Consider the following 70,069-nt stretch of genomic DNA (forward strand, 5'->3'; position numbering starts at 1 on the left):
GTTGTTATTACCAGGGAAGTTAGCCACTGCAGTTTATGAGTGACAAATGCTAGCCAGTGTTCATTAACAATAATGCTGAAAGGATGACACTCTAAGTCTTGTGTCATTTGAAACAGGCACAAAATGTGAAGTGTGCCCATGTGAACACCTCCATTAAAATAGTTTTCCATAAAATGTCTCAGTTACTCGTACAATGTTTATAACGCTTTCCAGATTTAGAATAATGAGTACATGTGTATTGATCTGTAGTTCATTTCTGAGAAAACAGGCAAGTTTCATTATCCACATTGAAATAAATAAATAAATACATACATACATACATACATTCCCTCTGTTTGGACCACATATGATGCATGCAAGGAACAAAGAGAATTGTTTAATCAGTCATTCCCAAGACATGGTGCCAGCTTCTGATCTACTTGTGAGCGACAGTTGGTTAAAGGCATTTAACTGCAATGAGTATCATCACATAATTTAGATGATATGTTACAATGCTGTAAATCCCCTTTGAGATGAGCTTGCAAGAGTTGCTCTCACACTTCACTGTAAGTGACTGCAAGCACTTTGATAACTACATTTCGGTGTCAGATCATTCATCAATCTGCTTTTTATAGAATTCTTTGGATGGGTTTTTTTTCAGAGATGTTTTGTACTTATGGCCACTGATCCATCAGTGTAACATAATTGTAAAAAGTAATTAAATTTGACATGCCCTTGCAGAAAGTCCTGCCTGACTGTTCTGATGAACATCTAATAATTCTGTGAAAACTACAGCCTTGATTCACAAGTCTTCTATCCTTTGGATGTCAGCAAGAAAACATAGTGACCTCCTTTGAGAAAACTGGTGACTTACACCAATCACCTTCCCATAAGAATTCCTTTTATTCCTGTGGAAAAAAGTGAATTTTACACAATCATATAGATATATATTTGATTTCCCGTAGAAGATGCCGTACCAAGCTACTCAGTGGCCCTTGCGTCTGTCATTGTGTCACGCCCTATCTCTTTTTGTTCTTATTATTTTCTTTTTTCCCCCCCTAGTGGTCAGTTTTGGTTCAATTATGTTTACTTGGTTTTTGGTTCAGTCCAGTGTTTTGATTTACTCCCTGTTGCTCCCTTGGTTCATTCATGTTTGAGTTCTGTTGGTTTAGCTCTGTTAAGTTCATTCTCTCCACCTGCTTTCAGTTAGTTTTCTTCATTTACCTGTGTACTCCTTGGTTTTCCCTGTTTCTTTGTCTCTCATTGTTTTGGGTTTGAACCCCACGGCATGTTGCCCCCCCCCCCCCCCCCCCCCCCCCCGCTTTTGAAGATGCCTCTCTGTAAGTTTTGTTACTTTTTATCATGCCTCTTGGAAGTAAAGTACTGACCTGCACCTGCATCCTGCCTCGTTCTCACACTGTGACACATTGCTATCATGAAATGTTTATCAGATATTATCTCTCTTCTCTCTATGGTCATATTGCAATAGTCTGATTCTCAAAAAAATTCAAAATTTGAAACTCAGATGAGGACCATGGGAGCTAATGTATGAGGGCTCTCAACTTTAGCTTTTAGTGAACCATATGGTGATAATTAATCAGGCTAATTAACTTTTCATGCTAATTTAGCTGCTCTCCACAGAAACTCTGCTGTCACAGAGAACTTGTTAGAGTTTCTGAAATTTTCTGTCAGGTTCAAGATTTTCCAGGCTGTTTCAGAGAACTTCCAAGTCTCCATTTGGCAAGTTATTGTATTTTAGCAGTGCAAATAGTGGTCAAAATTATTGGCACCAGAGTATTTTTCACCATTCCTCATGAAATAAGTTTGATAAGTTGAAATAAGAAACTCCAGAAAAAATTGCATTGCAAAATGTTTTTAGCTTTATTTCAAACTTTGCTAAATAATAATCATAATCATGGTCATAATAAACTAAAAAAAAATTCTGGCACAGAGGAGCTAGTACCTCCCTCAAGATAATCATATCCAAATACTTCTTCACTGTGCTTGCATAGTGCTCCAATATTTCGATGTCTGAAGGCTGTCTCCAACCAGCTGCTGTTTTCAGGTGTGACAATAACCCTTCTGTGGAATTTAGATGCAAGCTCACTGGCAACTTCAGTCTGGTCCAAAGTTTGAGTCATGCTGTTTTATGTTTTGATTGTTTTGATGAAAATGTAGGGTCATTTTGCTACTGGAAGATGATAGAACCATTTACAGATATCAAATTTTCCAACACCAGACTAAACTTGTTGCTCCATAATCAGTGGGGGTTGTAGCTTGCATGGTGCCCTAGGCAACCCCCCCACGCACCCACCCACCCAATCCCACAACAAAAACTGTGTGTCTACTGAAACTATATCTTCACAGTATTATGAATGAATTGTGGTTTACTTGGTAACATTTTGTACTGTGACTGATTTTACTAATTGTATTAGTACTGTACAAGGTTAGAGCTGCTTCAGGACCCAATAATGTAATAACTCCCAATAATGTAATAAAAATCTCCATTAACTCCATCAAAAATGTAATAAAACCTGATAATCTAATAACTTCACAATAATGTAATAAAATGGCTTAACTGTAGAACCCAATAATGTAATAATTTCCCGATAATGTAATAACTCCCAATAATGTAATAAAAATCTCCACTTAACTCCTTCAAAAATGTAATAAAAACCTGATATTGTATTAACTTCCCAATAATGTACTGGGGTTTTTTTGTTTGGTTGGTTGGTTGGTTGTTGTTGGGTTTGTTTGTTTTTTTATGGGGGGGGGGGGGGGGGGGGGGGGCATTGCTTACGCTCTAAAGAAAACATCCTGTCACATGATCACCCTTGGCCCTGCAATGTGGGAAAAAGAATTACTGAGCTGTTATTTTCTAAACAATTTGCCAAATCTCTGAACATGTTTTAATACACAGACTGATTAATATATAGGCTACATGGTAGTATAATTCATTAGCAAATCTACAGAAACAAACTGAAACTGAAGTTGGTGGTGTAACTGATACATTTTTGGTAGTGGTTTATGGTACTGGACATAATACTCGACACAGAATAAGGATGTATAGTAAGACATGTACAATCATATGGAGATACAGGAGTAGATGAAAAAGACTGACTTATTTGGCTCTTCAGCTCTCTTTTCATTTACCTAGACCAATAACAGTGCAGCACTGTGTAATATTTACAAATAAAAAATGAAAAACCATTATATTATTACACATGATTAGTACCATTATATCATTACACATGATTATAGCATTGCCTATTTGAAAATAATGACTAACTTACAAAAACATTGCATTCCCAAAGCGTTATCACATAACTGGTTGCATGTTACTACAACAATGGCCAAGTTATTAAAATATTGGTAAATTATCGCATTACTGGGTTCTGCAAAAATAAGGTTAACCCAATAATGTAATAACCTCCCATTAATGTAATAATTTATTACATTATTGGTACAGAGATTATTACATTATTGGTTATGATGTTTTATTACATTATTGGGAGGTTATTACATTATCAGGTTTTATTACATTTTTGATGGAGTTAAGTAGAGATTTTTATTACATTATTGGGAGTAATTACGTTATCAGGAAATTATTACATTATTGAGTTCTACCGGTGTGCTATTTGATAGATTCCCCTGCTCCTCCTACCTTGGGATTCCATTAGGAAGACCTGAGGTCTCCTGAGGTCCTGAGGTCATCTTGCCGCTCCCGGCAAGATGCCGCCCTGGGCAACTGCCCATGTCGCCCATACTTAAATCCACTACTAATGCATTGATAGTGTTGTGTTTTCAAGGGTCCATGTGTATGTTCAAGGCCACAAAAAGCTGCAAAGTCACAAAAGCTGCAAAGCAAACCTAACCCAACAGCATTCCTAAACCTCTACCATACTTGACAGGAGGCCTTTTTCATTTGAAAGCTTTGTTTATCGTTGATAAACAAAGCACTGAGCTGTTAATGAATAACTTTGTTTCATCAGTCAAAAAAAAAAATGTTTTCTCTGCAGAATTTTGGTTTGAGTAGGTAGGTTTTGGCAAAATTCCATTAGATTTTCTTATTTTTATACTTCAGCAATCGGATCTTCTTGAGTTTAACAACAACAATATAAGCCTTCTTGATCCAGTGTCCCGCAGATGGTGCAGGAAACCATTGCTCCAGCCCTCTCCAAGTAAACCACAAGCTCTTTGGAAGTTGTTGTAGGAGATTTCCTGATTTCTCAAACCAACTGTCAAAAGGATATTTCTTTTTCAACCACAGGGCATTCTCAGTCCCGTAAGCTGCATCCTTCTTGATAACATGACATTGTTGAAGCTGGAACGGTCTTGTAGCATTTCACATTTGTATGTTTGACGATAGTCCAATGTTTTGCACACAGAAATATCAGAACAGAACAATCCTCTTCCTGATTTTAAATTCATTGAATTGTATTTTTCAGTTAACATCACCTGCAACTTATCACAGGTGAGGTGAGGTACACTGGAAATGACAGTCAGCTTACTTGAACCAAACTGATATCTGGTAGAATTCCTCTCAGGGTTGACAATAATTCTATCTGGGGCATTTTTTAAGCTAAAATCCAAACTAAACTAAACTAAAGTTTCAAACTACATTTTTCTGTTTAAAGTTTGACATCTAGCCAATAAACATTTTGAAGTCCAAAAGTGTTCTGAACTTTGACTTATATTAAGAAAACTGTGAACTGTGAAACATTTAAGTTTCAACCATTATGAGGGAGTTTAAACAATGGAAATACAACAAATTTAGGGAATAGATTAAAGTAGAATAAGATTAATCAATCTTTGCTCAACAGTCCTTACTCATACTTTAGTTGGCTTAACAGCCACTCATGGCAAGTTTACTCAATAGTAATTCTCTTCATTAAGGGTGATTATTTTATGTTTTGTACATATTTATAATTAACATACATATACAATTGCAGTGCAATGACCCCAGATCCTGCATTATGCAACTTTGTGCATGAATTGTAACAAAAGGTGGTGTTCTTCAAGCTCCTCACTTTTCAGCCAGAAGTGGGCTCGAAATCTGGCCACAAGAATAGTGCTTTGCAGTGATAGTTGTCTGTGTGTGTGTGTGTGTGTGTGTGTGTGTGTGTGTGTGTGTGTGTGTGTGTGTATACACATTCATACATGTATATGTCCATAGGTTTGTGTGTGAGTGCACAGACGTGTTGGTGTGTTTCTTTATGAGGATATTTGCTTGTGCATTCAGAGAAATTTCTCAACTCCACTTTCAACTGTTTTGCAGGTATTTTTATGAAAATCAAACAAGCAGAGCATATCATTTTATGGAGTCCAAACACAATGAACCACAATGAGTAGTTGTGTTCTAAGCAAAATCAGATGCTGTCTCTTCTCTTCTCTTCTCTTCTCTTCTCTTCTCTTCTCTTCTCTTCTCTTCTCTTCTCTTCTCTTCTTTTCTTTTGTAGCCACATGTAGCATTTCCACATAGCAGTGGAACACCTTTAGAAATCCATTTGCTGAGATATTCTCATGGTGGAGAGACCTGAATAACGAGGAGAACTGGTATGTATCTACTGCCCTCTTGTGTGCTAACACCAACATCCATCCTTTATCATATAGATATTCACACTGCAATTCGTTACTACTATTTTTTTTTTCATAAATGACAACAATAAAAATCAACAACAGAAATATCACCTGTTTACTAATGTCATATTGCCATATTGTCAGTCTCATCCGATTCTAGTCACAAACAAAAGATTAATCTTCCAAGTATATATAGAAAAGTATCATCGTAACATCATAGGAATAGTTAGCTTGCAGAATATTACCCACTCACTCCAATAAGTATAAGTGTTGTGGTGCAGTCTGCAATCACCTATTTCTGTTTGGAATGCTATTTGCAATGTCTTCAAGATGTGTTCAGAGATTTTACAGTGCTTCACAGCATTGGGAATGACTGCTGTAACTTGCGTGGAAGATTATAGTATTGGAAATGACTTCTGGAAAATGTTTAGAACTTTATAGAATTGGGAATGATTACTGTAACTTGTTTAGAACTGTATAGCATCAGGAATGACCAGTGGAACATGTTTAGACCCAGTAATATGTTTTATGACTTCTGGCATATTTAGAACAATATTGTAATGTGAATGTGACAGAAGTAAATGATATGACTTCATCTTGTGGGACATTTAGGTCAATATCTTTACTGGACAATTGTTCTTTGATATTTACATTAATGTGGTATGTGATTATTGTAACATGTTTACAACTCCATTTTAGTGTGGTGTATGAATGAGTCTGTTTAAAATTCTAAAATTAAAATCTAACCTAACAAGAAATCAGGGCTCATTCAAATGTGACCTGTAATGTACTGTCAGTTTTTCTGAACAATAATGTGTGATTATTTCGCAAGGCCTCAGTAGTCCACAGTATACTGCGGACTACTATCCTAAATGAGCAAGGCAGAGCAGTCCCTCTAGGGAGAAGGATCCTTACACCAGAGGTGGATGTTCCCTTGCCAAGAGCAAATTTAATCATTCAGTCAGCGCCCTGTTCACAAGGGAAGTATACTGTATCTCCTCTACACGAGCCACATGACAGGAAAGTTCTAAAACATCATATGATGAGTAGAGAATAAAATAACTATTTTAGGCTTTCCACTGAAAATAAACTTTTCTCTTTTCCTTTTTTTCCCGAAGATGTCAGTAGTCAGTGATTTTAGATGATACTTTAACACAACTGTTCATTGTTTGCTTGCACAAAGTAGTAACTTGTGAGCTAGAGCATAGCCCTGTGTCTCTTCACTCTAACCTCCTCATTCCCACCCTACTGCTCTCTTAAAGATCAAATCCCCAGATGAATGCATGTTTGTTATCTAATTATCAGGTGTAAGGTAAAGGAGGAGATATGCTGTTTGGGAATAAGAATATTTTGTGAGACCAAATCAGGAGTATGAGGTAGCAGTTGTTCATTTTTTCAGATGATTTTCTTCCTCCTCTTCTCCAGTAATTTGGAATAGAATAAAATGAAATCATTTGAAATTAACTGAATAGGCAAGCAACAGTTTCTCTTGAAACTACAGAGGTTACTAATGGTTGAAATGTATAATATTATGACGTTGATTCATGTACACTTATAATAATTAATATCAGTGAGTACTCAGACAACAATCAGAACATTCAGAAAAGAATTTAATGTTTAGATTAGTTTTGATTGTCCATGCTTGGAAATTTTACATGATTAATTAAATTTTATCACATGCTAAATGTATCTTGCTAAAAACATACGACAGTATGCATGGAGGTCAAGACATTACAAATATTATACCTTTGTTTTACATAATATTTCAGTTAAAACTATCAAACAACCACTGTTTGATAATGGTATCTAACGGAAAAAGTGGCATACATAAAATAAATGTGAAATGTTACATATATTAAAGATTTAAATCCAATTAATGTGTCAGGATCTCAGTTTATATCTATGTTACATTGAAACCAAAACTCAGTATTCCTAAACCCATGTATCAAATTTCTCGGTTATATATCCACAAAAAAAGGGTCACAGTATGACATCAGTAATCACTGAAATCAATTAAGTCAAAGCTGTAATAGGAGTGACTTGATCTGCAGACTGATAAAGAGGATTTTTCTGGGGAGCACCTGGTCCTGAATCCCCATCTTCCTGTGCGTTTAGTCTGAAATCTGAACATGTAGGGCACAGACCCCAGTCCATTAGTGCAGTCAGGGCTTATATAACACTCCCTAGAAATGTTACATAATGACAAAATGAGCCAACCAAGTATGCCACTCTCTCGATTTAGATACAGTTATCAAATTAAGATAGCAAGACTATTGTGTAAAAGAAAAATAATTCCAGGGATGGGATGGATATCCACAACTTTACTCAGCATCTGCTTGTCGTATTTTACAGGAGACAGCTCACTGATCCATGAACAAAGAACTGTGGCATTACTAAAAGGATTTAAGAGCTGATGCTATTAGCATCAATGAGCACCTGTTTTATCTTAAGGATGTGTACTATAGGACATGTACGTATATCAGAAAATAGTAAATAGACTGAATTATACAGACCCATCTAATTATCTGAACTGCACACACCACTGGTATCAGGGGACTTAACATACAAACAAGACTCTTTTCAAAGTTTCAAACGTCTTTCTTTTTCATGTTTTCTGTCAAATGTCAAAGGGCTCTCGTTAGAGTTGAACAGAAACAGACATTAAATTGGTTATATGCTTGAATGATTAAGGGACTTCAATCACGACTTTTCTGCGATTGTTTTGATTTCAGATCTTTCCTTACACGCTTTGTAAACATAACTTTTCTTCTTTCTGTAGAAGAAACGATATTTCGACTCTTAAACAGTTTAAATACAAATTTTAGAAAAAAAAAAAAAAAAGATTAAAAAATGCGAGCGTACGTCTTTGGAACCGTATCGAATTTTGTTTTGGGGAGTTAATACACACTTTTATTTCGTGATTGGTCACATGGGCGCACGTCAGAGGCTTGAAAACAAAACCGGCTTTTACAGCGGAAAAGGGGTTGACAGTTTATAAAGGTGGTATTGGTAATGCAGAGTTCATTTACCGCAAATATTTGATGAAAGCATATGTGTTGTAGTGGGGTTGTTGTTTCTGGTGATGACTGTCTTAACTGTACTTAGCTTTAAGAGTAAAGTCCTTGCGCTGTTTGTCAGCGAGTAGTTTTGTAAGCCACCTATCTCGTGTCTAGAACGGTTTTGTGGTTAGTTTACCAACACAGGGGAGTTTCACAATAACGTGGCAAAGCACTTATTACAGGAGAAACCATTTGTCATTTGTCAAGCTATGGATAGAGCAATATGTCGTTTAAATGGTGGTTGCAGTGCAGGAGAAAGTCGAGGAGAAACGTCTGAACCGCGCCCGTCGAGGGGTCTTATCACTCTTGAAGAATTGGAGTCTTTAACAGAGGATCTGGACTCCCACTCCGCGCTCGGTAGGAGTAACAGTCCGGTTGGAGAGAGCGTGGAGACCATGGAGGTTGAGGAACGAGATCGACTCCTTCACTTCTGGCAAGATGTCGGGAGAGGACACCAAGTGGATGTTCCCCGTGGTAAAGCTTTTGCCATTTCAGCATTTGACGTAATATTAGAATTCTGTTAGTGTGGACGGACAGAGAATTCTACCTACTGGCTTAAATGTTGGGGTATACTGCAAGTTTACCATATTAAACCCTTTCAGCCATTCCTTTGAACACCTTTGATTCCATCTGTCACAAGCATTCTACATGTCTCATAAGCACCCTCTTCGTATCAATGTGCTATGCTACCGTTTGATTCTTTTAACTTTCTGAGGACCAAAATCAGTGGTCACTTTGTAACTTAATTGTTTTTGGTGAAAACCTTTGTGCTGGTAAACAGAGTGTCAGTAGATGGTGCACTTTGGATAGTTTGACTCCATCTTTACTGTTCTTTTCACAGATATGGCTGAACCCATCCAGCTGCTGACCACAGATATGGAAAATAATCAAGAACGAGAAAAAATCCCCTCTACCCTCCTCACAAAGAAAGAGAAGGTAGGATGTTTTGAGTATATAAATAAAGAGTAAGAGTTTAAAATTTGGTGTACGCGTGTGTGGCATTTGTAATGGACAAACATGTCTTTTGTATTGAGAAAATGCCCTGATTTGTGTCATAATAGTGTGGCGTGCTTCTGTATGAGAAGCGTAACTTGGAGAAGTTAAACTGGGCGTGCATCACTGTGAGAGAGGAAACCTATGAGCAGAGCATCTGTCTTGGCTTCATGAAGCTCATGAGATACATCTGCCAGCAGAACAGTTCAGGTGACTTAATACAAATTTTGAATGGTGCATTCCATTGTCTCTGGAATTTCCTGGAATTTTGGCGACACCTACTTTGTGCTTTGTTGCTTACTGCACTGCATCACATATTGCATTGTCAGACATTTCCTGCACTAACAACACTGCTCAAAAATAGTGTACTCCATTATCTATATGAGTCTAACAGAGCAACTTATCGTAGTCTGTGAGACTTACTGCTCTGAAAGAGTGACTTATTAACATGTCTATGTTACTCTCCTAACAGAGTAACATTGCTGTGTCTGTGGGACTTACTCCTCTGAGAAATTAACATTTCTCTATCTGTGTGACTTACTTTCCTAACAGAGTAACATTGCTGTCAGTGTGACTTACTCTTCTGACAGAGTAACATTGCTCTGTTTGTGTAATGTACTCCTCTGACAGAGTAACATTGCTCTGTCTGTGTAACTTACTCTTCTGACAGTGTCTTATTGCAATGTCGATGTAACATACCGCTCCAACATCGAGACTCAGTGCACCATCTACATGACTTGCTGCACTGACAGTGATACAGTTCCAGGGCTTAAAGAGGAAAACCACAGACATGGCATTTTTTACCTTTTCAAGCACATGGCAACATAAGGATTATTGTTGTTATGTTAAAATTTGGAATGTAAGAGATGAATAAATGGTTAGACTCCACCTGTGGACCCCTAACACCCTCAAAACCAGCCAGATGTACAGTATGTTACATCAGCTCTCCATGATGATCGAATATCATGAAACCGCAGCTTGGAGTATTGTTTCTTCACCCTTTACTTGTGTATTCTCAGACGTGATGGTGTTAGCCTTTTTCTTGGTCACAGATTAACATGTCAATAAAGATTTTTTGTGTGTGTGTTTGTGTCTTACCACATGGTTCTACGATAATATCATTCTGACCATCAGATGTCGTTGTTCTTAGGTGAGAAAATATCAAAGACCAAAAAATGTCCTCAGTGTGATTTATTGTTAAATTATTTTCACTTCATAATCAGAATGTCCATTTTAGGTGTAATTAGCCAGCTTCATTTTTGATAAATTATGTTTTTACAAAACAGTGTTACAGAAATGCTAATTTTGTTTATAATATAAATCATTTTAGAACAATCAAAGATGTTTGGTGTCGTGGTGTGTGACTTGGAATGATGTCCAGGTCTCAACTGATTTCAGGAAACTACCTTGGCATGACCATCCCCATCATCACAGTGGTCCAAGTCGATGACATACGCTCAACTCTGTTAAGGGAGGTTACAGTGGCCTACTACCTGCCCCAACAGTACCAGGACCACCCTCCACAGCCCCTCGACCCAGAGATTTCCATAGAAACCTGGCCTGCAATGGTGGTGTACAGCAGGTGAGCAGGTGACTTGGGGGAGGGGACTTATTGTACAGAATAAGATACCTCAGAATAAGAATCTCATTGTACATGTACAGTGACAATAAAGGTATTCGTATTCATATTTGCAACGATATTGTATAATAATGGACAATGAAGAGCCCAAGTTTAAAGCTTAGTTTGGACCAATTACATCACATGCATAAGAGTTTGTTTGTTTTGCATTAAATATATATTCACTTAAATATAGATGAGAGCAAGTTTAGGCTGCTCACAATGCTGACAAACAAAGTTTGTTTATCCATATGCCATTCTTGATTTTTTTTATTAGATGTATTTCTACTGACATGATTCTAGAAAATTCAGTTTGAGATTGAGCAAGATACTGTGGGGTGTGTTAATGATAATCTTGTCATCTGATTAGATAGTGAACTTGTTGGTGGGAGAAGCAGACAAGCAGAGGTTCATAGTTGCACTCTCTATACATTGAGACTCACATGAATGTGTGTGCATGTTAGGCCCTTCAATGGGATCACCAATGAGGCATCTATTCTCGGAGAGATTCGCACTTTGACTGATGTGCTGGGCTCTCTGAGTATCAACACTGGAAACTCCTTCATCATAGCTGGCTACACCAGCCCTGCTGCTCTTCATCGGCACAATGAGATCTGGTTTCTTGAGCGCCACTGATTCAGATGGCTGTACATGGGGAACTAATGTTCCAAGGACAGAAGAACCCAACAAACTGCCAAACAATCAACATGGAACCATAGTATTTGAGAGGAAAAATCTCTGTCATATGTCACAGGACTTACACTCCGGCTGGCCTCTTTATCTACAACAGTTCCTCTATCTGTCCCCATGAGAGGTATTTCAGATTATTTTGGCACCTACCTTTCAGAAATATGTGGTTCAGTGAGCTGTTCTTTCCTATGTATTTCTTCAGATTTTTGTGCACCCCAAAATCCTAGGAACATATGATCTCTATATGACCATGCACAGATTAAAGAATCACATACTGGTTAATTCACTGAGAAGTTAAAAGCAAAAGTTATATTTGCTCAGAAAGAGGTGTCAGTTTCACACACTTCACATCCTTTGGGGGTGCACACCACTCAAACAACAAGGGGTGAAACGAAAAGTCACCTTCTGTCCTGTGGTCACAACGAACCCTAAGGATCAGTTACTCAAAGTGTCAATCTTTGATAAGGTCTCAATCTCTCCCCACTGATCATGATGAAGAAGATACACCCATGGTTTGATAGGACTAAGATTTTAATGATGCAGCTCATTTTATGCATGTACACAAACCATGCAAAAATTGTATTTGGATTAAAATCTGGCAGGCAGTATTAATGTCATAAGTTAAATGTCATTGTCCGTTTTTGACAAGTGGAAACTATGCGTTGGTATTTTCTGCACTGACAACCAATGTGGCCTTGATATTTGTTTGGTACCCATATGACGTGTGATAAGCTAACCTCAATCTGTAAACAAATGGATCTCGTTATATAGCTGCCTTTTCATATATATACGAGAATGGTGAAGTCATTTTGGTTGTGGTAAGAGTAGTAAGAAAGCATAATGTAGTGCATGGTTTTCATAAGTTGTGACAAGTGTTGTTTTTCTGTGTGTATGTGCTGAGAGATATGTGGTTTTGGTGAAATTTGTTGGTGTTGGTTGTGAGCAGGGTGATTTTGTCAATGTGCTGGTGGCAGGAGAAGAAATTGAATGAAAACAGAATGTGTGTTAGATCATGGTGTTTCTCCGCCACTCTGTCTTCGTCAGGTGTCTTTATTCTATTATAATGTTGTGTTTACATAATTACATAGAGAAGAGCAAAGGAGACAATTAAAGACACGTACAAGACATACAAAATATATACATATATAGATATGCTCTTGAAAATATCTTGAAAATTCTAAGCTCAAGAGGATATGCTATGATTTGACAAAGAATGGAGATTGAAATATTGTAATTCAACAAGTACTTTGGTATTTTAATCAAACAGTAATTTTTTTTTCTTTAGTCTTTTGGATAAATTTTAGAACCACAAACTGCAGGTTAATAAAAACAAAGCAACATAATCAAATGCTTCATCATGCTGAATAACTGATGTATTTATATTTATATTTTAATATATTAATAGCTTAAGAATATTTTAGCCTTTGATCAGATTTGAAAGATATAAAAAAGAAAGATTAATTCTGATTGCCATTATTTTAATGAATATGCCAATGTACAGGGGGTGTAACAACACTCAGTGCAGTGTATACTATGGTTTTTGACTCATGGCTCAATACTTTTTGGCACAAAGGGGAACAATGCCAAATGTGAAGTTGCTTTCCAAACATGTGCATCGCTTTAGCTTGTTAAATAAGCAAGAACATACTTACATCTGTTTTTAGGTACCTGGGTGTTTAAGGAAGAAGGAAAGATGATCACTTAGCAGCCTAATTCCAAGTCCACTGCTTTGTGGTATTTTTCCAAAGTGGTACCAGAAAATTGCCTCTTTTGGACCATGTTGTAGTATGTTGATTGGCCAAATGGAAAAGGAAATGACACTTCAAATGAACAAAAAAAACAGAACTACCAATTCACTATAGTGCTTTTCTTGAGGAAGAGAGACATTAATTAATAATCAATCAGGGTTGTTTGGGAACCTTTGAAAAATCTAATAGCAAAGTGTATAAAACTGGGGCTATACATCTTTTGGTCTCCTTCAGTCAGTCTATTCATTTTAAACTATTATTACTCCCAAATACACAACACTTAGCTCTAACTAAATGCAGCAGTTTGTCCTGTGTCTTGTGTTATTTTATTAGTATATACCTAATTACACTTCAAAAAGAATATTATTTGCTCTTTTCATTTCTTGGCCTTTTTGACAAGTTTTGTTGATTTTCTAAAATTCTAAAATTTCTAGAATTAAATTAAGGTAAAATAACCTTTCTAACATGATGTCTTGACACACTAAACGCAATACACAAAAGACTGCTTCAGAGGAAAAGAAACATCATCATACAAGATGTGCAACTCCTGCAAAATAAAATGTGTTGTGATTAACCCTATTCACCATCAAGTGATTCCTGAGACACGAAATAACATTTCTTAGCACAATGAGTATCAAAGAGGCAATTCGTGCTTTATTTCAGTCTAAGACAGAAGAAAAGGTCTAATCTCCCTCAGCTGAGAATGGAGAGTATGTCTGCCTTGACAACTGGAAGAAAATACAGAACACTAACAAGGGCCCCAGATCATCACTACAGTTCTTTTTAAGATCATTTTAAAATGTTTATACACCTATATCTGTCTCATGGTTCAATCAGCCAGTTCTCACTGATTAAATCTGTGTGCTTGACTATGACAATTTGTATTACCTACTCCACTAAGGCTGTCTTGATAAAACAGAAAGACTGCGCTACTGCCCGTGAAGGTCTTTTTAGTGACCAGTGATACTTACAGGCCTAATGCAACTAATGCTTTTCTAAACAGATCTAATGAACAAGTACAACACAGACATATATAGAGAGATACATACATACAGGAGCAAGGCTCTGAAAAATGATGAAAATTGTCGAGTAAAACTTAAGGAATGTGAGGAATAGTGACGTGCACTCTCTGGAAGTCCTGCTATTGCTGTAGGAAGACATTTGGGAGATATACCTTGTATGTGCTTTCTCCTTTATTCATGACATGTATGTTGCATGCAATGTACACAGCAGGCACGTGCCAAATGCTTAACACAGGAGCTGATTACAGAGGAAGATATTTGTACGTGTGCATTCGTACATTCTTACTGCTGAAAATAGTGGATGAAAAGTTACTCATGCAACACCACTTTCACAGACGGGAAGGCACCGATGCCATCAACTGCGAAGGCAGATGGGCTTGCTTTTACGAAATAAAATTGGTTAAAACGCTCTCACAGGCACCATGGGATATTGTAGAATATTCAGCGAGAGGGGGTGTCTTGAGTTTCTGAAATATTTGCTATTTGTTCAGTCGTTGACTATAAGCCAAATTGGATTATTGTGAACCGAGGGGTCTGGATGTGTGTCTGAATGACTGGATAAGGTTCTGTCTTTGAGAGGTTGTTCAGGTAACACAAAAGCCTGATAATCGTTCCTTTTCCTCGCGCACGCGGAATTTTGTTCGATCTCTATGGTCGCCTCTCTCCGCCCCCTCTGTTGTCCAGCCAACTTGATTGGTTATTACGTATTTAATGTCAAAGTTCATGAAGTTTGAAACCAAAATGGCTGCGGAACCAACACGAGAGTGGAGCGATGAGCAGCTCAAAAGTGATGAGTTACCCAAAAAGGACATCATCAAATTCATTCAGGATAATGCAGCCCACTCGGTATTATACGTCCTCTGTCATATTATCTCTCTGGTTCACATATGAATTTTGCACGCATGAGTTCAGTTTTCAGTGATAACAGATGTTAGCTGCCAATTTAACCAGCTACCTACCAGCTCCGCATGTAATTATTATCTAGTTGCCTTACATTTTGTCAGTGGATTTTCTGAACAGTGATGAAGGTTCCCCTAACATTAATGTCGTGGATCTGATACCAGGAATATAATAATTTTGATTGGTGTGTGTTTATCTGTTATGAGAACATCTAGATAAAACAACATCATATTTTCAGCACGTTACGCTGGCGTTAGCCTCTCGTAGGTAAATGCCAAATTGGAATCTGGAATAATTTGTTACACAGGACAATAAATGACAGAAGGAACAATATAACAGTTGATCTGTGTTCTCCTAGTTTCTCACTGAACACAAACTACTAGGAAACATCAAGAATGTGGCGAAAACAGCAAAGAAGGAGCAACTTGTCTTAGCCTATAACCAGCTTTTTGAGAGCAAGGTAATACAATGATATTTTAAAAAGTGTGTCCCTCTGTTACTTGATTTTTTTTGTATGTTTTGAAGGCTCGTTCTTAAAATTGCAGGTAAGGTGCAGTGATTTACAGTGTGTTTATCTTTTTGGATATTGTAACATTCAGTTGAATTTGCAGTACCTAAAGGCAAATGTGTGCATGTGTGTGTGTTTTGAGATCAGAGGTTTAAAGGCACGGAAGTTGAGGAGGTGACAGAGAAGGTGACAGCTGTGAAAATTGAAGAGAAACCCAAAGAATCCAAAGAACCTGAACCTGTGGATGAGGTATCACGTGCACACAAGCTATTTTTACACCACACAACAGAGTAAGACTTGGATAATAGACCAGAGAGCTTTTTGTCACAACCAAATAGGGAAACATTGCCTCGATGTGAAGTGATTTGGAACATTGATATCTCAATGAACATGTATCTGTTATACAATAGAAATGTCGACATATATATATATATATATATATATATATATATATATATATGGAGAGAGTGTATACATAGCATAAATGTATTTATGAGTCCTGTATGTGTTTATATTTTTTGTTAGGGCCCTCCTAAGTTTACAAAGACAGTGCTAAAGAAAGGAGACAAGGTCAACTTTCCAAAGAAGGGTGACACAGTGAGCTGCTGGTACACTGGGACTCTGGAAGATGGAACAGTGTTTGACACAAACGTTGCAGCATGTAAGACTCTGATCTCTTGGACGCACAGAGTATTAAATCAACATGAGTCTCTTACTCACACTGTACAATTTGTCAAACTGTCGTAGTCCTTTCCAATAAGGTGATGTAGCCATGAGTTATATTTGCCACTACAGCGACTGGAAGGGATCTCAGTGACTTTGAAATGCTGTGAGGGCCCCTTTGGCAGTATGATTATAAAAACTCAGTGGACTGTACTTCAGTTCATTCACATTTATCTGTTTTGTACAACTAAGCAGTTCATTGATTATTGTTGTTATTGTTCACAGTAACGCAGTAATAAACACAATAAGTCACTGAGGTCTCAGGAAATGTGTTGCTCCCTTCACAGCTGCAAAGAAAAAGAAACAGGCGAAACCACTGAGCTTTAAGGTTGGAGTGGGCAAAGTTATCAGAGGGGTGAGACGAATAAAAAAAAAAAATACTCTGTCATATGATAGCGTACAGTGTTTCCGTTGCTCTGTTAAATAACTTGTGTATGTATGTTTTTGCAGTGGGACGAGGGTCTTATGACGATGAGTAAAGGTGAGACAGCCCGACTGGTCATTGAGCCGGAATGGGCCTATGGCAAAAAAGGACTGCCAGATTCAAAGTATCCTTTAGTGCAGTTAACATCTGCTGTGAATTTAACCAAAGACATTGTTACTATGTGTCTGTAGCTGATGTCTGGAGTTCTAAGCATTGTTGGATAAAGCTTAACTCAGTATTTGAGTTGAAACTTCCTCAAACCATAAGCTTGAAGATTTCAAATTTAATGATCTTTTTTTATCTTGTAGTCTCTGTTTTTTGCTAATGTAATGTGGTATTTTGTATTAATCTTTTAATTATCTTAAAGATTTACAGTGTCAACTGTACAAAAACAGAAAAGTGAGCAAACATTTAGTGTTGGCCTTTATGGCATTTCTTTAATATTCTTAATACCAGTACAAACTTGCTTTGTTTTCCTTAAATGATCCTAAACCAGAATTCCCCCTAATGCGAGGCTCATTTTTGAAGTGGAACTGGTCTCTATTGATTGATGTTGAGGGAATCCTGCCAGCATGAAACATTTTCAAACTGACTACAATACAGATGTCATGGGAAGGTTCCCAAATCAGTATATGCACAGTATAGTCTGCGTTATAAAACCAACTGTGAAAAATTGTGCAAATTGGAAATAGAAATTAAGCAGATCATTTTGCAACTAAAGACTGGATTTAAAACACTGTAACAGCTTCACCACCATAATTGACCAGATATAGTATTTTTGCATGTTTGTTGTGTGTCATAATAAAAAAAAAATCTGCTTTTCTCATCTGCTTCAACTGCTCAGTTTGTCTTACTTTATCGAAATATTTAATAACACCCAGTGCAGCTTTATCTCTTTGCTAGTGCTCACTGGCTTTGGACACCTGACAAACTTCACAGCATCCATCAGTTATGCCAACTTTAAAATGTAAAATTAAAATCTGAAATTCAGTGTGTCAACCCTGAATGCATAGTCTGTTTCTTTCCACAGTTAATTTCTGTCATGTGAATGTTGAATTCAAATGCAGAATGCAAACTTCTGATCCTCTAATTAGACTAAACAAGACAATTTCATTGAAGATGCTAAAAACGCCCTGGCTTAGGATACGCAGACAGAATTTGGAAAGGCCCAGGCAGGTCATGTGCTATCCCTACTTTATGCTGTTTGAGAAACTACGACCCTAATGGGCCAAATAAACACGATCGCATTAGAGTGAGCCACTTTTCAGAATGGAATCGAGACAACACATTTAAGCTAATTTAATTCACAAGTCATTTGAAGTAACAAAATCAGTTCTCAGCCAGTGTCACCAAGGCAAGATAAATCCAAAACTCAGAGCTACTGTCAAATCTGAACTTTTATTATGAACAGGAATTTTTCATTTTTATTTAGGAGTTGGCATTAGGACCCTTCTTCTTTCCGAAGGTGGGCACAACATTGACAAAGCGTCTGTTGTACTGGATGCGACGCTTGGCACGGCCAGTCTTCTTCTTCTTTTTCTCCTGTTTGTCCACCTGACAGCGGAAAGAAGTAGCGTTAACACTAATTTCACCTTCGTTACCACCTATGGCAAGTTACCCTGCATATTTTCACTGGGCACAGACAACATACTCACTGTTGGCTTTTCACAAAAAAGGACTTAAAATACAACTTAAATCAGAATTTGAACATTCTAAGCTACTGGATTTGCAGTTCACAGTCACAGTGGACACAAATGGCAGATTTCAGGATAACGGTCCTGCTGTTCAGACAGTGTCATGTGGATATCAGAAATTGAAGCGTCATCTCAAGAAGAACAAATGTTTTGACTTACTTTGGGTGTCTGTCCTCGTACTTTGCCGGCACGAGCCAAAGAACCGTGGACCTTACCTGGAGAACAAAGATAAAGAAAGACACAACTTACAACACGAACCAAAAAAGAGCATGTCAAAACTGCCACAATTCATCAATTCTTTTCCAGCTCACAAGGATGCTTACTTAAAACCATATTTGATTCTTGTGAAAAGGAAGAGAACATAAGTGATGACCGTCATTACATGGGACTGTCCACTGGTTGCGTATAGCTCTATACCGTGACTGACAAGGAACTGGGCAAAGAGCAAGATTCGGTTAGATTTTAGAGGATTTACCTCCCAGAAGCCTGCCAGCCACCTCCAGAGTGCAGTGTTCTACAACCCCACAGTCCATCAGGATGGCACCATCCTCCAGTGGGGCACCAGCAAGTAGGAGCACCTGATCCTCAACACAGAGGCCCTCCAGAGCCTGGACATGAGCCTAAAACACACACAAACCAAACGTCTGTGCATCTGTGTTATAGATTGATTTGCTCATGCTCATAAGACATTTGATGTCTGTATGGGTTATCTACTTTAGAAAATAAGTTACCAAAACACAGTGAAAACATCAAGGTCTACCAACTTTGACTCTTACCTTAATATCCTGAACAGTTTCCTGTCCAGTCACCTCAAGGGTGTGTAGGTTCTGAGCACGTAGAAAGAGCTGCATCTTGACTCTGAAATAAGCATAACCGAACAGAAGCATATCATTTTATCTGCTTTCCCATATCAAAGTCCATCGCACCAACGCGTATGCAGTTCCTTTTCTCAAATTCCATTCTAGTGACGTTGTCCCTTTCAGTATGCATCAATACAATTCTAGAGGAGACAAGACCAAGAAGACATTTGCGCTTTAAAGACCAGCTCAAGACCTGTGCTGACGGCAGTCAAATCCACGTATTAGACATAGTTTTTAGTGTTCTGGAATAAGAAGCTATGAATGCCACCTAACATAAACCACACCAAAGCATCATAAAATATGCTCGCAATCTAAAAACTGTCATGTTATCAGTTCAGCCAAACAATTTCCGGAAACCAGTCCTAGGTTTTACCAAACAAAATGGTCATCAATTTGTCGGGGGTTTAGCAAATAATATGGTCATCATAACAACTACTGCAACTGACCTTATATAACAAATGTTAACTATATGCGCGAAACAGTTAAATTTCGGCAGAATGTCAATTAGTTTTAATTGAATTCACATGTACGGTTAGCTCAATATTTTACTAAATTTACGGTAGTTATCTAATCAAAGGTACGTGTGCTTACATACGGTAAACGTCTGAGTGGCTTGCTACACTGCAAAGACAGGCCAAGTTAGCTAGCTAGGAAACGATAGCATTACGCATAGCATTTAGTGTGGTTAAACTCACTCGCACATGCGGTGGAAAAATACATAAAATATTAAGCCTGTCCATGATGGAACGCGTTCTGTGCTGTCTTATGAACATATAGTGTTGTTTTACTATCATCTGAAACTACTAAAAGTGGTTTAACTACACAATTTGATGCCAAAAAATAAGAGACCTTACATTGTACGTTGCTCGTCGTCTCACGCTAGGCGAAAAAGGACTTCCACGTTCTTTGCAACGCGCATGTGTGAAAAATAAGGGAATGATGGGAGGAGTCTTGCGTCATCTTTGCACGTCGACAGAAAAGTCTCGTAAGTGTGGGCAATGTTACTCTGGGCCTTGGCGAATCTTTTTATATGTATACAATTTATTTACTGAGTTGCTGGTCTCTAAAATTTTGCATTATAGAAAATGTGATAAGAGAACGCGTCCAACTCTTCCACTTTTATTAAATATGCCTGAATTATGTTGTCCTCGAATGAATCAAGTTTATCGAATTTGTTTCAAGCTCAGTAACCAGTTTTTAAAGGCATTCAATGTGGGAGGTGTCTGGGAGGACACCTCTGCTCTTTACTTTTATTATACCACCTGAGTAATATACTATTATTGTTTATCATACCTCTGTGATGGTCCTTACCATAATTATAGAGCCAAATTTTACAAGACAGACTCCTCTCTGTCACTGACTTCCCATCAAGCCCAATGCCACAACAGATTTCACTTGCATTTCAATTGTCATCTTTCACATACCATTACTGGTGACAATTACCAAATGGTTTCGACAATCAATTGTTGAACTGAACACATAGGCCTTTAATTGAATCATGCTATTAGGAGGCAGTTATCATATGCATTAAATACAAATCAAACTGGAATCCCGACTCAGAACCTGTGGCATAAAATCACACAAAAATAAACAGATCACATTACAACAGGGAAGGATATCAACCTCTTTATTATGAAATTAAGATAAAATTTAAAAAAAAAAAAAAAGAATCTTCGTTTCACTTTGTGCCTTGGAGACAAGGACAACCATCACATTGAGGAGAGCAGAGATGAGCTCAGAATGGGGTTTATGCTACTCCTTTCAATTAACTTCAAATCTTATCAAATGTCATTTAGTTCCCAAAAAAGAGAGACCATACTAAATCAACCAGGCTAAAATTTAAAACTTATTCGCACTTTTCACAGAATGAAAAAAATGATTTGCAACACACAGCCCAACAACAAAATAAGAGGAAGAGAATCAAGAGTTAGACTCTGAAGAAGAGTTAAGTAAAAAGAAAAATAATCCACAGTGGAGATCAGGACTTTGCTGCAATCAATCAAGTGGGGGGAGGTGGATAGTACTGGTTGTATTGACCATACTGGTTGTACTGGCCCCAGGAGTTCTGGTAGTTATATTGCTGTGAAATGGGAACCGAAAAACAAACTCATTAGGCAAGGCAAGGCAAATATAAAACACCGCATCTAAAAACAATTGGACAATACTATTGAAATACCGGGGGTAAAAATTAGGATTCAATTCTGTGCAGACATGCTCCATAAATATTGTTTTAATTCTGGTTCCGCTCTGAAAAGTGGAAGTCTAAATGATCTAGCTTGTATGATATGTTGATCAGAGGTTAAAAACCACACGGTGAGGCAGCTGGTTTCTCTTCATGTTCCACTACCAAGTTCACCAAGCTTACTCACCTGGTACCAATTATAGTTGTATCCTCCATGGTTGGTTTGCATGTCTGACATCACATGACCCGATGCACCAGAGTGATCATCCAGTCGCTGTCTTTTTGATTCAGGCTCCTGAGAACTGCGTCAACACACAAACACATTATAAGCCTAAGTCAGAAATGTATGGCTGTGGTCAACAATGAACAACTGAGGAAAGCAAGTGCGAATTTCTGCAACTCAAACTCTTATGCATTCCTTGGGGTGTCTGAGGTTTCTTGGGGTGTAAATAGCCACCAAAAAAAATAAACAAAAAAAAAGGCAAACAGCCACAAAACAAGTGTTCATTTTCACCAGTGGAGCTGAGCTCACAATAAGCGTACATTGGCTCATCACTACTTGCATCTTACCCATTCTCTGCTTTCCTCTTTGTTGAATCATGCTCTTTCTGTAGCTTCTGGTGTTCTTCATATGCTGCCACAAGCCTGTGTGTCGAATGAAGCAGCAAAATTTACTCATCAAAATTTACTGAAATACTTCTTTAGTTTTTACACAAGCTCCCTGAAGTGCTCAAGTGCTAAAATTAACCAAATTCATTCTTCAAAATCCATGTCCCTAATTAAACCGTTTCCTGCAATTCCTCATCATGCTGAGATTTCCAGGGCACCGACTGAACCAAATAATGAGTCACAAGCTACCACAACTTATCGTGGATATGACTTACACGTTGACATCACTACCAAAGTCCTCAAGGAACTCGACTTTGCGCTGAGAGAAGGTGAGACGCGAGTCGAGTGGCAGAGAGCTGTTCAGGGCTCGGTCAAAACATGCCAAGATCTCCGATTCATTCTGCTGCACATCCCCACTATACTCCAGCTCCAGCAGGTTCAGATACAGCTTAGGACTGGTCTATGAAGAAACACAGACAAATCATGTACAGTGGCCAAAATACATGTATACCAATGCTCAGGACGGTACCAATAAACACATTATACACACACACACACACACAAAGATCCCTACTCTTTTACCTCATCTTTCTCAATGGCTTCCAACAGAACCTTCCGGGCTTTCCCCAGATTCTTCTGCACTTTAAGGAGCTGTCTGGCAAGCTTCACGGCATAAAACGACGATTCACTGGTGTTCTTCGCATTCTTCATGGCGTCTCTCAGCAGGGCCTCAGCTTCTTCTAGGTTTCCGTGGCGACGCTCCAGGCTCACCCGCCGAAGCCTCACCATGGCTAAGCCAGGCACTGCCTCTTCCAGAGACTTCAGGATACCACGTGCCTCCTCAATGTTCCCTGGAAACGCAGCACAGTCCAAAATTTAGTTCTTTCAAAACTAGAAAAGTGCAGTTGTTCCAAATACACATATCTGAACGAAAATGACATACTTTCAAACATGCATTCTCACAATACAGTAAATACACTTCTACATAAAGATAATACACACCCCCACACATCATCTGTTAGAATGCATTATAAAACCCAGAACTGCCGATACAGCGCTTGGGGGCAATACCTTGTTGCTCTTCAAATGCTGCCCAGAGCAGGTGTATGGTGGGTTTCTTTGGGAGGTGGATAGTGCAGGCCTTCTTATACACATGCCTCACACCCTCGATGCTGTAGCTCTCTATATACTTAGCATACTTTAAGAGAAACAAGAAAGGGGACAGAGAGATAGGGTAGGGGAAGAGAGACAGAAAAAGGGAAAAGAACACACAAAACTTAAGACTTCATTTCAGGATATTGCTCCAGTGAATTTCCATTGTCAAGATCGTTTTGAGAATTTCTGTTTAAACCCATCAGCACCTTCATGGAACCATAAAGATAAGTTTCTGTAAGGTAGTGGGAGACGGAGAGATGCAACCAAGTTGGCAAATGCTGGAGTCAAATCTTGTGTGGCAAGCTGGCCATCCCCTAATACAACAGATACAGTCAAATATCAACGTTACACGCAAAGAGTGCAGGACGTTTTGTTTGCTTTTCTTTGTTGTTGTTTGTAACTGAGGAAGTGAAATCGTTGATGGGGAGAGTGGGTGTCGATTCCGGTCAAAGACAGATCCATTTACCTTGATCCAGAACTCCTCGTAGAGTGCACATGCGATGAGGCAACGTTCAAACAGAACCACAACCCGCTCTGGTGTGCCGTTTTCCAACTCAAAGTCCAGATACTCTCTCCAGTTACTGAGCTGGGTCTTCTCCAGGGCTTTCACATGGAAATACGGTCGTTTGATCTTTAAAATAAAAAAATGGAGGGGGGGGGGGGGTATTCATTAGATATCAACTTTGATGCAACTCAAAATCCTCAGAAGTTTAAAATGTGCCATTAGACCAACACAAAAACCCTAAATCTCATTTTCCCTCTCCACAGTAAAATGGCAGAATGACAGTAGAGCCATAAGAGTGCAGCAGAATTAAACACCGGTTATTGCGAGGAAAAAAATGGTTTTATGGAAACAAGACTTACCCCTTCTTCAAAAGCCCAGCGCTTGCTGACTTCATGTTCATTGTGATTGAACACCTCCTGCCGTGTCTCTATCACTTTATGCCTCATGTTCTCAATCTCAGTCACTCTCTACAGGACAGACAAAGAAAAGGTCTGTTAATGTTTCATTCCAGCACTGAGCACACGTGGCTTTATGTGCAGGCTTCATGTGCAAAACTGCGTGTCCGACTGCCAAGGGTTCTACATCACCATGAGCTCGAGAGAAACAAGCACCATCGTGTGTGACGTGAAAAGAATGGTGTGCACACACCCTGTGGCCCGAGCTGCTGTCATTTCATCTCGCTCTTGTCCCATTCTAATCCCAGCCACTGTACGGATGCCAACCTGGATCCTCAGGTATGCAAATGCTGCTGACGGAAAAACACCTTTTCAAACCTGTACCCTTTTTGCTCTTCTCTCCAGGACCAGGTAGGGCCCCCACCCATCATCACTTCTGGCATGTTTCCCACCAGCAAAAAAAAAAAAAAAGTGTGTGTGGAATTTCTTACCTTGGCAGGGTCTGGCAGGTCCTCTGTGCCTGGAGGCAGCTCCTCGCTGGGTGCTTCTCCCTCCCCATTCTGGACACTGGCTGCGGCAAGCTCCGTGCGCAACTGAACAAACTCCGTCTCTGACAGGAAGTGCTTCGGATTGTTGTTCTGCACATGCTCTTTGAACCTTGACAGTACAGAAATAAATGTTGTAAAAAATATAAAATATATTACACTGTCACAAAAAGCACACAGCTGAAAACAAAGAAGCAATTAGTTAAGCAGTTACTCCAAATAATACTGTGACATGTGACAGCACTCACCTCTGGAAATGCTGGGAGTACAGTTGCGTAGGGATTGCAAGCACCCGATCATAAATGGCTGTAACATTCCCCAGCTTTCCCACTTCGGTCTCCCAGTTCACATAGGTTTCCCAGAGCCGGTCCGACCGGAAATCTGTGCCTGCCGCAAGCACCGCGTGTTCATAGGCTCTGTGAAAGGGTAAAAAAAAATGTTCAAGATATCTAAAGGTGCATAATTTAAATTCCTTGGATTTTAAATTATGCAATGCACAATACAATGCACAATACAAGAGCTATCAAAAACTCACGCTACAGACTAAGATCCTGCTGAGAGGGTTTACTTACGCACGAATCCTGTTCTCGGCCTCTCCGTCACTGGTGTCCTGGTTTTCCTTCAGAAACGTGACGTAATGGAGCCACAGATCCACACTGAGAGGGATGGCCTGCAGGCCCCGGCGGTAAACCTGTACACAAAAAAAAAAAGAAAAAAAAACTGTTTAGTGATGACTTATTTTACTTCAAAGTGTCATTTCACACTCTTCAGTTAGTGGCAAAAGTCTTTTGCACTGTGGCCATTTTCCCCTTTGAAAATACTCAAATGTAACTACTAAAACCACAAAAGTACCTCATCTGCCATCTGTAGACAACCATGCTTCTTCTCAATATCAGCATATTTTTTCCAGTAGCCATAGCAGTAAGGATAGTGCAAGAAAAATGCATCAAAGGCCTTCCTTGCAGCACCAAGATGATTCTAGAAAAAAAAAGGGGGGGGGGGGGGGGGGGGGGGGGGGACATTTGTTATTTACTGAAATAAACAAGTACACCATATAACAGTTGACCACAATACTGACCTCTTGTTCAACATATTGCAATAGGTAGACCCAGCCATTGAAATCCTCAGGGTTGTCCTCCACGACTTTGGAGAGTCGCTCATATTCAGAAGGGAACGGAGGCTCCTGAGCGGGGGCATCTGCTCGTTGCTCAGCTCCCTCTTTGGTCGTCTCTTCTAGCTCCATATTGGACGGACTCCCAGTATCAGCAGACTGGGCCTGATTTTCAGAACTTTGTTTAGACTGACTGTCTGACCCGCTGTTCTGCACCTCAGACTCAGATGAGTCTTCTGTATTGTGTTCTAAGTTCTCTAACGGTTCCGTGAGGCTCTTCTCTGGCAGACTGGATTTCTGCTCCATCTGTTCATTGGTAGAACTTTCCAACTGTGTCTGTTCCAATCCACACTGCTCTAACGTCACAGACTGTTGGAGCGACTGGGCCTGTCCTTGTTCTGGATCTGAGATAGTGGTGAGGCTATCAGGAACTTGTCCCATTGTCCAGTCAGCACTGTGGGTCAAACCGGAGAAATCAGGCAGGAAACCATCTCCGTTTCCCTCCATGGCAGGAGAATCTCCCGTCTCTGGGCTTTTTGTATCCAGCATTCCCGTCATGGGCTCACCTGAAAGATTAAAGTCTAGAGAGAAGGCAAAAAATTTAACTTACTGCAAATGCAATGATCTAATCAAGATACATTACCCGCTGCTGCTAGTCTTAGCCAAGTAGAGCTTGCCCCATTACCAACCTTCAACAATCCCTCTAAACATGGCCCAAATGTTGTTTAGGCAGCATCTGGTCATTCCAGTGCAACTTAATACTACCATGCTTTTACAATTATTTTTTAATAAACATTTATTTAGACACGTCAATTTACATACAACGAACAGCAATTTGGGCCAAAACATATACTGGTTTAACCTGGGTTACAATACTTTGACCAATAAAAACATACGATGGTTAGACTCCTGCATGTTCTATACTCTATACTGACTTTAACGGTTAGCAAATCTTAAATTAGCAATGCAACAAGCCACATCTGCCTGTACAGCGCGATAAACATTACGCATAGCGAGGAGTGCGAGGCTTAGCTACTGTACTGTACCTATTAGAACAGCCTAACCACTATGAACAACTGTTGGTGGCTAGCTACGGTCCGGCTAACTTTTCGACAGTTGCCAGTTGGGTGAACCTTCATTAGCACTTCGTTAACGTGCATTTGGGGGCGGGGGATTTCTACGGATAAAATCTTTTCAGTTTGAGATCTGTCAAAGCTTGTCTGCTTGCAAAGATAAAAACAACTACTTTAGCATATCTAGCTAAATATGTTGTCTGCTGAGGTTCTGTGTGGCGTTAAAGACGTCTGTGATACAGACTTCGGTAAATTAGTTTAGCTAATGTAGCTAATGCACTAAACATCGCAACATTTTGTCAAATAATTCTCGTTCGGTGGTAAACACTTCTCCACAAGGAATTACAACACAGGCTGTTCCTCATACGACAAATTAATGAGCCAACTGTAAGCCTATATGTGACGTTTAACGATCAGCTTGATTACAACACAGGCTGTATTTCGGGCCTTGAAAGCTAGACGCCGACCTAACTCCCTCGTCACTTCTGATAAGCGAAGGTATCGTCGTCGTTAGCAATAGACTTCTATCCTAGCCCAGACAGAGGATACGCTAAGTAAAATTAATAGACTCGAAACCACACTTGAATGGATTACTTACCAGAATCTTCCATTAAATTCGAGGAGACAAATGTTGTATTTTAACTACTTTGTAGTTTTCCGACGGACAACATGTGGCCGCAATATAGTGCTTTCACGACGCACCCACAACGTCGAAAGCTGCGAAGGACACGACGAGTTTGCGCGTGCGCACCTAACCTAAGGGGGTGGGTATGTATTTAAATAGGTCTGAGAGAGACTGTGGTGGCGGGATAAACTTTACCAAGATCATGTAACACGTGTCATAATGAAGAGCTGTAAACTTTCTGCGGATACTGCACCTACTATTCTGAGGTCTAAAAATAGGCAAATGCAAACGATGTCTTCTCTTACAGCGTACACAATTAAGGCAATTAAAGACATGCGTAATGCTGTGGCCAAAGCAGACATTGCCGCCAAAGGTGCGGAGGTGTTCAGTGAAGATGGACACGAAAAATGTTATCCGTTGGATTGATATTAGAGCTTCATCGATATTAAGCTTTCGAAACATTATTTGTCAATTCAGTGATTTAAGGTCCCAGTTTCAAATTCATCTACCACATCACAGTGACTTTCTGTAATTATGTGTGTAAAATAATTATAACCTGACATATCTCATAACGGCAGTTTGGTTCGAGGTTTCAGTTTTGGAAATGGATTCTCGGTCATGTTTGAAACAAGCATGTATGGTTCAGACATTTGCTTTTTGATGAATGTGCAGCAAGTTGTCTCTGATTTGTTTCAATTCTTCTAAAGTGCTTTTGTCCTTTTTTAATGCGTTATTGTTTTTATTAGCCTTTTCAGTGATCATAACTGTCTGGTTCAGACCCTTAGGGATGCCTAAATCTAATCCTGGTGAGCTGAATTCTTTCTGCTTTTTGTTATTTTGTCCTCATTAGATTGATGTTTACCGGGCTAACCGGTCTGTCAAATTTCAGCCAATAAGAGATCACTGTTGTTGGTTTATATGAAAGGTTCTAAATTTAAATTTTGGAGCAACAGTTGAATTTTTTTCTGACGGTTTCATTGTGTCGAAGCATCACATAGCTTAAATCTTACCTTCACTACCATAGTAGCAGTGGGATGGATATGTAAGACAAATATGTGGAAATTAGTTTACTAGAAGGATGGATATATGAAGATATTATCACTCTTGTACTCCTACTCATAGCCTTCATAGTATTACAGACCTGTGTTTCTCAACCAAGTCCTCAAGTCCTTTCCTACCACGCACATTTTTGGTTCAGCCCACACCTGTTGGAAATGATTTACAGCTTGATAACTGGCTGATCAGGTGATTCAGTTGAGCTAGTGTAAGTCTGCCTCACACTGAGATATTGTAATGGCCACATGATAGTATTACACTATAAATCTGTGACAGGTTGGCACACCCTAGCCCATTTCCTGTCACTGTACTAAACTATGTGCAAAACTATAACAAAATGTTACTCTATGTCACGTTTTATGATTACATATTTAAAATTTAATTATAAACTACAAGTCTTAATTTAAAGCTACTTGTGTTTGTCCAAACAAGTGAGTCTCTGTATAGGTCAAAGGTTTTTTACTAACATCTGCTCACACTAGCTTGGTTAATGTGCATGTTAGCTAACAAAAAATTGGTCTGTATGTATTGATAGAGCAAAGTAAAGATCCACCAGGAATTCTGGCTCTGTTTGCACCCTCTGTCTACTGCAGAAGCTTCCACAACTTTTTTTTTTTTTAATCAATGATTATACCATAGAAGTGTATACAGACCCTAAACCTTTACAAAACTGGAGACATGAGTAATCACAGCTGCAATCATGTTTGTCAGACACTCCTCATTTCATTTGAGGAACCATCAACCAGTGCACATCAGACATGTCAATAATCCTCCAATATGCACTGTACCCCATGTGTGAAATAAAATCCTGGATTTATAAGACATATAAAACCTTTGGTGACTAATTACAATGTCTTGTCGTTGCAGGTCCTTTACAGCCACCCTGATCAAAGCCAACTTATAATTGTCTGTGGCTGCATAGTGACTGCTACATTGTCAGCAGTATATGTATACATAAATACACACACACACACACCTATATATATATATATATATATATATATATATATATGTGTGTGTGTGTGTGTGTGTGTGTGTAACCACCAGTTTTGTACTGCATTGTTGGTAAGACTTTGGTTTTATAGCACTCCAGACACATCACAGATATTGCACTTATTATGCCCCAGAGCCTCACTTCTAATGCAATTTATAAGCCAGAGGCCAAAGCTTTGATGAGGTCTGTGCAAAGCACAAAGTTGTGTTAGGATACAAAAAAACAGCCACAGTTTTTATGGCAATGAGGACAAAAGGTTGCACTGAGCCTTAAAATGCACGTCCTACATTAGTATTATTATTCGTTATTTTCTTCCTCTTCTTCTTACGTTTAATGGCGGTTGACATCCCAACTTTCTGGTGCAGCATTATTTGAAACCACTTGTCATAATATCCCGCCTTCTCGCGTGAAATGACGTCATCAACGTGCCTCACAACACTTCTGAAAAAGGAAGTCTTTTTAGACTTCTGCATGTTATAACGTGCAACAAATCGTTTGTTTTGGTTAAAAATAAACAGTTTATTGAGTTACATAAATTCATTTACTGAAATAAGTACTAGCCCGAGCCGCTTGTTCCGCGATGTCGTCCATTTCACTCCTGCGCGACTCGTGGCTTAGCCTCTAAGAACGCGCGTACCAAATGGCGTAGTGCGTGAGCAGCAATTGAGAGGAAGTGGCGGGTGAAGCAGGTCCGCACCTTTTCCGGTAACCCAGCACGACAGTGTCTGAACGGCCGGAGGGGAAGAGAGAGACGAGGAGGAAGGGTTGAATCGACCTGGGGCGCGGGGGGCTGCCGCTGTTTAACGTAAGCTATTGGAAAAATATTTTCTCACTCGAGATGTGTGTTAAGCTTGTGAGCGGTAGCTCTTGTGTGATTTTTTTGGGATGAAAACTATGCGTCGCAGACAGTGGAGTGGCCGATTAAAGTTATGCTCTGTCTGACACCCCTCCCTTTTCTGTACCTCTCTTGTATTTTAGGGAGAAGAGAAGAGAGGGACAACGGAAACACGGATGAATAAATGACCTTTGGAGTTTTGTCGTCTGTTTGTTCCTGGAACAATTTGGGGATACTTCATTTAAACAGAATTGTTGCGGCGAACCTTTGAAAAAAAAAAGTACCGCCGTTTGAATTGACCGACCAGAAAAGGGCGAAGGGACAGCCGGCAGATAAGAAGGAAGACGGAACTACAACGCGCTGCAGTGCTGGCCTGTTGGTTCGGTGCCTCTCTCTCTCATTTTTACTATTGTCTCCATATCCCTTTACACGTTTCCCGGCCCGAATGTGGATTTTAAGGACCTTCGCCACACAAGTTGTGTGACAGCAATTCATCAAATACCAGAACACCGAGGCAAGTTCACCCACACCCTCTCCTGTATAGTTGTATTTCTAACTTGGTTTCACTGCTCCTCATTTTCGCAGTTAACTGAGTCGCACTTGGGGTGGGCTGTGGTTAATTTGAAGGACAAGAAATCATTTGACTGATTTGTAACTTGTGCTGAAAATTGTATGCTAACTGTTTGTTACAAAACTAGGATGTTTGTCGCTCGCGTTGTTTGAAGTAAAACGGTGTCACGTGGAATTGCCCACAGTCTTCAAGAATCATACATTAACAAGGGAAACAAAGTACCAAATTCAGACGGTGTGCTTATTTCGAAAAGGATAAAGAAACGTTTTTCATAAGTAGTCTAATAGGATATTTATGTACGGCCAAGAAAATGGGGAAAATGCTTTCAAAGATCTTTGGCAACAAGGAGATGAGAATATTGATGCTTGGACTTGATGCTGCCGGTAAGACAACTATCCTTTACAAACTCAAACTGGGACAGTCTGTCACTACGATTCCTACTGTCGGGTTCAACGTCGAGACAGTCACCTATAAGAATGTGAAATTCAACGTTTGGGACGTCGGAGGACAGGATAAGATTCGGCCACTGTGGCGGCACTATTACACGGGAACGCAGGGGTTGATCTTTGTGGTGGACTGTGCCGACAGGGACCGGATAGACGAAGCTCGACAGGAATTGCATCGTATCATCAACGACCGTGAAATGAGAGATGCCATCATCTTGATCTTCGCCAACAAACAAGATCTACCCGACGCGATGAAACCACATGAGATCCAAGAGAAGCTCGGTCTGACCCGGATTAGAGATAGAAATTGGTACGTTCAGCCCTCCTGCGCTACAACAGGTGATGGACTATACGAGGGGCTCACTTGGCTAACTTCAAATTACAAATCTTAATGATCTGTTTAGTCAGATCAACAAGAAATTAAACGGAATGAAAGAAAAATCTAATCAGAGGCAGTTAACTAATAACTTGGCTTCTCTGATCAGCTTATATCCATAAGAAGTTTTATTATTACCCCCCCCCCCCCCCCTTTTTTTTTTTTAATTTTGATGACTCCCTATAACTCACTTTATTTCAATACCAATACTTTCTCGCTGGCTTTTTTAGTTTGCTTCTGGCATTGTATTACATCTGTTTTCATTCAGTTATTAATTTCTGTCTGAATATTCCATAAAGTATTATTTTCAGAATCTATGGGGGTGCAGACCTTATTTCTACTGAGTGATTTGTTGGGCTGAGTGGGACTGGTGTGATCTTTTTTACTGTCATTCACGTTTGCTATTATAGTTAAACAGTTGGCCTCTCCTATGCACAGGTCTTATCCCTGGCCCAGGCCTGGATTGTTTGGAAATGACCAAATTTTCCTTTCTTGGATAATTTGTTTTTTTATGTTTGTCATGGACATCATATATCAGTGTATCATTTTACCTAGTCACAACTGTCAAGGTCATAAGAATGTATTAAAAAAACAGGAATGAGAATTTTACAATATCCAAGTTGGGAATTGTTTAGAGAATTCAGTTATACAAATACACACCCCTTTTCTAGAAAATTCATCATAGCCAAACTGCCTAATCTTTGAGAGATTCTGTCACATGTCCTCTCTCTGTTTGGCTGACTTGCTGAGCCTGAGGGTTTTTTTCCTAGTTTCCTGAGCTTCCATTACAGTTAGAATATTTACAGCCTTTTGCATCCTCACTTGAAACGTCCAAAGCAAGAGAGCAGATTTTTTTCTTTACTGGGGCTGAAAGACAGCAGTAGAGTGGTTTATCTGAGATTAGTGGGAACTGTTGAACTCCTGTTTGGATTTTTTTTTTATTACTGAAATGAGCAAAGTTTTGGACTGACTTTGGACCCCAGAAAGTGTTTACTGAAACCCCATAACTTCTGGCCACCTGTGTGCTTCATGGTGCTCCCAGTGCATTGAGTATAATGCCAGCTTCATGATCATACCACACAGACAAGCATATTTTCTCTCTGTTATTAAATTAATGACAAAAGGGTTTTTTTTTTTGTTATTTTGACCAATTTACTATTATTAAATAATAAAAATATATCCACTACAACAATCTAATTGTAACCTTTTGTGGAAAAAACGTAAAAGAAAAAACATCTGTTACATGCCTTCAGAGACAGTGCACCACAACTATTTGAGAGTAGCAAATGAAGAAGTGGAGACTTCGAGCTCTTTGACGGGGGAGGGAAAAAAACTTGTGGTGTTAAGTCTGTTTCCGTTGTGCGCATGTGTTTGTGACTCATTTGGTGTGAATAAGTGATGAGATCTCTGGTTTCAGGGTAGAGTCTGGCAGGTACTTCCCTCACAGTTTTCACTTAAAACTAGAGCATTTAAATGAAGGTTTTCGTGAGCATGTTCCAGAATTCAGTTCGTACAGTTTGAAATTCTAGGGTTTACATTTCCACTTCTCATTCGGTTTGACCCAGTGAATATTATACACACAGTAATAGGTTCAGTGCTCTCTGTCCCTGTCATCCAACTTGTTGATATGTGAGTAAATGTTGCACTTTTGGAAATAAATTGATTTGGGCACTCAAATAGATGCTCGCACTCTAATGCCATTCATGAACATGTTCTCAATACAAACTGACTACTCTCGTCATTTTGAAACAGGTCTTTCTTATCTTATTGACTCAAGAGCTGACTATGTCATTGTTTGAAACTTGGCTCTTGTCTTCCCTGATGACATACTTTGACTCCAAAAGACTCAGAGACACAAAAGAAATTGATTTGCCTTCAAGCTAGTTCTGGATATGGACACAAAATTGCATAACTCTTTTGCTGGAAGGAGAAATACTATGTCCTCTGACTCAAGTACGTGGCCAAGAAACCTTCAACCCAAGTGACAGTTATGCACAGGGAGTACAATCTGTTATAATAAAGTAATTCAAAATAAGCAGCAGTACATTCTGGATAATCTTAATCTCACTAACGACAGTCTGAAAGCCGACAAGGTTAGCCCTGTAATGAATGAATATCTGCCCAAGTTTACTTGTTGCTGAGTGTGCTGTTTGTTTTGTGAATGTTGCGTTGGAGTTTGACCTGTGTTTGCTGTGTTGAAAGATCAGCCTTGGGTAGACTGTAATGTGGTTTGGACGAAGGACATTCCAGCCATGTTTGGTCAAACATACATTTAAAGACATCAAACACAGCAACTGCCCAATCGATCACTGTGACCTTATCAGTCCTCCGTAAATAAGAGAAACAAACTTCCACCGCTGTGCCCCAATGATCACCATTCAAAGAGACTGTTGGTCTAGGTTTGGAGAGCACAGAACTAATGAAAAGTTTCGCTCCTTCAGATCATTATTCTAAAAAATAGACTTAGGATCCATGCTTCCTGGCTGCTGCTCTTAATTTTGGCATCACTTTGGTAAATGAATGTTCAGTATTTTTTTCCAGGATAGTGTAAAGGCATGACTGAGGAGCTCATTCCAGAGGAAATTCCAGAGGGCCACCCATCTGATGTCAGCGTACAACACTTTTTATTTTTTCACATTTTAAAGGTCTTTGTGATAACTGAGTAGAGTAGTGCAAAATGTATTGGTTTGGTGTTTTTTTTTTACAGAGCAGTGCAACCTAAGAACAGCATCGAGCCAATGAATGCGAAATTCCAAGGCTGCTCATTTTATGAAGAATTTAAGGAATTTCAAAGGCCCTTCACTCAAAATGAATCCCACTGATGCGCAGCACGTGCGTCCCTGTCAAAAAGACTGTTGGTGCTATGGTACAGGCCTTAAAGCAGAATCTGAGTCTCACCGGGACCCATCACCCCATATGTTTTCCATACATTAACACAGGAAGAGCTGAGTTTGTAAAGTGTGAACAGAGAGCAAAAGTCGTCTTCATTATACAGAGCGAGCATTAGCCTGGAGCTAACCCATTGTGTTCAGGATGGCGGGTGGAGTGATCCATTGTGTGTTTCTGAAAGAGCTGCGCTGAGAACAATAAAGCTTGAATCAGCCTTGCAGCACATTCCCATTAATTTGTTTACCCAGACACCCCCATCCTGTCGCGCATTAGTAAACACACTTACCTATAGTGTGGCACAGGCCACAGACATACAGGTTCAGCTCATGCTGCAGCTAAACATCTCCCAGTTTGGTCTTATCTCTCACTTGTAACACAGATCAGATATTTTATTAACAGTGTGAACAGCACAAATAAAATATAAATGGAATTGTATATTTCTGGTTTGTCAGTTGTGTGTGATTACTAAATCAGTTTCCAAGCCATGAGACATTCATATGATACAAGTGCAGGCTATCAAACTGGAACTGATCAGGGGTTAATATGAACCAATTATTCTCATGTCAGTTCCCATGTGACAGGTTTCTCTTGCCATATCTGTCTGTCAGAAGGTCTGTCAAAAACATGGAGGACAACAGTAATGGTATGGGCCACAGTTTTCTTTGTCACACTCATTGTCATTGATAGACAAACTTGCTGTTTGTGTGTGTGCAAATCATCTTGAGGATGATCTGTAGAGCAACCATCACATCACTGGCTTCCATGGTAGACCTGTAAATGTGGCATGCGTATTGATACTTAACAGACATAGCATCTTTTGTGGATGTTCCTTTAAGGAGGGATGTCAGTTTACACTTTCACTTTGTATATAATCAATCAGACAAAAAAAATGATCTGAACAACAGGTTATAAATGAACTCTGCGGCTTGCAGTATGAATAAAACCACATTTGTATGCACAGTGATGCACGTTGAGGATTTTGGTTGCTCAGTAAATTTCTGCCCTTATTCCTAAAATGAGAAAAGGCTTTTAGATTTCTTTTATTCACAGGCTATAAATACTTTTCTTTTCCCCTCTTGGTCACCAGATTCACTGCTAAGATGTCAGTCAGTCTGTAATAATTAGCCTCATTTGTGAAGCGGCGTGTGCAGTAGCAAGAGAGAACTCAGTGCCAAAGGTCTAACTCTCCAGTGCCTCTGCAGTGCCCATTAGCTCGCCTCTGCTCTCACGGAAGCTACAGAGTCAGACTCATAGGCTCATTCACGTCTCTTTTTTGCTCCTCATTAATACCTTGATCTGATTGGCTTAGGATTCATTGTGGTGTAAAGTGAACGAAGCAGCCTTAACATATCAGATGACTTGTGAATGCGAGTCTAAGAGTTAATGTGCGAAGATGGGTTGTGCTAACATATATATTTGGCGCATAGATATTTTTGATGTCACTACATGCTAATTTGGCAAAATGTCCAGAGCACATGTATAAAAATATTTTTCCACCGATTGGTAACTGATAACTCTTACTGGAACAACCCTTAGGACGCTGTCATGGAGTACTTTTTTGATTGAATGACGATTTGACAGAGAGAGAGTTTTTTATTAACTATTTCAGCAAAATAGCAAGTTCTTTCATTGCTTTCATTTTTTTCTCACTTTCTTTTATAGACATGTGCATACACATAACCACACTCATGCACAGGCTAGATACCAAGTGTATCATACCAAGTTTCATATCCCTCCTTCACTGAAAGTTTCATTTCACTCCTCCCATTTAAAACAGCAGAAGCATATGACAAGGGTAATTCATCAGAGTAGGCTGTAAGAAAATGCACACCTTATTACCACATGAATGAATGGAAAAGTAGGGCTGCATTCGACTTTCACTTTCTTTACATGTCACATGCCACATGTCATGGCCATATGTCTTATATATACTGAGTCTATGCAGATACATTGATTTAGAAACAGCCTTCTGACCCTGAGAAAATAGGCTACCAGGACATTTATTGCTAGATTAATGCAACATACACTACATCAAGAAGCACATTTTTCAGCATGTTAACATGTTGGAATGTAGTGTGTTGCAAGATGTCATTGACCCTTTCTCTTTCCATGCATTGCACACTCTGAAAGAGCATCTCAGAGGGCACTCAGGTGGCACAGTGCAAAAGGTTTGTATCACAGAAGCAGTGCCTCCACCTTAGCTGGACATCCACTCAAACACAATTGATTTGAAGGGAAGGAGACATAATAGTCTGCGCTTATGCACACGATGGGGACTATGGACATATAAGGGAATTGCCTAGTACTAAATTGTGAGAAAAGGGGAGAAAAAGCAAAAAAGAGCATCTCAAATCCATAGCACACATTAACTCTGATACTGTCTCTTATCTGGGAATTACGCAATCACTTAAACACCGTTGTGTGAACACTGTGAGGTGGGCTTTCAGAGGTCTTTAGAAGGTCACTGTGTGTCATCAGGGAAAGACCCTGAATGATAATTAAACCAAGAAAGCTGATTATCATTGCACCTCTTAGTGAGCACACACACATCTACTCACAGTCACCACAGAGTGAGCACACTTCAGGAAAATAGTTCCATGGATCATAGATGATGAGTATGCTTATTGTAAATATGGAGCTTGCAGTGAATGCAAAATAAATACGCGCTCACTTTAGATCACTCAGACAGTCTTCAAAGAGAAGTCTCGCACGCTATTAAGGAAATGTTCACACTGATTTATTTAGTGTCAGTCTGATGTTTCTTAGATCAGTTTTATCATGCAGAGCTCACACCCTTTATTGTTTCTTGCTGAATCATTTAGATCATGAGCCCTTATCTGTCTAGTCAGACACACAAATGTGACCTCAGATGTTTCATGCTGTCAGTAAGGCTTGACGATCAGATACAGACACAATAGACTAGCCTGTAAACAAATGCATCTGCCCTCAAGGCTTCAACAGTCACTGATAGAAACACATCCACTGACTCAACCCTCCTACATCTGCAAACAATTAATAGGCCTTATGACCTTTTTTGTTTTTTTGCATGTGGTGGCAGTTAATTTTAAAAGCGGCACATGTGCTGCAGCACACGGAGACAGCAGGAAGTGATGTCACAAGACTGTGCAGGCTGGTAGAAGATGACGATGAGCAATTTTAGTTAGAGTGACGGGAAGTGATGCATGCTTGGCTTATCCTGTTGGACACATGGCCCATGGAGTTGTGACAGATGGAGACATGTTATTGTTTAAAGTGTTGGGCAAGAGCCAACCATTTAAGCTGCTTGCCTAGACAATATGGCTAAACATGGAACAAAACTGCACACAGGATTATTCAAACTGCCTCCATTCATGTGAATCTTAAAATCTGATAGTTACAATAGTTTGTCTCATTGTCGGATGTCAGATAAGTGGATGTGTTGAGGGACATTTTATAATGTCAAAGTTCTCGTGAACTAACTTCACTTCTGTAACCACGTGCTAAATTAACCTGAATAAATTACAGTTTATCCCTATGAATATTTTCTGTATATTCTATAAAAATTGCCCTTTGTAGGGCATGTTTGTTTAACTTGTTTGTTTAACTGCTACAAGCATATGTGAGACATCTATCAAATGTCTGACCAGGAATAACTTTGTGTCTTAAATATATAGCTACTTTTGTTCAGCTGCTTCCCTGACTTTTGGATCACGTAAGAGCCTGTGAAGCTTTGAAATGTCCGCGATAGCAGTTCTCTCTGTGCCTCTGTTCTCTGTGTCACAGCAGGTCAACATGTGTAGTCTATGGCAGCTCCCTCTCCTTGGTTGGAACCGGAATTCAACACAACTGAGTAATACTGACTGGATTTCAGTTTTGGGCAGAAAAATAACTGTCACAAAACAGTCTGTTTCACTATGTACATTCTCACAGTATTGAGCAGAAATAGCCCTCTCCCCATCCTATAGTTGTTTGTATCCCAGATTTTGCCCTGGCAAAAGAAGAATCAGCCCCAGTAAACCAGACAGTGTTGATCTGTCTCTTCTGTTTCTATGGTGACTATTTGAGTAGGGGGCCCAACTTTTTGGCTCATAGGCAGACACTCTTGGTCTTACATGTGAAATACATGCATACAGTTAAAAGAAGGACATGAACATAGGTAAAAAAAAAAAATGAGAGCACACAGCCTGTGGTCATTTTGAGCTCTGTTGAGTCCCACATGTGGCAGTTATAAATCCATTCAGTGGAGTACAGTTCAGTTCAGTTCAGGTCAGTTCAGTTGAGTTCAGTGACTGTCTGAGGGGAAAATTATGTACAGTGCAGTAAAACATGCCACAAGTCAAACTTATAGATCAAAAGGACAAAGGAAAAAAATGTACTGAAGGGCATCAAGTACCGAGTGCACTGAACACAGAATAAATTCAACAATAGAGAATATCATTTGAAGAACAATATGTTTTCTTTCTTTCTTTCTTTCTTTCTTTCTTTCTTTTTCTTTCTTTCTTTCTTTCTTTCTTTGTCACATCCAGTGTTGTATAAAGTATCCAACATAGCCATGCTTGAGTGAAAGTATAGATGTCTCTCTGTGAAATGACTCATGTAAAAGGTAAAGTAAGCCACCAGAGGCCTTCGCTAATAGTAGGTTTTCAATAAGGCCTATCTGATATTGCATGTATTTGAAGTATCACGTACAAGTACATGACATAAATAATGAAAAAGCAGTAGGAGCTTTCCTTGTTGTTTTTGTGAGTTATGTATGGTAAAAAAAAAAGTCTTTCTTACAAAAAAAAAGAAAAGTCCAGACTGCCATATTTGTGCCTATCACAGGACGCTGCTTGTTTTTTGTTTTTTTCCCTGCTTTAATACCTAAGTGACTTTTCAAAAATGCCTTGGCTCCCATTAGTCAGCTCAAATATGGGTGAAATAACTGCAATTTTGCTAAAAAAAAAAAAAAATAGCACCTAGTAGAATGATCTAAATAAGACTCTGAGCATGGTGGAAATGAAAAACATATCGTTCATGTAGCAGGAGCTGGTCATAACCATGGTAACCTCGCGGACGCTAATCTAGTCTACAGAAGGATGTAAATTCGCTGAAAATATGAATGATTCACTGAATGAGGTACTGTGAGTATTTGCGTATTTGTCGTTTTCCGCCCTGATGCAATATTGCGGTAAGTGACAACGGTGTCTGGTTAAACGTGACAGAGTAACAGTAACCATTTGCTTCTGAAAATGTTGTGAAGTAAAACTGGAAGTTGACAGAAACATTTCTATTCGAGTATATGTAAGGGAAATTTGGAGCCCCCTGTAATGAGAGTTGCTAATTCTCAGAAGCAACAAACTTCAGATGTGATGAATCATTTTCCTTTATTACATGAGCACAGGAGAAGCACACAGAGGTGAAGTGCAGTTCTCACTGAGGTTAAGGAGTGCAGAGCTTATCATACAGTGAGGCAAATTTCCAGGGACATGTGTGGGGGTATACAAGATCATTTTTCCCATGGAGCACAGTGTTCGCTCTGTGTTCGCTCCCAGGTGTTGCAGACAGACAGAGGCCTTGTCTTCACCATAATAAATGCTCATTGTTCTAACACACAGATACATTGTGCAGCATATAGTAATTAAGCAAGCACAGGTCCCTATAATATTAATACTGCATCATGACAATAGCCATGAGGTGCATTTTCCCTCTAAAAGTTACAATCATAATGCAAAGTGATATTTTCCCTGCATATAGTAGAAGTATTCCCCAAATATACTTAAGTATGGTAATTAAGTATTTCTACTTTGTTACCACACACCACTGATCACATCTGATGGAGATATTCACTTCTAACCTCTCAGCATGGCAGAATATGTGTATGCCTGTGTGTGTGATCTCAGAATCACTGTCAACATTAATTTCCAGGAACCAGTATTAACAAGACATCTCCCATGTGTGTTGTTACATTAGTAACTCCAAAATGAAACTCATTCAATGCAAATCACTCAGAGAAGAAACATAACTCAACATCAGATGCTGGAGTGTATGGGTATGTCAACCATCCAGCCAATGTCCTGCCAACAGAGGAGGAAGAAGAAGCAGAAGAAGTACTTTATTTGTCACACGCACACTGATTCTCTGCATTTAACCCATCACTGCCATCACTGCATTTAACCCATCACTGTTCACTGCTCTAGCACACACCCAACAGCAGTGAACACACACTAGAAGCTAAGAGCAGTGGGTAGCTGCTGCTGGCGCCCAGTGACCAGCTCCAGGAGTTTTGCTGGTGCCTTGGTCTTGCCTTGGTCAAGGTCACTGATAGGAGTACTAATGACAGGAGTACTAGGTGTGAAATAACCTTCACATGTCATGCCATATGGTGTGTTCACTTTGAATTCTTTTTAATCCGTTATAACCTATAATCATTATCATTCTTTCCTCATGACTGCATGGATACAGAGTCCAAGGAGAGATATTCCTTTTCAGATGTTCATTGTTTAAGGTACCTATTTCAAAACGGGAGAGAGAGAACTGTGGGAGGCTCTCAGAGAGATCAGTTACACTCCTGCAGGCTCAGCTGGCAATATAACCAATTAATTTTCAGTTCAATCTTTCTCAAGCCTTATTTTAGGAGGAACACAGGAATGTGAAATACACTTTAAGAACTTACACGTTAAGAGAGCCTTGTGAACCACTCTAGGTGGGCAAGTAGTGCATAACGAGTTGCTGAGAAGTGATTTGAATGGACTCTGATTTCCAAACACGTAGGATGTGTCATGTTAGTAGTCAAAGATTTAAACCCTGTTACTCCAAATTTCCATCCAATGGAGTGATGGGATACTTAATGGCCATTATTCTTATACAGAACTATGAAGGCACCAGCGCCACTCTCAGATTTTTTTTATCACTTATCTGGTTTCTTTTGCAGAAAAGACATTTATCTCCCTCAGAGAACTGGCAGAGGCAGAGAACTAAAAAGCCAGGCTTGACAACAGACAATCTTTCCCAGGGCAGATTGATACAATTACAGAGTTCAAGGTAAAGGATGAAAACTATATTCCAACACTGAATCAACATTCCTAGTGTTTCAACAGTGGCTTAAAGCAGCAGCTCTCTAGTTTTCAGTGTGAGGTACCTACCCACTGAGCCACTGCCATCTTCCCCATCCATAAACATGCCTCACCCAATTCTCTGCCATTTCAGATGATAAGTTACCCATATCTTGTTCCAACTCTGTCACACTTACATTGAAATTTGGGGATGACTGTTAAAAATGACCAGAACTGAAACATATCCTCATCCTGCCCTGCCCAATGCTACTTCCTGTCCTTCACTCTCTATTTCAAGGAACTGTGCAGACATTTGAGTTGGCCTAGTGGGTCATGTGGATGATGTAGAAATTCTAAAATAGTACATTTTAATTTTACCGCATGTGAAGGAACTGCTGAGTGGGATAAGGTTCACAGGTCCTCTGTAGGATTAGGTTCTCAGTGCCTTTAAAATCCCACCCACCAATTTATCCACTTCAGGGTTTGGAAAATGTCATTTATAACCCTACAAAAACATATGTATTGGTTTTATCTCCACATCTAGTTTGTGGTTGAAAAAAACGTAGGTACCTTGTCCTCTGTACAAAGATATTGTAGTGTCCCAAGCATATTAGCTGATGCATCAGAAAATGATCTGATTCGGTTTGATTTTGATTTTAATTGTTTTAACCTTTAAATAAGACACATACATATATATCTCTCCAGCAAGATAAAAATGATTGTTATTAAAATTATTATTTTAATATTTAGCCATCATTTCATTTCCAGTAAATGAGCACTCTCAAAGCAATTTGAAATTAGGCACACGACTAGATTTTTTTTAAATAATAATAATAATTTCAAAAAGGCACTTTACGGCGACCATGAAGAAATAAGTCGTACGATATCATATGGCGAAATGATTTCTTTTATTTAATTCTATGCTTATTATATTAACTCTATCTTCGACGGCTTCCTTAGTGTTCTAAACTGACGTAATGGTCATAGTCAAGCTCGCGTCTAGAAGATTTCATTCAGTGGCAATGAGAGGGGTGCGTACGACAAAACTACAAAAAAAATACGAAATGAAACAGTCGTTAACCTCCGTTATCACGGGCTATATATGTATAACTGTTGTACATGAACGAATAAATTTACCAGTGGTAACATATAAAATTAAACGTGGGCATATGGTTTGAATCAAATTCCTACTCACCCCCTTCAATTATAGTATGAACTGCTACACTGTAAAGTGTTTTTTTATCCTCTGCTGCTGAGTGGGAACTGGTCCCGAATTATCTGTCTCGAATTTTATCTCGTTCAGTTGTTCAAAGCCAAGAAATGCACCAAGAGAAATCAACCAGTAGTAATTTGGTGTAATTTGCTTTTTAATTGAACGCTTTTAAGTCACATTGCAACAGAGGCCAATTCAAGTTACTTGAGAGAAAGGTTGGTCTTGTCGTGTGTAAGGATTGCTGTGGAAAGCGAACTAAAGCGACGGTTCCCAGTCCCATGTTGTCTCCGAACCAGGACGAACATGCCCACTCTAAAGATCCGGTGAAGTACGGCGAATTGGTCATACTTGGGTGAGTATGGATATGATTCGATGAAATAAGGTGACGTTAAACTGGTTGTAGTAAGTGGAGGAAGACTGGAGTGTAGCTGTACATGAAGCAGTGTGTAGCTACCTACTTAAAGTGTCCTCATTGCTCCCTGGCGTGATGTTTCTCGTGTCGTGATATTTGTTTATTAATGACACGTAATTTTGTAGTTTCCTCACATTGTAATTAATCAATATGATTTTCCCTCCATTTTCATAGTACAAGTATGAAACGTAATAATATGTCTAACTTCACGTCATTTCACTCCACATCACAGTCCATGCTACACCAGATCTCTAAGCTCATGTGTGAGTAATAGTGTAAAATTAACACAGCCCAGTGGCAGGCTACTATCATGCAGCATATTGCAGTTCCTGGGTTCTTCTGTGCGCCTTCTGTCCGTTCATGATTTTTTAAAGATTTAGTTTAGGACTAATGCTGTCTCCGTTTATGTTCTAGAGAGGTATTAAAGTATAATTCGTTCTGAAAGCCTCATCCACCCCCCGGCATGCCTTGCGTTGTGTGCCGGTTTACCTGCCAGATAGCCTTGACCATGTGTAGCAGTACATGTGTGTCTGGGTTGAAGTGGTAATCAGCAGCTAATCTGCATTCCCTGGCTAGATTAGAACGGTGGAATAGCCAACTGGGTAATCTCAGTGTAATGGTGCTGTTCATTCAGATGATGCCGGTCAGTTCTTTTCCTTTTTAGATGCCAGGTTTTATGAAACATATGCACATGTGCCCATCATCATGTTGATGGACTGTCATGCTCTTGTATGGGTGATTCACCAGCTATATTTCACTTAGCAACAGTCTTCACTTTGGTAGGTCAGCATGAAAGCTCAGGAGAGGAAAAGGAATTTGAATATTTCATTGTGTGTGTGTGTGTGTGTGTGTATTGTGTGTGTGTTTGGGGAGGCAGGTTCTGCTGCATCTCTCTTTGTGTTGCCTGACTGTGCAATGCTGAACTGGCACATTGACCACCATGGACACAGTCATCACTGCTGCACCAGTATTCCCTGCAAACCAGGCAGACTTTTTTTTTTCTTACAAAGCTGACTCAAGCAACTCAAGAGCACATATGTAGGAATGGCACACGTATCAGAGAGTCAATACAGTGTCTGCATGTTCAACACCTCCACTAAAATGGTTGTCTGTACAACCTGTCATTTTGTTACCGCAGCAGCACAAATGTAGTTGCGGTTTCCCCGAAGATCTCATGCTATTTGGCGATTGGAGACAGGGAAGTTCCCTAAGCTAATAAATAGTCAAATAAAAACAACAAATGGCATTATTTTACGCATTATCTCTAAACAATATCAGCGATGTCAGATAGCAGCAGTTTGCACTGCTGACCTGTGGAATTGGCCTCGTATTAAAATGAGTAGATCTGAGGCCTTTTCATAGACAGCTCTGGAGAGGGGCTATTTTTTGTAAGTAAGTTCTCCGTGATTGCACAAACACACTGTGAACAGTGAGCAGTGAATTTCTACTGCGGTGAAATCTATTAATAATGCCTTTCATTGTTTTAGACTAAGACGTAGGTTTGAATTATGATCCAGTTAGGGTAGTCAGCGGTCAGTTTTGTCCTTAGTCATAAGTAGGCCTAGATCTTTCAATACTGAGTTTTCATAGACTTACATAAACATTTTATAACATCTCAGTCCCCAAAACAAAAAATGTAAGAATGGGCTCAGAAGATTACATTTGGTAAGAGAACAGTAGAATTATAGTTATGCCCATTAAATGAATTCATTCTTTAGAGTAATAACTGGTTGAAGATTGTCAACTTTGGTCTTACAGAGATATTATTGTGGATTCTGACAAATTTATTGCATATCCTGCTATATCCTTTAATGCAAAGTCATCCTGCAAATAAATTTGCAATGACTATGGCTGTGCGTACTTATTGAAGCTATTAAGCTATTTGCCTGGCAGCCTGAATGGCTCCAGCGATAGATGAGCTAAAATAGACAAAAGATGGCAGCTGTGACAAGTGCCTTCTCTCAGTCAATTGGAGTGTCAAGTATGTGTGCCTTTCTTTAACTGAAGTGGGGAAGGGGGGTATTTTTTTGGTAGTTAAAGCATAATCTATGGGTGAAGTGTTTTATAATTGAAATAAGATTTGAACCAAAGCCAAAATTTGTGGACAGAATAAAACTGCCCACATATAGCCCAGCTAAAAACCTGTTGTATGCCTGCTCAACATCCAGGTGAGATATGTAGTAATGATTGGATTATCCTCCATTGCACTTTGCACACTGTGCAGTAGAGAATATGCTCGGCCTTTGATAAAGATACTGCATCGGGCAGTATAGCAAGGCATGTTGGCCCTACCATTAAGTTTTGTTTTTGAACATTCTCTGATGCTCTAATTTCCACTTGCAGATCATTTAAAAAAAAGTATTCCTATCCCTTCCAAGCTGATAAGAGAGCAAAATGCAAAAGCTTCTTAATGACACATTTAATTATATCCTAAAGATTCTGTTGGTCGATAAAATGATCAGTAATAGGATGAAGAAAGGTTGGTCTTATGTTTTCAGACACCAAAAGAGACTTGGATAGTCATGATGTTTGTAGACCATGTAGTGGCTATTATTTCTGCCAGGGGGTATAATTTTACAGTATTTATTCCGAAAGCAGTGGACGTCACAGATTTGTGGGAAAAGTTTTTAATAAGGGCAGTGAATATTTTAATAGTTTAAAATAGGGTATGTGCAAAACTCTTGGGGATGATTTTGAAAATGCAGACTCAGCCTAGTTTAGGACTAAAGAGATTTTTGGTGGTGAGTACATTAAGAGAGAAATTAAATCCATAACTAGACCTGATCTGTGTCACGAACACTAGCGCACTCGAAGACGTTGTGTAGACTGACCAGACTCCTGACTGGCTGGTAATCTAATGTGTGTACATCCCACTTATAAAGGAGGCATCCAGAACAGTAGCCCAGTGGAAACAATTAGGTATTTAACACATGGATGTCATTGGCTTGTAGCCAGTTAGGTAATGTTATGCACGTCTGTCATTGGCTCGTAGCCACACATCTGACAAGTAGAGTAAGCCTATAATCACTGTTACCATTAATGATAGTGCATTTCACATGGTATTGCTTCAAAAATATGCAGAGGTTGTGTGAAACATCTTACATCACAGGCTCAGGGAGACATAAGTATCCAATGAGAATCTGTTTTATTTTTTTGTTTTGTTTTTTTCCAGAAAAGCTCTTTGATTTGATCTATCCCTAATCTATCCCTACGTCACCCAGAACAGAGATGCGTCACACTTTTAAAATATACCATGAAAAATGCCCAGTGATTGTAAAAGACAATTTAACAACAGCTCTTTAACAGTGTATGTGACATACAGACCTTGTGTAAAGTTAAATAGAGATAGACATTGCTCCACATCCGGTTCCCTCATTGGAGTATAGTCTGACTCTTCAATTTATGCCCGCTCTCCAATAAGATTTGATTTGTAAGATTTTCTCCACAGCATAACAACACATGAACTTATTCCCAGGTAGTTCCTGGAGTTGAGTGAAATGGCTGAAGTGGTTGAATAACCCTTACCTTTTGTTTAGGGATTGTGTGTGTTATGTTTTTTTCTCCTGCTGTTGTCCAGGTATAATGGCTCTCTCCCTGGCGGAGACCGGGGTCGTAAGAAGAGTCGTTTTGCCCTGTACAGAAGAGCCAAGGCTAATGGAGTCAAACCCAGTACTGTCCACATCCTTAGCAACCCACAGGACAGCAAGGTGTGTGTGTGTGTGTTTCCTCAGTTTGGCAGGACCATTCAAGCAGTATGGAGCAAAGTTTAAGTTTAGCTTATATTGTTGCCAGACTATCATCAGCATGTCTGAATGTATGCTTTTTAAAAATGTGTGTATTTTCAAGACCCCAGAACTACCATGTCATATTGAAGCGGAGGATTTGTTGGTGTTTTTCAGGCAGTGAACAGCCGGGGGCAGCATAGTATCTCCTTCACTCTGTCCAGAAACCAGACGGTGGTGGTGGAATATTGCCATGATGAGGACACTGATATGTTCCAAGTGTGTAAATAGTGTTGTTTACAGCTATAACAAAGAATGACAATATCAAGGCAGTCATTTTAAGAGAACGATGATAACTTCAGCCAAGTTTTCTGAGATTAACACTTAGGGAACACAACTGGACAGCCCCAGAGAAAATACAGGGGGTTTAAATGAATGTAATTCCATAATTACAGGTGTAGTCATTAAGTAACAGAGGTTAAGATAGTGTATTTAACATTTTGGAAGGAAGCGTTTTCTCTCTCTCTGTTTTCTCTGTTAAAGAATGTGGTCTTCTGCCCCAGATCGGTCGCTCCACCGAGAGCCCCATTGACTTTGTGGTGACAGACACAGCAGGAGGGTCAAAAGAAAGTGAACACTCGTCTTCCTCCCCCAGCACCATTTCCCGCTTCGCCTGCAGGCTGGTCTGTCAACGCAACCCCCCCTACACCGCTCGCATCTATGCAGCTGGCTTCGACTCCTCCAAAAACATCTTCCTCGGGGTGCGTCCTAAAACGAGACTGAGACCGTCTGTGCATTGCCTGTGCCTCTGCAGAAGTCGAGCTGAATGATCACAGACGCTTACCTCATTTTATTTATATACTTGTGAACCTCTTTTGCTGATGCACCAAGTAATTTGTTTGTTTAGATCATTTTTCCTCGTTTTTTTCCCCCCTTTTAGGAAAAAGCAACCAAATGGAAGAATCCAGATGGTCACATGGACGGGCTCACTACCAATGGGGTGCTGGTGATGCACCCTCAAGGCTTCCCAGAAGAGTCCAAACAAGGCACGTGGAGGGAGATCTCTGTGTGTGGGGATGTGTACACTCTGAGGGAGACCAGGTCTGGCCCCATCCGTGGACAGCTGGTTAGTATCAGTATATGTTGCTGACACACTGCAGTATGTCTAGCAACAACTACGCAGGTGTGAAGGTCCAGAATATTTATTTTCTTTCTCAAGAACGCGTCCATATACTCTGAACGACCACTTACATCCCAGTAACTAAATCTGTTTGCCTGAATAGGAATGAACATAGGAACATAAGGCTGTAATGTGTCAACACTGAAGTGTGACTTTGCACCAAAAACAATGCTGTAAATGATCTCAGTAGCATTAACATTGTAAACATCATATTTACCCATCCCAAACTGAGAGACTGCTGAAGACTGTCATCAGCAGATTTCACTTAGATAAAACTGACACTATGACAGACGTACTGACTCAGAGACCTAATTATGCATGTGCAGGCACTTTTAAAGACTGAATGTTTAAGTGTGAGTGTGTGTGCGCTTATGTGTGTGTGCGCGTGTGTTTGTGTGTCTGTGCGCGTGTGTTTGTGTGTGCGTGCATGTGTTTTTGTGTGCGTGTGTGTGTGCGTGCGTGTGTGCGTGCGTGTGCGTGTGTGTGCAGTATATGTACAGTATGTGAAGTATAAGTGAATGCAGCACTGATGTGAATGTTGATAGTGGCACAGAGACTGATAATATATCGCTCACTTTTATGCTTGGGTGGAGAATATAAATGAGTGTTTGTATGCGTTGTTGTATGTGGGTGTGTATTGTGTGGGTTTTGTAGCAATAGGGTGATTCACATGATAATACATTGTTCAAGAAACAATGTTTTGTTTAAACTGCTAACACAATCTTATGATATTTGCACTCAAGTACAGATCCATCCCCTTATCAACCATGCTCCTTTTTGTGAAACTACAAATTTTACCCCGTTTCAGTCTCTCTGGATTCATAACTCTTATCACTCTTCTCATTTCTAAATGTGTTTCTTACATTAATGAACTGTGACAGCAACAGAGAGCTACAATTCAGGGTGCCAGTTACCTCAAAATATTCTGTTAAGGCAGAACTTAACTGCTTTCACAGTTCTTTGTCATTTTACTTGAATCATACCTGTACATGTGGTTCTGTGGTATTTATGTTGCGTTGGGTGTGTTGACAGGCTCGTGGGGAGAGCAGTGCCCTGCAGGACGGCTCTCTGGTGGACCTGTGTGGTGCCACGCTGCTGTGGCGTACGGCTGAGGGTTTGCTGCAAGCGCCCACCCTGCGTCACCTTGACGCCCTGCGTCTGGAGCTGAACGCCGCCCGTCCCCAGTGTCCCGTTGGCCTGAGCACGCTGGCATTCCCCAGTCTGCCACGCAGCCACAGTTTAGAAGAGCGCCAGCCCTGGGCGTACCTCGCCTGCGGGCACGTCCACGGCAGACACGACTGGGGCCAACGCCCCGAACGCCACCGGGACCGACAGGAGGGGGCCAGCGGGAGCTCGGGCGGGCGCAGGGAGTGCCCCCTGTGCCGGTCTGTGGGTCCGTACGTCCCCCTGTGGCTGGGCTGTGAGCCGGCGTTCTACGTGGACGCGGGCACTCCCACTCACGCGTTTGTGCCCTGCGGTCACGTGTGCTCGGAGAGGACAGTCAAGTACTGGGCAGAAACATCGCTGCCCCATGGAACGCACACCTTCCGCCCTGCCTGTCCCTTTTGCTCTGCACCTCTGAGTGGGACCCCGGGTTGGGTTCGCCTCATTTTCCAAGGACCAATAGACTGAGTGGGTGGCCATAGATGGAGAGGAGGTGGGGTTTTTCCTCCAGAGGCTGTACTGACGTCAAACCTTTACTCAAAGGCTGATTACGTGAGCGTGTGTGTGTGTGTCTGTTTGTCTGTCTGTCTGTGTGTGTACTGAATACTTCAGTGTTTGAGCCAAGAAAGCTACAGTATTATCAGTCCTCAAAACTCTAGAAGTTTTACTCTTTGGAGAAGCTGTCTCTTACCAAACACAAATACATGGACATGCTTAGAATGAACTGTAATGATCCAACGATGATCACGGTGATAATGCACAGAACATGTTTAGTATAATACAAATGCAAGCAAGCAAGCAGAATGAAAGATTAAGAGACTTACCACAAATTGGAACAGAAGAGAAACTGAAAATAGATTGTTTGCTTAAGATAATATTGAACAGTTAAATTATGCTGTTAGGCAAGTTTACGAGTCTAACTTGTGTATAGCCAGGGTGATATCTAACATCTCTCCTCTCTCCATTCTCTTTGCTTATAGAGAAGGGCCCAAAAATAGAAACAGTGCCAATGGGTCAGGAGTCCATGTACATTGTTGAGGGGAAGTGTCTGTCTTCTTTTGTAATCTTTTACCTTAAAAGTTGGTAGTGTAGAGTTCTAGTTCTGCTCATCTGAAGTGTTTTTTGGGAAGAGACACTCTCTCTCTCTCTCTCTCTCTCTCTCTCTCTCACACTCACACACACACACACACACACACACAGAGGCAAACCTCTGTCTTCTATGCTTTAAAGTGACTATATTGACTAAAAGTCTTGACCAATATCTAGTATTTAATGACTCAGTGATGAAGATTTTAATGATGTTCTTAAAGGTGCCATACCCCCATTGATTTGATTTGCTTGGCTTGGATATTACATGATTTGATTTGTTTTGGTTTGATTTGATTGGCTAGGACAGATGCAGGGCATACACTAAAAACACCTGCTCCTTACTCTCTGTTTGTCCATCCATGGCCACCTCCGATCCTCTCTCACCAGGGAGATCTCTCCCAGTCAACACACACAAATACACACACACACACACTAGCAAGAACACACTTCCTTATAACACACCTCTGAAGCAATAAAACAGCTCAGCGTGAGGCTGAAGCCTTACTGAGCGATGCAGTGGTTTAAGCCATGGACTACCAGCCTACAACTCAAACAGAGCATGGCTACACGTGACCATCAGTGACGGCCTCAACCAGGTCATTATGTAGCTCTCCTCATTTCCCTTTTTTTATTCTATCTTGTAATGGGTTTGTTTGTTTGTTTGTTTTGTTTGTTTTGGTTCGTTTTGTGTTTTTTTAGCGTTTAACTGATAGTTAAAGTTGTAGCTGCAGTAGTTATGATAGTTGAAAGAGTCAAGATGTCATATTTTTCTAGATGATTATTGTATTACTAAACTTTGACCGTAGGTCAGATTTTTTTATATATGAAAATGTTTTGCATATAGCATTATATGGTTTGTGTGGTTGAGTGTCTGTGTGTGTGTGTGTGTGTGTGTGTGACTGTGTGTGGGTGTATAAATATACATATATAAATATATATATATGATGTATGTTAGTATAATTTGAATTCTGGATAACCCACTGATGGTTACAGATGCCACACTGTGTCACATTCCCTGATACCATACCACGTGAATTCCTTCTCTCTCCAGACACATTTAGCAGTCTAATGAATGTACATTCATATGAGTACGGTAGCTAGGATCTCCGTTTTCTCTGGTGCTATTGTTCATATGATGTGATTCCTCTATATTTATATATGACCGTCACTGCACTCATACAAAGGTTTTGATTGTCTAAATAATAGTGTATGATGACACGAGAGCATACCTCCACCGGTTAAAATCCTCACTTGAGCACACACACACATATGCATACACACACACACATACAAACGCACAGACACGCAGAGAAACGCACACACGTTGCCCTAAATTAGACACTTAGCGACATAATAAAACTGGACACTCTGCCGGGCTGGTTATTGCAGGCAGATTAATGAGTTTACAAAAGTAGCTCTATTTTACCTCACACCTAGTACAACAGACCTCAGCTTTCAGATTTCTACTCACTCAAGTTACAGAAACAAACTACTAATAGTCAGTCAGTGTGTTAGTTTATCATGTAAATATGGTCTGGTGGTTATGTTTTCTAATTCTGTTGAAAAGAAGTTGTATGGTTTCATTAAGACAGGTGCCAGTAGTAGTATGCATTCTTTATTTCTCTTGTGTAGAAGTCATAAAAATGTTTGACAGACTATTTTGTTTTTTTGTCTATGAAGAAACCCATTTCTTACCGCGATGCTGATTTCACCTCACCGACACTGAGCTCCATTGCACAGAGCCTGGTGGTTAATGGCCTAAATAAGGAAAAAGTTCCAGTGCCCTGTGTTCAGTACTGAGGTGCAGCGGGGGGGATTTTTTTGTAGTGCTACAACATTTTACACGTTTTCCGTACAATGCCACAGTAACAGCTGTTGGGTCCTCATTGTGAGTCTGCTGTGGGGGTCCAGCATTTCCATTTCCCTGTGCTGACTGATTGTTGGAAAGCTCAGGTTTGCTCAAAGTCAAAGTTTACAGTTTTCTCCTGGTTTTGTACCTCCGTACACGCTGCTGACAGGGCTAGATGATTGTGTGCCAGTATGTCCGAAATCACATTCCCTTCTACTCTGGTTTCTCAATACAGGGTCTATTTAAGATGTGCAGTTTAACCGCATCTGATTCAGTGTTTCCCTTAAAATGTGTGGTCATGGATTTATAAGATGATTTTGAAACCATCAGAGTCTATCAGGTTTGTTTCTGTTAGCCACCATTTTCAGGTATTAGAATCAATGAGTTGATGAGGAGTCTCTGTTTAAATGGAACAAAGGAAGGATGATATTTATGACCAAGAATGGTGAAGACATTAATAAGACCAGAGATCTGTTACACTGTCTCTAGTATGGGCCCGTTCTATTTGGACAACTGAACACTGGGTTTAAGCTTAGAATATCGATAACATTTTTATTAGCTGTTGATAACAGCAGAACGTTGTTTCCAGTTTTAGAGGGTCTTGACCATAGCACTGTCGATTTAGTTTTACTTTCGCTCCAGAGACCAAGCACGGGCTGCACACATTTACACTGAAAACACTAGCAGAAATGTGCATACTCAAGAGTACACTGACAATCACTAGTCAATAAAGAAAGTATTGCCCAAAATACATTATGAAAAGTGTTCTGTTTTTTTTCTGATTTTGTTCAGATGTCTTACATTTTAAGTACCACCATCAAACAATAAATCAAACACCTCTCTTATATTCAGCTTGTTTTCCCTTCTTTTCTCAAAAATGATTGTGGATCAAATGACTGCAGGAGATGCATAGTACATGTCACTTAGAAGAAAGCACTATTCGGGGGGGGGGTATATGTGATATCTGTAATTAGCTTGCAGTGGAGACGAGGTTCTTCTAAATTAAAAAACTAAAAAAACGGACCATGGATGGAGGCAGGATTGATCTGTATCAAAAGACTAAGGACAACTCCTTGAAAGAGTCACGTGTTTATATCATTGACTGTGAACAAACTTTCACAAGATGACAATAGCATCAGCATTGTACAGATTATGAGGATGCATAGGAAGACACTTGTTAGTTTTTGAAACAGTCTGCCAAAATATGCTGACGAAATATGCTGAATTTTCTTTTTTTGTGTGTGTGTCCATGTCGGTCCTTAAAATATCTGTTTGTTGAGCCAACAGCATCAGGCTTCAGCATATCTCATATAAAAAGTTTCTGTATATGCCCATGTATGATGTAGTATAATTCATTAAGCAAAGTGCTCTATGGTCATGAGTAGAGGATTAGAGCAAAGCAGGACATTAACTGTAAACTATACATTTATTTGGTCACACCACTCACCAACAGTGATAACATTCAGTGAGGATGACCCACAAGCTCATTCGTCAGCTTTTTCAATTTTTTCTTGTGTGTGTGTGTATGTGGATGCACTTGCAAGCACTAATATGAAACCAGCAGTTTAATGGTCCACCTTTTAATCTGTTGTAAAGATCTATTAATCATAACAGCCTTTTCTTAACGATGTGCTCTCTCTCTCTCTCTCTCTCTCTCTTTCCCCTAAATTAAGAATGCAGCAAGCCAATTGGCTGATAGAGTTCTTGCCAATTATTACAATATTGGTTTGGTTAATGAATTGTGAAATGACTCACACCAGCTCACTAATTTAATAATGGTGCTGAAGAGCATTACCTTAACTGAACTGCAATGGATTACTGCCATGTAGTACTGCTTTTCTCTATTATTAACTTCAAAAAGTGCTTGTCTTGAGGTCAAGCATGTTTCTAGAGGGTCCTTTATCTTTTAAAAAAGAAAAACTGAATAACAATCATTTTTACAAATGGAATTTGGACATAAAATGGGAGGCATTAATAAGAAGAAGCATAAGAGAACATTGTATTTTTAATAACAAATCCCATACAACAAAAAATGTTTATTAGTGTTTTGGTAAAAATGATGTAAACAAATCACACGGCTGTATTATTGGGTAAATACTTTTGATAAAAATGTAATTAGTTATTATCTGAATGGTTCAATGAGATTTAAATGTCTTTTTTCTGGATACCTTTGAATTTTATCAATATTAGTACACATATAGGTCATTAAATGTTTCCTATATATGACTTGGAGATACAGCCCTTTCTAATTGATCAGACTGAATATAAATTCACTGAAGATCAAACACAGTTAATTTTGGCCCGTTTTGTCTGGTGTAGCTAATCAAATATTAATGCAAGTTGTGCGTTGCCGACGTTCTGATAAGCTATATGTCTTGCTATGTACACTTTAGGTCGCTTTAGGGTTGAAATCTTTAAACAATGGATTTGTTGAAACAATGGATTAGTTACTGCAATGAAAGGAAAGGATATAAGAAGGTACAGTTTATCAGAGAGAATACAGAAAGAAAGAAAGAAAGAAAGAAAAAGAGAAAGAAAGGACTATAACAGCACAAAGACAATAGTGATAACAGTATGGACTGAGTGTGTGAGTAAACAGAAAGAAGGAGAACAGTGGTCTGCGTTTCAATATTTTGCTCCATGACAGTTTAACTTGTTGTTGGTGGTGGTCTGTAGAGGATATGTCCATAAATGTTTTGTGCTGATACACATCTTTTTACTAATGCAGATACATGTAATTTTTTTGATCAACAATACCTTGAAATTTTCATTAGCCCAGCTAGTTTTAAAGAGCGTTTCTAAATAAACCATTTGGGATTAAATCATAGGGGAGAGTACTTGACAACTTTACTAGCTTGATAACAAAGGAATAAAATGTATTACATAATTCTGAAATAACAACATTGGGCCTAATAGTAATGAGGAGAACACTCATTATACTCACTATAATTACAGTTACTACATTACTGTTACTTCTTACTGTTACAAAATACAATTTGTCATTACATTTGTCATGAAGCAGAAGTGAGGCTAGATGCAAGTGCAGGTGTAATTGATTACAGATCTCAATCCAGAAACAAAGTCAAGACCAGGCAGAGTTTGGTACACAATAAACAGGACACTAGGGATAGGATTATGAATTAGAATCTGTTAAAAGGAAATGTTCGGTGTCAGAGCAAGCGAGCCAACCAGCGGTGTAATCATCTAATTATGTAATAATTGATCGGCGGATAAAAACGAAAGCTGATTGGTGGAATCAACCTGTAATCTTTATTTAGAGCAGCTCAAAGCCTGAGGCATGCAACATCAAATCTTACGGTTGGTTCCCCCGACTGCGAGAGGAACGGCCTGAGAGACCGTAACGTCTCAAATTGGATCGGGGAGGGTGGGACGGCAGATTGCTAACGACATCGACAACTGGACTCACCTCATCCAGTCAGACGCCGTTTACTTCTACTGCTCCCGGGGGCAATGTAATATTTACAGATGAATTACAAATCGGGTAGAAGATGAAAGGAATCGACTGGAGCCAAGCTAAATATGCCTCACAAGGATGAGACGGGCTAATGCGACAAACCACTTGGAGAAAACGGGGTTACTTATTTGGCTTACTTCTCTTTTTTGCTATGTGAGAGAGCAGTCACCGCAGGTTACGCTGCGGAGAGTCGCCTTGTTGGGGGAGAATGGGGACCGTTGGAACAGCTTTGTCCTTCTCAGTGAAAATACATTAATTGCATTATTGATTAGGCCACATTTATGTGTGTGTGTTTGTATTTTTTTTTTAATTAAAAGGCAACTGGTGTATTTGAAGCAGTCTGTGAGTTTTGGAGGAAAATGTAAAAAACAAACAAAAAAAGTTACAGTTGTCAGAAGTCTCCTCAGTATATCCTGATCGAGAAACAGATTATATATTATAACGCCAAAAAAGTTTATAAACTGTATTTCACGTTGGAAAAATAACACAAAATAGTATGCTATTTGGACTTAAACACAGAATATCTGACTACCTCATCTGATAACAAACTGAGGGAGACATTGACTAAATGTGGCCTTAGTCTACTCCAAATGCATGTTCCTTGCCTTGGCAGACAAGCAAAGATAGTTAGCCTAATTAATAGCGGTTCGGCTATCAGTTAGTATCTCTACGCTGTCATTAATTAGGGTGGCGCAGTGGGATTTCACGTCTTGGGACACGCTTGAAAACCTTTTGTGAATGCACATAAGTGTCTCCCTCTCAAAAGTGAGATTTGACGTTTCACCATGATCGTGAATGGTGAAGATTGAACTGACATATCGGCAGCTCTAGTAACGCACTTGTAATGATAACATCAGAGGAATTCAGAGGTAGGTTTTTTTTTATTATTGATAATGATCGTCGCTCGGACCAAACTCAGTCGCATAATGATAATTACAAAGAGACACAAAATGGTAAACGTTATCAATTTGTGAATAAGTAGAACTGACATTTTTTATGGTAAACCAACAGTGCGACAATATAAGACACAGCACTAACACTTGCCTGCTCGTAGGCCTACTCATCATGATTATGATCATAAGCATGTAAATATAATGTAATACGATACATTGTTACCAAAACATGTATGATTATATATGGGTTATATTTAATTACCGCCATACTGTCAGTGAAAGTGAAATTGAGTTTTTTGTTCGTTTGTTTTGTTTTGTTTTGTTTAATGTGAACCTTTGTCTTACTTTCATGATGCAGAAAATAAATCGGCCCAAATGCGGAGCGAGCTGAGGATAGCGTCATGTAATCGGAGCCTTCCGGATTATCTCCTTAATATCTTGAAGGGGGGTGGTCTAACAATTAATTATTCTGCAAGGTAATTATCTCTGAGCGGATACGGAGCAACCGATAGACAGGATTTGTGTTTTGTAACAGATTGAGGACAAAAGAGCCAATGCCGAAATGACGTTAAACTTTCAGACAGTTCTGCTGCATGTCCGAAAGAGGAGTCTATAAACTCAACATTTCAAATTCAACAAAGTAAACAGGAGCAGTACGCTTCCGTTCAGAAGCAATGGCTTATTTTAGGTCATGGACCTTTCTTTTTCAAATCCAAGTAACAGATTTAGAATAAATATCTGTAGTTATTTTTCTCTTTTAAAAGTGTCATGTGGTATAACTAATGCTGCACTTTACAGTGTCCAAGAATTTGAAGTGAATAATACAGAATAACTAATAAACAGAAAATTAAGTTGTTATATTTTGAACAATATGATTCCTATGGAATAATCAAAATAGCTCTGATTCTGTAATTTCTGGGTCATCCTGAAATGCTTTTCATCTTGCCCTGTTGATTCTGCATGGTCAAGAATATAATTTCCCACAAAATTCTGGTCCAATACAGCATCTTTAAAAATGAAAACTAGACTCGGGGGACAAACTGATAGCGAGGAATTGGTGATTTAGAAAAACCAATTTCAGAAATGGGTAGGCCTATCGTTCATTTTGATTCGGTTTGAATGGGCAGATCTTTCCGAATCATCGCTTTTTGTCATCCCACTATGAAATCTAATTACAGCCGCGATTAAGGCTATGAAAATAGCTAAAAGTGTCAGTAACTGGCAATGCAAAGGGTTTTCTCACGAGTTCACATCTAGAGCTCAAATTTAAGAGGAATCATTCCACAGGAGTTATTTTAAACATGAAATATCCACTGAGTTTTACTAGTCATGTTGGTTAGGCGATACTGGTTCCATTGTCTCTAAATAAGAGATTACAGCATTATCTCTATTGCTAACGCTGTTATTTATCTAGTGAACAGTGTTCTTTGTCTCTCTGTCCCACACGGAGACTACCTGCTTTAAAAACAATTACCTTTTGCAAGAAAATACAGGCCATCTACAATGGAAACTGTGCGTATGAATGGACCCCATGTGCGTCTAATGACAGTATAATGTCCTGAAACAAGGCGTGTTGTCATTACTGCTTATTCTGTGTGCTGTTGTTGGGGAGGGGGGGTGTTAGCAAGAACAGTTGATTGCCATAGTGTTCAATATGTCACAGGGAAATAACCTATCAGTTTTTGAAAACCTGTGTGGGAAGGAAGTCGTTTCTGAGAGACAGTTACATGAAATGAAGTTTTTTGGTCCTTCTTCACTTTCTGGTAGAGCTGTTTATATTAATCCAGAGATTCATTTTCAGATTTTAAGCCTCCCCTCAATATTCAGTTGCAGATTTATACCTATAGCATTGGTATTTATGCCCCTCACAGCAACACTCAGTAAACAGAGTGGAGAGCGGACTGCCTTCAGCCGCACACAGCTCCGTGTATGGAGGCCTTGTTCGCTAGGACGCGCTATCCGGATGTCTTTATGCGCGAAGATATAGCTCTCAGAATATGTCTAACGGAGTCCCGTGTGCAGGTAAGACAGAAAAAGTATGATCTTTATTCCATAGTCACATGGGTTATGGGAATCTAATGCGTCCATTAATGATTCAGGAAACGATTGCACACAGACGAATTCCTAAAATTCATCATAGGTCCTCTGAAGACTCGGACAATTTGGGAGGACAGCATTAACTTAGTCTCAAGCAGTCCTGAGCTCCTCCACTGAAACTGAATTCATCGATAAAATGCAGAGGCGCTATCATTTCTATCATGCCATGCGACAGAACTTTATAAGAAGTTTACCTTGGTAGTGGATTCGTTCGATGCCTTGTTCATTTCGCTTCGAATTTCTTGTGCTTGAGTAACATACAGCTAAAGACATTTAAAGCGGAGTAGCATTTCTAATTTATTAACAGCATATGTTTGTTTTAATTCTTTACATGCAGTCAAACCTCTCGGAAGAGTCTGATACAATATCGTCTTGCAGGTGTGGTTCAAAAACCGCAGAGCGAAGAGTCGCCAGCAGCAGCAGTAGCAGCAAACACGAGTCAGTTCACAGAGCAAGAGTCGGTCACTTAAGAAAAAAGAGCACCCCTATTGGAGAGCCGAGTTCCGAGATGAGCACAGGTGATCGGCTCACCACCCAAACAAGCAGCTCTACGCGGACTGTTACCAACAGCGCAGTTCTCGACTCCATCTGGAGTCCAGCAAACATCTCTCCACCCTCAGAACCGTTGTCTACTTCATCTTGATGTGGGAAACGACCTTTCACGATTGCCCGTCCTCAAGCGTCCGGATACAGTCATGCATATCCTTACACCACCTCCTACGTCAGTGGGGTGGACTGTCATTTTTACATTGCGTCAGTACATCATGAGTCTCCCGTACCTGGCTCAGGCTTAAATTCTATCAGGTCACACACTGGCAGCGACCACCTGACCTTCCCACCTTCCCTCCCAACGCAAGGGGTGGGGAGGGGCATTAGTGCGCACAGGTGACAGGGGCGACAGGTTTTAGTGCGCACACAGATGGCTTGGATTACAAGGATCAGGGCGCATCTTGGAAATTTAACGTTAGTACAGAGTGCTTGGATTACAAAGTTCAAACGTCGTCGTGGAAATTACAGGTGTTGTGAAACCGCCACAGGGCAAACACTGAATAAAGAGGAGAGAAACACAACGCACTATTCATTGTTCATGACAAACAAATTCGTTGGGATTCTTCAGAGAGATAATGTAAGAGGCTCAATATTTGCCATTATTTTTCAATATTATTATTTTCACTTTCACTGACTCTGCTACTGCTTTTTGTGTCTTAGGAAGCAATCGTAAAATGTGCTGCTTCTTCCTATCTCCAGTGAGAATGAATAAAAACACAACTGTCAGAATTAGAGGCTCCACTCTATACAGAAGACTACAGCATTAAAGGAATTCATCATATGAAAATTCACTTTCCATCATCAACGGCACAGTAAATTGATCAACCCGTGAGCATGTTTTGATCATGAGTGTACAAAACCCATGTTTTTCATTAAAAAAATTACCTAAGACACCGAGTTAAGGGCTGTAAGGAATCTGTATGTCAGAAGAATGAACTTTCCCTGACAGCCCCAAAGCCAAGCCTGTCCCTTTTGCTTATGGTTCCAGGTTCACATGTTAATCACAGCAACCATAGTTTAAGAGATTGTGTGACTCTGAGTGCCCTGTTTTGCATACCTTCTCACAGGTTAGCAAGACAAATGAAAACCAATAAAACAGAGGCGCTCTGCATTTCTAACAAGGGCTGTCAAAATGAGAAAGCATGGAGTGCAGGTGTAGTATATGTAGTGTTATGTTATCTCCATTATCCATTGACCTGTTAGCTCTGCAGTCAGACTGCAAGGGGCCTACTATCATGTAAAAACAGTGCTGTTAGTTTTTTACAAAAGTTTCCCCCACATTCTCAAAAGCAGATAAAAATATGTATTTACAAAGAAATACTTGTGACACACTGTACTCCCCCTCTCTGGTCCACTTTCTGGCTACAGAGTGTGTGTGTATATACATATATTGTGTGTGTGTGTGTCTGTGCGTGCGCGCGTGCATCCGCGCATGTGCATGTGTGTGTGTGTGTAGCATGCATGTACCCCTCTGCTCCCCCACTGTGGGCTACACTCTGCCACCTGCTTTATGCTTAGGACACATGTGGATTACAGATGTCACAGTGGAGACAAACTACAGTAAAGCTGCCACACTGAACCATGTGCATAAGAGGTCGTTAAAGGACATTGTAGCCTTATGGTAGCACGTAAATAACTGTGAATATCATCAATCATGATTAAGCATTCAGAAATCATCATATGAATTACAACTGACCTAGTTAACATAATCGATTTTACTTCCGTTATTGTTACAGCTGTTTGGATAAACACCACAGTTTTGTGACACATTGTAGTCAGTGTACACGAAACATCACAAAGCAATCCTAAATGGAGTTTAAAAAACTTATTGGGTTTGTTATAAGGAACTTAACGCTTTATTCTGGGCTGTTTAAGAGAGGACATATCCTGCTGAAGCAACTTCGAGCAAAGCATTACGGGACATGCAAGCCAGACATGAAAAGGTCAAGAGTGCTGGATCACAGATGTCACCCAAAACTGCACTCAGACAGTGAAAGAAGGATCAGGTGTCAGGAAAACCACCTTTCTCCAAACATAGGTGTAACCAATGGGGGCATACTTTCCCGAGAGTTTGAAGGAGTACATTATACCTAAAATCAACATTTTTAGAGTTTCTGTGTTATAGTTTCATCTGAACCACACACTCGCCGTTGCTCAAACATGTTGTTCCCATTTTTGCCACATGACCTTCCACATAACTAGAGTGTGAAGAAGCAAGTCTGCCTTGTTTAGGCATCACACTTTTACTGGGGTCAGTTTTGGACTCATATACACACATATTAAACATCCGACAAATTCTTGTGTTCAGTCTGTTCTTTTATTGTTTAGAAAATATTTTCACCGCAAGAGGGCACCGTATACAAAAAATTAAACGGGACCGCAGTCAAACAATAATTATTTTTGATCTATGGAAAACGTAGAACATGGACAAGACGAAAAAAAAATCCCAGCCAGCCATCTCTCTCTCTCTCTTTCTCTCAAACACACACACTTGCTCACAGTGTACAAAGTTTGAAAAATCTAGGGTATTAAAACACCCCAAATAAATACATGACGTATTTCTTGAAGACTTGTGCTTAGTCTCCCAATGTCTCTTCCTGCTCGCCATTCCATTCTGTAAAGTAATAACTTTCTCACACTTAAAGAACAAAGTAAATACACAACGTAAGTAGGCTTTATGAAACTACAAATGAGCTGTGTTCTGAAATGTTACATCACATTGAGACCAGGGTAAACATAACTTCATTAAGTCCTCCATACACAACGCTCTGACGTGCTATAGCCGTGCCTTTAATAACTTACTTGAACTCACCAACTGTCGTAAACTTCACTAACTTTACGGCAGAGGGCAGTTTCGAGAACGTTTTCCGGCAGGCAGGAGTAGGGAAGGCCGAAGCTGTTGGGTAGGAGTCGTCCTGGGTTTTGACCAAAGTCGAATTTAACGGATAAAGAGATGGAGTGTTCAAATACAATCTGAAAATCGAGTGCCTGGTTTAAAGACGCATATTACTGTGGATACTTCTGATTTTTATTTTTTTCAGGACTTTAATTTTGCCCTCTGAATGAAGTGGAATGGCTGCAGTGCCGACAGGCCCCAGTAGCACATTGCCAACATCCCCGACCAAAATTACTCCCTTCCCCGGGAATGGGTGCGATGCACTCGGGGAAGGGAGCGATTTGGTTAGTATACTGAATGACTCGGTTACTTCTGACAAAGAACAAGAACAAAAGAATAATGAATGTGAAAGAGACAGAACAAAATCTCCGAAGTACCTGTTCTCTCATGCTCATAACCTCAGTCAAACAACAGAGCAGCAAGTTAACGGCTTAACCTGTTCAACTGAGGATGATTTCAGCCACAGTCACACAGAGAACACTTCTGACGAGCTGACATCGTCTATGGACAACCGTGCCAACCGAACTGGAGATTCAAACAGTAATGACCATCACGAGGACGGACTGTGTTTCACTTGTCACCACCCTCACACGAACAACAATTGCGTTAACGATATGTTCTCTTCGTCGGGAACCGAAACGAGTCATATCCATACAGTTACAGGAGATGCTGAGGACATCAAAGACGTGTATGACCAAGCAAACGTTTTCACAACGTACGAGCCGCCTCTGAACGAAGAGGGCAATTCAACGGCTGGATCCCAGTTATTGGAACCCGTTTCCAAAGAGGCTGCCCAGGCGCCGGTCGCTGAACTAGCCAGGTTAGAACTAAACCGTGAATCTGGGAGTAGCGAGGAGATCCGTTATGTGCGCTACGAATCCGAACTTCAAATGCCGGGTATTATGAGACTGATAACGAAGGATTTGTCTGAGCCCTATTCGATATACACTTACAGGTACTTCATCCACAACTGGCCGCAGCTCTGCTTTCTGGTACGTAAAAGCAGCTGGTGAAAGAACAGCTGCTGCTTCATTGTCCCTTGTGTTTTTGGTCACCTGTGGCATTTCCAGTACATTTAGTGACAAGGCTGCACCGTAGGGCACTGCTATAGCACGTCAGAGCGCTGTGTATGGAGGACTTGATGAAGTTATGTCTACACTGGTCCCAATGCGATGTAACATTTATGAACACAGCTCATTTGTGGTTTCATAAAGCCTACTTGCGTTGTGTATTTACTTTGTACTTGAAGACAAAATAATTACTTTACAGAATGGAATGGCGAGCAGGAAGAGATATTTGGAATTGGAAAGCACTAGTACTCCTCTGTCAATAATGAGTGACCTGAGCCACACACACACACACTCTCCTTAATATAGCACAGCCAACATGCCCTGGAATTCAGTGTATGATGTGAATTTCTGGTGTGCATCACTCAGTGAGGGCTAATGTTTCCCCTCAGGTTAGTGTCAAAAAGTTCTTGGATTGGAGACCTTGCATGAAGCCTGTTAGTTAGTGAGGTATTCTGTCAAATAATACTCTTTTCAAAATGCGATCTTTCAAAAGTCGTTCTTTACCATAGCTGTTTGGAATTCCAGCTGTCAGCACTTTTGTACTGTATTGGAATTCTGCTTAACCACAGACGTAATCAACCGTCTCTGATTTCTCAACTAATTCTTAATTGGTTATTGATTATAGTGTATTATGCAGGTGCATGGATCTCCTATCCTCGCCCTTGAATCTGGAGCCAGTGAGCTCTCCCTTTCCCCTCTCATTTCATGTGGGCGTGCGCCATAGGTGATTTGTAGGGGGATGGGGGGGTGCCATCCCCCTTGTCAGCAAAATGACCAAAATGCATCCCCCTTGTTAACCTGCCATCCTCCTATATACTCTATAGAGTAGAGTCAGTGACCATTTGGCCGTCCTCCCTGTTAAAAAATAACAAATCACCTACTGGCTGTACATATGGCTTGTAACACCGCAACAGTGCATTTGGTGTAGCCAGACCACCAGACTGCTACCTCTCAGCTGTGACTGCAGACAGAGGACTGCAGTGCTGCATAGCATTCATAGGCACATATTTCTACCAGAGAGTGTGTGTGTGTGTGTTCATGAGAAATATAGGATTCACACATCAGTGTCACTTCAGACATCCATACAACTGTAAATACGTGCTCCGTCTGCAGTTTTGCATAACTGTTTGTTGATTCACTGAAAACATGGATATTTTTGTTATAAATAAATCTACTGTCTTCATGTTTGTGCTATATCCCAGGCAATGGTTGAGCAGGAATGTGTGGGAGCCATTGTATGTAAGCTGGATATGCATAAGAAGATGTTCAGACGCGGGTACATTGCCATGCTTGCAGTAGACTCAAAACACCGGAGGAAAAGCATTGGTGAGCTGCCCTCTCTCAAACTCCTGGGAAGGTTCTGGGAGGGTGCATGCCTATGGGGCTGGGTGTAAGCGAATGCTGGGTTTAGGGAAAGCTTCAAGACTGTTTGGACACACTTCCCTTCAGACTCATGTTGTTTCTGTCTTTTTTTTTTTTTTTTTTCTTTTGCTTTGGTTGTTATAGGTACTAACCTGGTGAAGAAAGCCATTTATGCCATGGTAGAAGGAGATTGTGATGAGGTGAGTCAGTTTGAATCCAACACACTTTCACATTAGTGCCTCATTCAGTTCACTAAAAAAACTTACATGTTGGTCATAATTTCAGGTGTAATTAGGGAGAGGATTGTCCTTATTCCTAGACTGGCTTTACAGACCTGAAATTGATAGTTTTGCTAAAGAATTAGAAATTTCATTTAATTATTAGTTCTGAAAAAAGCAAAGAGTAATACAAATGAATACTGGACTTGCACAAAATTGAGAGAAATGTCAGACACAGTAAATCTTTGATAAGGCAAAGGAGTGTTCGTCTTACTAATTCATTCACTTCTTTCTCTCTTTTTATGTATGTTTAAGGTGGTACTAGAGACGGAGATCACTAACAAATCGGCTCTGAAACTCTATGAGAACCTGGGCTTTGTGAGGGACAAACGACTCTTCAGATACTATCTAAACGGAGTGGACGCCCTGCGACTGAAACTGTGGCTCCGCTAGGCTGGTTCACTGGAGCCCCCCCCCCTCCCCCCTCACACATATGAACACACACAGACACACAACCCTCTCTCTCCAGCTTGGGAAATGTTTTCCTATGGTCTCCCCTAACCTTATTGGTGAAATAAGCTGAAAATCTATTTTTGTCTATCTGAAGGACCCAGATGACTAGTGAAAGAGTGAGAGATGACTGTCTCCCCCAGCATATTAGGCCGAAGACCTAATACCCACATAGGACTGTTTGTTTGCACCCTGTTTTGGGTGTTATTGAATTGAAACCATTAACACAAGCAGGACTAGACCCTCATACCTCTAGAGAAAGGACCACCAGGAGGTCCAACTAGAATTCCTCCAAACAGCATTTGAATTAAGATGATGTCTTGGGGGAATAAGCGTGTTTGTGTCCAGATGTGGAATTTATTTTTGTGTTTTTGTTGAGTGGAGTGTGTGTGTGAGTGTTTGGTTGAATGTCTGGTTGTTCACTGTTTTCCTTTTTTTTTTTTTTTTTTTTTTTTTTGAAGTTTTCCCAGAGTCAGTAGTCACTTGACTGTGAAAACATGTCCATAGACATACTTGGGGAATGTCTGTGTAAGTTTGGGGTGCGCAAGGAGACAGCTGTTAGCTGTCACTGTTGAACCTCACCAGAACAAACCTGAATCTCTCAATGCACTATCATCCAGTGGAAACTGTCCAACTCCAGCACAGAGAAGCACTATCATCTTCAAGAGCTTCTGCTGCACCCCTCAACCTCACAGGCAGAGATGAGGTACTTCTGGTTTGGAACCAGAGGGATTTTGTGTGTATTCTGTTCAATGTGAGTGGAACCAGCTTCCTCTCAAATCATTCAATGAACCAACCCTAAGCGTGCGCAGCCAATCAGGGTTAATGGCTTACTGCTAATGGTAATGCCATTGGCTTAATGGCTTACTGCTAATGGTAATGCCATTGTCTTTTTCTTTTTAAACTGTATGGATCAAATCACCATCACAGCAAACTTGAAATGTGGTTGTCATGGTTACCAGCCTGCATGTGTGTGTGCCAGGCTAACTTGCACTTCTGTTTACTGGTGGCTAACACACACACACACACAAATTTACATACATACACACACAGAGCTCAGTATCTTTGTATACTGCTCCTGTTTCACTTTCCCAGTGTGGCAGTAATAACATCAGTATTCTCTATTGTGAGCTGGAGGCAAATTCAGAGTAAGAGTATGGCGTGATAGTCTCCAAAGCTGCTTTCCTCAGACTTATTTTGCTGTGTTAAGCTGATATGTGCACCATCTAAACTGATAGGGAAATTGCAGTGATCCAGTTGATTACCTGAAAGTTGCAGGTCAAATCATTCACATCATGGATTCTTCAGGTACTCAATATTTCATGCACATATTTGAAGTATTCAGTTATAAGTCTTTGTTTTTCGAGGCCTTCAAAGAAAACCATTCTATTTAATCTCTAAATTGTTGCAGTTCTGTTCAGAATGAGAGTGAATTTGACAAAGTTTGAGAACCACTATTCAAAACCGTCCTGTGCCCCCCAGTGACCCTTAGAACAAGAGGCTGGTTTAATCTCAGAGTGCAAGTCAGGAGTTGTCATGCATTTCATTACAGTTAATTATGCATCAAGTATGCCTGTTTCATTTTTTTTGTTCTTGAGTACAAAAATAACACTGAAATGCACTTTGTTTCAGAATTGCTGCTGTGTGTGGGTGTGCGTAGAAGCATTTGAGTGAAGTTACATTCTCTCTTTTGCTAAATTGAAGTTGACAGCTTTCTTATTTTCATGCAACACCTCTTTTGGCCAGTAGGTGGCACAGTATCAGTCTGTTCTCCCAGCCTTACTTGGGCTGCTGCCACATGGAGACGGCTGGGACTTCAAGGGACTGTCCCAGTGCCATGCCTTCAGCATCAATGTGTGTAGGAAGCAAAAACAAAAGAGAGAGAATAGACCTCCTATTGATCTCTTATCAGTTCTCCTTTGTCTGTGTGTGTGTATATCTGGACTTCTGCTCATTTTGTATTTTAGTTACGATTAAGGTAAGAGGGGAGTTGTGCTGTAGGAATATTTGTTTCCGCACTTGTAATACTGACCCTGCGTACCAAGAACAAAACTTTGCCCTGAGGCAAACCACATGACAGTGGGCCAAAGTGGTCCTATAAATGGAACCTGGAACAAACTATTCCATGCAGGATAAAAATGTGAACAGAGAACAAAGTTTGAGCGCCTAGCTTTTAACAGGAACACACAGAGTGAGAGGACGGGTATAAGAGTGACTCATTCAGTCTTCAGGTTTGATGACACCTGTCCGAATACGGTGTCATCAGCGAGAGTGGAACAGACAGGTAACCCAGCTCTCTCTCCCTCTGTACAATGACACCGATCTCATAGCATCATCTATGGAGAAGGGGGGTCCAACACATCATACTCACAAGCCCCTTTGCCTCAGACCAATCACAGGCAAGGGATGTGAGAGGAAGAGGCCTGTTTGCCTTTCCATGGGTAATGCACTGTAAAGTTTGAAACGGTCTGTGATGGTAATACAGTATGAATAATCTTTGAGACCTGCAGAGGTGCTGGTCTGTATGAGCACTGGTTGTGCTGAGGGTTGAGTTTTGCATGTCCAGTCTCCCTCCCTGTTTTGACTTTGATTTCAGTGTGAAAATGTCCCAATATGATCTTTAATTTGATGTGGGGGAAAAAAAAAAAAGTCCAAATAAATTATTTGATTTTTTTTGTACTTGCTGTGGTTCTTTGCCTCTGTATTTGATTTTTGATTTGAACTTACTTTACATGGTTTCACAGAAACAATAATTAACTGATAGAGACACATTAAGAACTGATAAACAGTTTTTTTTCAGATGGATATATCTTTCTTAAAGGTGCATTTATTATTGGGTACTTCATTAAGATCTACATGTTGCACATATATGGTATGATTTATACACAGGTGACACAAAATGCTATAAAACATGGCATTCACCTGAATTAACAGCAAATATACACTTCAAAATGACCACAAGACACACATTAAGTATCTAGTAATGTTGCATATTAATCATAATGCTACAGAATGAGGGAGAGTATTTAGTATGTTACGCTATCCTGGCAGAACAGAAGGGAATGATGAGCTCATATTAGAATATTACACTGTCTAAGTAGAATGAAATGTGCAATGTTTAGTGGACTGCATTTCCAAACAGTTAACCATACTTTGAGTCCCTCAAGTTTCAGTCTGCTTTACCGTTAGAAGTGGTTCAGTTTCCATTAACTGAACCACTGGGGGGAAAGTGCTTTCTTTAAATGGTTCGGCTATGATCAGTATTTAAGAATATATTGGTATGATTTGTAAGCACAATATTCTATAGAAAAAGCTGAATATAGCTATTGTCATGTTATATATTATTTAAAATATTCTCATAGCCCTAATTATTTTATGTGTGTATGTTAGTATACATAATGTATGTGTTTGGATATTTACAGGGCCACTACATGAGACAGACTTCTATAGGTATTATTCCATTACTTAGTTAGAGATGCATTTGACAGGAAAAGAAACACATGTATGCAAGAGACTAAGCGACTGAAAGAACATTTCAGAAACACTGTGCAGAATATTTTTTTTTTCATGTTCATAAAATGCTTGCTTATAGTATGCCAATACTTAACTCTTCTGACTGATATTGCTGGCCTGCATTCTTTAAAGAACATAATTTAAGATATCCATAAAGTAATGGTCATCTGCGTGAAAATATACATCTGTCTGTTCTTGGCAACGCACGTCATGATCTCATAATTTATCTTGAATGTAAAGATCTCATTTGGTGTTTAGATGGGCTCAAAATTCATCTTCTGAGCTGTCAGCTAGAAGCATAGCTTGGTCTGGCCCATTTCGAACTTCACTAGGTTGCTGGGGAAAGATCAGATCAGACCAAAGATAACATATTCTCGTGAGCTTGTATGGCATCATGTCCAACATAAAATAATGGCTAGAATATTTCACAAGTTGACAGTAAATTTCACTAAAGCGCCTCTAAGATGCTACCAAAGTGAATGAACTAAAAGTCCAATTTTATAGCAGGATATACACCAACAGTGCAATGCATTTGATGTAGTCCTGCTCATCATATTTCTATTTAACTTAAAATGCTCACAGAATTTAGCTCAGGCAACGCAAATATCCCTAACACCACCACTCATGCTTCATTTAATTTTCTACAGCTGATTTTATAAAGACAATCTTCCCATGGCCT

General features: G+C 39.8%; 7 protein-coding genes and 1 pseudogene across 10 annotated transcripts; 6 read left to right on the forward strand and 2 right to left on the reverse strand.

Annotated features, from left to right (window-relative positions):
- The first annotated feature begins 8,827 nt into the window (after positions 1-8,827).
- Positions 8,828-11,865, forward strand: LOC115810211 (heme-binding protein 1-like). The gene is made up of 5 exons (XM_030772139.1): positions 8,828-9,092; positions 9,460-9,554; positions 9,680-9,821; positions 11,010-11,193; positions 11,694-11,865. The coding sequence occupies exons 1-5, from the start codon at positions 8,828-8,830 to the stop codon at positions 11,863-11,865; spliced, it is 858 nt and encodes a 285-aa protein (XP_030627999.1).
- A 3,565-nt stretch (positions 11,866-15,430) lies between these two features.
- fkbp3 (FKBP prolyl isomerase 3) lies at positions 15,431-18,407 on the forward strand. The gene is made up of 7 exons (XM_030771208.1): positions 15,431-15,535; positions 15,948-16,049; positions 16,245-16,346; positions 16,623-16,758; positions 17,108-17,175; positions 17,271-17,368; positions 17,741-18,407. The coding sequence occupies exons 1-7, from the start codon at positions 15,431-15,433 to the stop codon at positions 17,793-17,795; spliced, it is 666 nt and encodes a 221-aa protein (XP_030627068.1). The 3' UTR covers positions 17,796-18,407.
- A 216-nt stretch (positions 18,408-18,623) lies between these two features.
- Positions 18,624-20,712, reverse strand: faua (FAU ubiquitin like and ribosomal protein S30 fusion a). Its single transcript, XM_030771210.1, has 5 exons — positions 20,653-20,712; positions 19,715-19,796; positions 19,414-19,558; positions 19,098-19,153; positions 18,624-18,798 (listed from the first exon to the last, which is right to left on the reverse strand). The coding sequence occupies exons 2-5, from the start codon at positions 19,787-19,789 to the stop codon at positions 18,673-18,675; spliced, it is 402 nt and encodes a 133-aa protein (XP_030627070.1). The 5' UTR covers positions 19,790-19,796; positions 20,653-20,712; the 3' UTR covers positions 18,624-18,672.
- Positions 20,713-21,408: 696 nt separating this feature from the next.
- prpf39 (PRP39 pre-mRNA processing factor 39 homolog (yeast)) lies at positions 21,409-33,423 on the reverse strand. 3 transcript variants are annotated; one of them, XM_030772978.1, is made up of 14 exons: positions 33,295-33,423; positions 26,268-26,881; positions 26,042-26,167; positions 25,762-25,880; positions 25,438-25,605; positions 25,136-25,301; positions 24,609-24,716; positions 24,211-24,375; positions 23,661-23,787; positions 23,172-23,440; positions 22,865-23,049; positions 22,551-22,625; positions 22,168-22,282; positions 21,409-21,878 (listed from the first exon to the last, which is right to left on the reverse strand). In XM_030772978.1, the coding sequence occupies exons 1-14, from the start codon at positions 33,305-33,307 to the stop codon at positions 21,798-21,800; spliced, it is 2,331 nt and encodes a 776-aa protein (XP_030628838.1). In that variant the 5' UTR covers positions 33,308-33,423; the 3' UTR covers positions 21,409-21,797. The 3 variants fall into 3 exon arrangements, with proteins under 3 accessions (XP_030628838.1, XP_030628839.1, XP_030628837.1); XM_030772979.1 differs by lacking the exon at positions 33,295-33,423 and adding an exon at positions 27,972-28,079 and having other exon boundaries at positions 26,268-26,866; XM_030772977.1 differs by lacking the exon at positions 33,295-33,423 and adding an exon at positions 27,972-28,079.
- On the forward strand, positions 30,754-32,412 carry arf6a (ADP-ribosylation factor 6a). Its single transcript, XM_030772980.1, has 2 exons — positions 30,754-30,853; positions 31,027-32,412. Exon 2 carries the CDS (start codon positions 31,765-31,767, stop codon positions 32,290-32,292), a length of 528 nt encoding a protein of 175 aa, XP_030628840.1. The 5' UTR covers positions 30,754-30,853; positions 31,027-31,764; the 3' UTR covers positions 32,293-32,412.
- A 10,033-nt stretch (positions 33,424-43,456) lies between the features above and the next one.
- LOC115809548 (E3 ubiquitin-protein ligase pellino homolog 2) lies at positions 43,457-50,730 on the forward strand. 2 transcript variants are annotated; one of them, XM_030771249.1, is made up of 6 exons: positions 43,457-43,743; positions 47,381-47,514; positions 47,707-47,804; positions 48,089-48,286; positions 48,466-48,651; positions 49,738-50,730. In XM_030771249.1, exons 1-6 carry the CDS (start codon positions 43,670-43,672, stop codon positions 50,335-50,337), a joined length of 1,290 nt encoding a protein of 429 aa, XP_030627109.1. In that variant the 5' UTR covers positions 43,457-43,669; the 3' UTR covers positions 50,338-50,730. The 2 variants fall into 2 exon arrangements, with proteins under 2 accessions (XP_030627109.1, XP_030627108.1); XM_030771248.1 differs by having other exon boundaries at positions 47,381-47,510; positions 47,703-47,804.
- Positions 50,731-59,033: 8,303 nt separating this feature from the next.
- Positions 59,034-59,915, forward strand: LOC115810212 (homeobox protein OTX2-like; annotated as a pseudogene).
- A 2,922-nt stretch (positions 59,916-62,837) lies between these two features.
- On the forward strand, positions 62,838-65,820 carry LOC115810710 (N-alpha-acetyltransferase 30A-like). Its single transcript, XM_030772704.1, has 4 exons — positions 62,838-63,709; positions 64,990-65,113; positions 65,294-65,349; positions 65,683-65,820. The coding sequence occupies exons 1-4, from the start codon at positions 62,894-62,896 to the stop codon at positions 65,818-65,820; spliced, it is 1,134 nt and encodes a 377-aa protein (XP_030628564.1). The 5' UTR covers positions 62,838-62,893.
- The last annotated feature ends 4,249 nt before the right edge of the window (positions 65,821-70,069 follow it).

Source organism: Chanos chanos, chromosome 4 (assembly GCF_902362185.1).
Source record: "Chanos chanos chromosome 4, fChaCha1.1, whole genome shotgun sequence".
In the NCBI taxonomy this organism is placed as follows: Eukaryota; Metazoa; Chordata; class Actinopteri; order Gonorynchiformes; family Chanidae; genus Chanos; species Chanos chanos.

What these genes read in the sequence shown, in the direction of transcription:
- LOC115810211 (XM_030772139.1), top strand. Translation starts at nt 8,828, where the DNA reads ATGGATAGAGCAATATGTCGTTTAAATGGTGGTTGCAGTGCAGGAGAA. An exon ending in TCCTCACAAAGAAAGAGAAG is followed by an intron (nt 9,555 to 9,679) that starts GTAGGATGTTTT and finishes GTGTCATAATAG; the next exon opens with TGTGGCGTGCTTCTGTATGA. An exon ending in GCAATGGTGGTGTACAGCAG is followed by an intron (nt 11,194 to 11,693) that starts GTGAGCAGGTGA and finishes TGTGCATGTTAG; the next exon opens with GCCCTTCAATGGGATCACCA.
- fkbp3 (XM_030771208.1), top strand. Translation starts at nt 15,431, where the DNA reads ATGGCTGCGGAACCAACACGAGAGTGGAGCGATGAGCAGCTCAAAAGT. An exon ending in AGGATAATGCAGCCCACTCG is followed by an intron (nt 15,536 to 15,947) that starts GTATTATACGTC and finishes GTGTTCTCCTAG; the next exon opens with TTTCTCACTGAACACAAACT. An exon ending in AACCTGAACCTGTGGATGAG is followed by an intron (nt 16,347 to 16,622) that starts GTATCACGTGCA and finishes ATTTTTTGTTAG; the next exon opens with GGCCCTCCTAAGTTTACAAA.
- faua (XM_030771210.1), bottom strand. Translation starts at nt 19,789, where the DNA reads ATGCAGCTCTTTCTACGTGCTCAGAACCTACACACCCTTGAGGTGACT. An exon ending in AAACTGTTCAGGATATTAAG is followed by an intron (nt 19,559 to 19,714) that starts GTAAGAGTCAAA and finishes TGTGTGTTTTAG; the next exon opens with GCTCATGTCCAGGCTCTGGA. An exon ending in GGCTGGCAGGCTTCTGGGAG is followed by an intron (nt 19,154 to 19,413) that starts GTAAATCCTCTA and finishes TTTGTTCTCCAG; the next exon opens with GTAAGGTCCACGGTTCTTTG.
- LOC115809548 (XM_030771249.1), top strand. Translation starts at nt 43,670, where the DNA reads ATGTTGTCTCCGAACCAGGACGAACATGCCCACTCTAAAGATCCGGTG. An exon ending in CCCACAGGACAGCAAGGTGT is followed by an intron (nt 47,515 to 47,706) that starts GTGTGTGTGTGT and finishes TTTTTCAGGCAG; the next exon opens with TGAACAGCCGGGGGCAGCAT. An exon ending in CCAAAAACATCTTCCTCGGG is followed by an intron (nt 48,287 to 48,465) that starts GTGCGTCCTAAA and finishes CCCCCCTTTTAG; the next exon opens with GAAAAAGCAACCAAATGGAA.
- arf6a (XM_030772980.1), top strand. Translation starts at nt 31,765, where the DNA reads ATGGGGAAAATGCTTTCAAAGATCTTTGGCAACAAGGAGATGAGAATA.
- LOC115810710 (XM_030772704.1), top strand. Translation starts at nt 62,894, where the DNA reads ATGGCTGCAGTGCCGACAGGCCCCAGTAGCACATTGCCAACATCCCCG. An exon ending in ACACCGGAGGAAAAGCATTG is followed by an intron (nt 65,114 to 65,293) that starts GTGAGCTGCCCT and finishes TGGTTGTTATAG; the next exon opens with GTACTAACCTGGTGAAGAAA. An exon ending in TAGAAGGAGATTGTGATGAG is followed by an intron (nt 65,350 to 65,682) that starts GTGAGTCAGTTT and finishes TGTATGTTTAAG; the next exon opens with GTGGTACTAGAGACGGAGAT.
- prpf39 (XM_030772978.1), bottom strand. An exon ending in GTCTACAGATGGCAGATGAG is followed by an intron (nt 25,881 to 26,041) that starts GTACTTTTGTGG and finishes TTTTGTGTACAG; the next exon opens with GTTTACCGCCGGGGCCTGCA. An exon ending in AAGCCATTGAGAAAGATGAG is followed by an intron (nt 23,050 to 23,171) that starts GTAAAAGAGTAG and finishes GTTTCTTCATAG; the next exon opens with ACCAGTCCTAAGCTGTATCT.